Genomic DNA, 72,089 nt, shown 5'->3' on the forward strand with positions numbered 1-72,089 from the left:
ATCATAATACACAACAAATAATTAAAGTAACTTTGTTGCCAATGAAACAAAGACTTACAAGCTAACACCTTAAGATAATTATGAAGGTAATGTAGGATCCAGAGCCACCTTGAAGGAGGCTCATTTTCCTAGTTGTGTTCTCCACTTCAAACTTTAGTGGTAGAAAGTAAATCCCAATATGGTAGCAATAATAAGTTTAGGGTGAAAATTTTCTCTCATGGAATTTCATAAGTATAACCTTGCAACTAGTGATGGATGAAATGGGTGATCTCAATAGATTTGGTCATAAATAAAGTAGTGGATCTCTCTTGAGAGCTAGCTTAAATGTTAATGATCCCATTGTATTAATGAAGTAGCGGGATAATGATAACTAATAATGATCGTATCAAAACCCATATTTGGAAGAATGGCTTGATAAGGTCCACTCTTGGCCACTAAACCATTTTTGGATTTAGTGCAAACATAATGTGAGAAAAAATGGCTAAATATTGTGTTATGAATTTTATGTCAAACTTGGTGTTTGACTTAACTCGAGATGACAAGTCTAAGGTCACATGGTGATGAACATGATATAAATTAGGGCTGATCCGGATCAGATCATTATGTTGTTTGTCATCCATCCTGATGCATTTGAAGTGGAAAAAGTGGAGGAATCAACTCATGGGACCATTTTTACCAACGGAAGCAATTTGGAAAAATGGGGTCTAAAGCCTTCTAGGAGCGTTTTGAGACATCAAATGAAATTTTTTGGGGGTAAAACTTTGCCACTTTTGTGCCACACCTTTTCAGGTTATTTGACACTTAGAGGTTTTTCCAACGATGCAAGAAGCGCATCAATGAGAGTCTATATGAAACATTTATGCCACTGAGATGTTGAACTTCTTGTTGTCACCACCACGGTTCGAGAGGATGTCACGTCAGCCCCAATTATTCATCAAAAATGGGCTAACCATGTGACTATGATGTAAAAGACTCTAGAAGAGTCTATATTGTAACTCTGGTTAAGAGTTGAGGTAGTCAAACTTAAACACTAGTAGGTTATCGGGTTGTGTTATAACCGGGCCACTAGGAGGAAGAGGCATTCCATTCTTTCGAGTGCACTTGTACCATAGCTGAGCAAAAATAGCCAAGAGGGATAGGAGGTAGAGCACACGGAGAGGATTTGTGCACTGCAGAAACCCACGGACCACATGCCATACTTCCTTGTACCTACAACCATATTTTTAGATAGAGAAAGAGACCGGAGTGGCCTCACCTTCCAGCTGGGTTTTCTGCCGAAAATGGTTTCCCAGAGCATATATTATGTCGTATGTGTGTGTGAGATTTTAGTTTTTCATTCTCTGTTTTCTACATAATTTCCATTTGCATGCATGCACTAATTACAGTAAAATCTACATATCTAAAAATTTAATAAAATTGTAATAGTGTAGAATTTCATATTTTTAATATAATATTGTCATATATGTTGTGATGAATTGTCTAGTAGAATATCCACAGTAGTTTACGAATCATCTTGGTATAAGAGTAGGTTTATTTGGGTATTTTGTGGAGATTTGCAGGGGATCTAGATTGTCGAGGTCGAAAATCGTAAAACCTTAATCATGGTTGAAAAATCTGTAAATGATCCTCATGATGTTGTAGAGGTGGGGTTTTCACGGTTGGAACAATAAGTTGTTGATCTAAATCGCAATGTAAACCTCTTCATGGTGGCCCTGAGAAATAATCTTGGGATATTTGGAGAATATGGGGGTTCAAATACAGAGGACCGATCAAAAGGGGGATAGGGTAAAGACCCATTCAAAGAAGGAACCCAGAAAAGATCAACTCATTTCGAGTCCTTATTTAAAATGAAATTAATAGTTGATATCAAGCCATACCACAGTGAAATCAATGCTCTCAAGTTGAACCACTGGTTGCAACAGCTGGAAGTTTATTTCAATGTCCATTAAATTGAGGAAGGACAAAAGATTTCATTTGTGTGACTAAAATTAGAGGGTCATGCATTGAATTGGTGGGAGAGTCATGTAGGGATGTTGAGGTTGGAGGGAGAACCTCCAGTGACTAAGTGGGAGTACTTCAAAACCATCATTAAGTCATTGTTTTATCCCATTGAGTATATAGAGGACCAATGGATCTAGTGGCACTACTTCAGAAAAAATTCAAGCCAAAATGTGCAGGAGTACACCACGAAGTTCAGAAAGATGACTATAAGAACCTGTTGTGCTCTACAACAACCCCCCATGTCATATTATTATTCTTTTTATTTATTATCATATGAAATGGGTCCCTTTAGAAGTTAGTTGGTATCAATACTTAATTATTTCAAAAAAACTGATAATCAAATGAAATCATTATATAAAACCCATAAAATGGAATAAAGCAAATCTTTGTCATTGCGATAAAGCGATCGCAAGATCGCATCTCGCAATGACATAAGGAATGCAAATAAGCGGCACATTAATCTCCGCCGATGCGATATGCTATCGGCGATCGGCGTTCGGCGATATTCTATAAAACATTCTTGATGCGCCCAAAGCTCTCCACCCCGATGCGATGCGATATCGCAATCGGGGATCGGCAATATCCAATGCACAATAAAAAAGGCGCTCAGGTCATACCCCCGACGCGATGCAATATCGCTATCGGCGATCGGAGGTTGTGAATAGTGTCAATACAAGAAGGTTTAAGGTTGTCTCGATGCCTGATTGCGATAAAGCACAGATTTCAATAAAAAGCCGTTAAGTGATGGGATATCACGGTTCATTCATATTTAAAGCTTGATCGGTTAAGCAATCATTCACCTGCGCTCAACCGCCAAAATGCCCACTGCACGCTTAAATGAATCATTCGGCCTATTAACGATATAATGGGCATTTAAGGGATGACAGGTTTTAAACGGCCAATTAATGTGATCATAAGTCCTAAAATCTTCCCATGGATTGTGTCTGCGCCCATTTTAAAGGCTAATCCCTTATTACGCATATGTCCATGTTTTCTCATCACTTGCAAGTTTTCATTGCTATTTCTCTGTATTACGTATGTTTGCGCCACTATGCAGAATTCATCCATAGAAGGAAGCTCAAATAAGATGGGGAAGAAATCTAAGAAGACCGCAGGTGCTTCCACTACACCAGCTGCAGGACAAGCTCTCGTGGACAAGAAGAAGGGCTTAATATCTGATACTACATGCACGGGTCTCACCAGAGTTACTTGGCAAGGCACTTACAACCTAATTGAAGCCGAAGAACCAGAAAAGACAGTAACAGAAGCTACTACGGATCCTACTCGAAATTCTGAATGTACTCTCAAGGATTTGGCCGACTCTTTCCTTCACAGAATAGCGGCCAGGGAGCAAATTCTCCCATACACAGATGTAGTGCGATGGGCGATTCAAGAAATCCCAATCTTGGACAGAACTTTCAACACTAGATATGGAAGAATCTTCGGATCGTTCTGGCCGGATGATCTAAGGCAAATGTATCATTTGCCCGAGCCGGAGAAGATATATAATAAAGCATTCCTGGAGAAGTTTGCAAGCGAAAATGAAGTTGAATCTGAACCCATCCGGGATTGGAGACAAAATCCAGCCAAACACAAACACGAATCTTCCGGTAAGTACTCGGTTGATTCTCTGGCTTCTCCTTATTGCTATGCGGGAATAATGATGTGTAGACTATGGGGATTACATGACTCTGCTAATTTTACCATAGAAATGGTTCCTCTAATGGAGGCAGCTGTAAACGGTATAATTATGGATTGGGCCACCATCCTTTCTGACAAATTAGCTCAAGCTGTGCGTGATTTTAGACATCAGACTGTCGTCACTGAAAGGAAAATTCCCCCATTCTATTACAGTGCATATATCTTAGATACACTATGTTTCAATTTTGAATTTCCTATGCTCGGCTGGAGGTGGACGCCACAAGATCCCACGGCCATCCACATATACCATCAGAAACTATGGAAGTCCTCTTACAAGCACCATCTGTACCAAATTTGCAATGGTTTTATGGTGCCTATTCATTATTCTATTTTTGATAAACCCATTCCCAAGATTTCCTATCAAGCTTCGTTTGATATAACAACGGTAGCAAGTTGGTTTGGAGAGGAGAAATTTACCTACATAAGAGTTTTCAGCAGCCAAGCCAACCCACATGTTCTCCCTTTGTATATACCAGATAAACTGCTAGCAAGAGAAATCGCTTATCAGATTATGGCTGAGAGTGTTACACAGACTCTCAAGAAAGAAAAGAAGAGGGGCTGGCCCTCTTTTCCCTTTAGGTGTGGTGTCTATACTCTGCATGATCTCAAACATGCAGAAAAGGAAGCCACAAAGCTTCAATCCTTAACTCTGGCGACTATCCCAAACAGGCCATATGATCCAAGCAAAGTTGCCTACAATGCACTAGAACAGGCCAAATTGACAAAATTTGAGCACAAAGAAGATATGTTTGACGACCTATTCGTTGCAGCCGAAACAATAGGTCAGGCTAAAGAACTCGCTCGAATGAAATATAATGATGAAGGGCTGACTGAGTTTAATAAGCTTAGAGAACAGAGGTTGCAAACTCTGCCTCTAGATTTACTAGCAACAACCCCGACGACATCATCAAGCGAGCCTGTTCGGCAACAGTCAAAGGAACCTCCGGTTGTGACAAAGGATCATAAAAAGGAACAGGAGGAAAGGCAGAGAAAAGAAAAAGAAGAAAGGCAGAAGAGAGCACAGGAAGAGCAACAAAAGAAAGAGCAGGAAAAAGAGCGGAAGGAGTCCCAAGCCGAAAAAGAGAAACAGACCACCACCGATATCAATGTGGACACTACCATAGACCCCAAACTACTCCAGGAATGGCAGCAGTTTCATTCCATCATCAGTGGGTTGGAATGTTCCAAGGATACAGACACTTCCAAGCCAAGCGACACACAGGACATCACTTCACCTCAGGTTCTAAGCGGAACCAGCGGCCCACCCATTTCTAAAGATGTTGAAGTAATACCAAAGGACCCCTCCGACCAAATCATTCTTCAGGTAGAAGATATTCCTCCCCTGGATGTTTTCTACAGCCCAAGACATAGAGCAGTGGTAAAACGACAAAGGAAAAGAAGGAGGATTGATCAACCTTCCCTTTTCCCAGAACAAACTGTTACGGGCAGCGTGGTTTGGAAAGAGGAATTCGACCCCTCCGATGACCTGACAAAACTGTCACAGTATGCAGGAGCCTATTCGGCAGCAACAATCGACAAGGCATCGGAGGTAAGTCTTTTACTAAAGACTAAGGACCAAGAAATTTTCGCATTACAGACAGAGTTGGCTGAATCAAAACAGAAGGCAGAGCAGGCGGAGCAGCAGTTGTCGACACAACAACAATTGAACAGTCAATTAAATCAGCAATTGCAGGCAGAAAAGCAAAGGGTCGACCAAAACGCAATCCAGAAACAGAAGGAATTATCGGAGGCAGTGGCACAATTAAGGGCAGCAAACGAGCAAATGATGAAAATGAAAGACGAGCAAATCGCTCAATTGTCATCGCAGCTCGAAAAGATAAAGGGCGCTCAACAGGTGGGTGAATTCAGAGCAGAAGCAGTGCAAATAAACACTGCCTTAATATCCCAAATTAGGCTCCTATGTCAACAAATCGCTCAGGCAGAGCCATTGTGTGAGCTAACGACATCCATAAATCAGCAGGTAGAGAAAGCCAGAAATGAGTTAGACCAGGCCGAAGAGATCATAACTGGATATCTTGACTGGCAAGATTCTGATCAAGGGAGAGAAGCAAATTTTCCCAAGATTTCATAAACATATAAAGACATACTTTTCACAGAATGGCACACTCAGGTGATGAAAGCAGAAAGGGTAGCTTCAAGATGTAAATCGACTTCCAGCAATCTGATTGATCTAGTTAATAACACTCTCTACTTAGCAAATATGATTTCCTAATGTACACCAGGAAAGATGACAACAACAAATACATTGGAACAATCATGCTATCCTGATTTAGAGGAGAAAGGGAGATTAATCGTTGGGATTAATAGTCTAAATATGGATGCATATTGGCTTTTCCTGATTAAGCCGCACACACAGCGAGCCGTCCTTAAGTGTTTAACAGATGCAATCGGGTGTATAATTCTCGATATTCAGGATGCCACCTATGTCGCCCAGTTCAGTTCGCGCCTCAACAAACCTCCTGAAGTAGAGCCAATGCTTGCGATAAGTCAGCTCAGATTTAAAGGCAAGCAGCCTACCTGATGAATCATGCCGCCGATTGCCAGATCGCTGAGGAAAATAGGATCAAAATTTATTGATACCGATTTAGTTGCATTTCAGTTTAATAGATATTTAGATTAATTTAGTATTTATAGACCCTTTCATTGTTTTGGAAAGGGTCGTAAAGTTTTGTAACAGACTTAAAAGACTGAAGTTTGCACTACTGTGCTTTAGTCAATATTCTTTTATGAAACCAGACCAGTTGTTCTTAATTTGACAAGGAAGCTTCTTTATGCAATTGTGCACTATTGTCTTTGTTAAGGATGTTTTTGCGTTGAAGGAAGAACTACAAATAGCGATTGATATTTGGGAATGTCAAAGCAGATCATATGGTATTTCTATCTATGTCTGAATCCATTCCTGCTATGTGAATTGTTATTTGATTATTCTTGCTATTGTTGATTATATGCATGCATTGTAACAACAGATCTTTATTCATTCCACTATTGGATGTTTTATGATGTGCCTTTTCTTTAAATCATGTATATGTCAATGATATAAATGATAAAGTGTGGTAATATCACCTTAATCGCTTTGCTTAACTATTTAGGCATCGCAATCATGAACAGAATAATGTCCATGCCTGTCAAATGGAGTCATCTATATGCCCGTTTATAGATACGGATCATCAAGCGCTGCACTTTAAAAGCTCAATAAGTCCCCGGGATAGATCATAGTTATTATATTCTTGTCAATAGATTTAGTTATTCACCCATCGCTAGCTTAGTTTTATAAATCATCCATTCATCCCGTTTATCAACTTTTGGGAAACTGGTCCCATTATCCCCAGTCGGAGCCACTATTCCAAACGGAAAAGGAGCTATACTAAGGTCCGGACTGGGTGGTTATCCCCGATGTTGTTGCAGCAATTTTCGAGGCATCAACAGAACCCAGATGAACTCCTCAAGTATTTGAGGTTTTCGCACTGCCATCTGCGTGAGTAAGTGATGTTGTTCAATCCCAAATCAATGGATGAGGCTTGTGTACATGTATAATACCTGAAAAAAATAGGCTTGAAGAGAGCATAATCAAGTGGATCGAAGAAGAAGGAGTAACATGATGCTTCTAAGGAGGGAAAGAAGAAGCAAAATGGGGGAAAAGATAAAAAGACAACAGCCACAACACACCAATGCAAAGATACTAACAACCATTGCAAAATTGATGGCCATACAAAGGAGAAGTGTTGGAAGTTGCATCCAGAGCTAAACTCGAAGAACAAGAAGAACGATAATAAGAAGAAGAATCTCATGGCCACTAATTCAAGAAAACAAGTTGAAAGCAACTCGGACGTGGATGAGAAGATTGTTTATACATAAGGAGGTGAATCTAAGTAGCCTTCAGCAACAAGAAGAGAAATAAATGACCAAACTCTTTCATATAAAGATAAAGATCATGAAGACAAAGATTAATGCTTTGTTTGACTTAGAATCGCAGGCGAATCTCATTGCAACAGGGTTGGTCAAGAAGATGGGGATGGAAGCTTGTGATCATCCAAACCCATATCCATTTGGATAGGTAAATAACGATGCAGAGCTAAAGGCAACAAAATAGTGCAAAATTAGACTTTCTATCAGCGTTGATTTTATTTTTGATGTAGATCTAGATGTGGTTCCCCTTGATGTATGTGGATTCGTGTTTGGGAGTCCATACATGTACATGCAAAATGCAATATTTATGAGGAGATCCAACCAGTATCGACTCGTTAAGGATGGAAATGGTTCATCATTAACACACACAAAGGCAAGTCAAAAATTTCCCTGGTAAGTGCCAACCAAGCCAAGAAATTGATTTGTTCCAGCAAGAAGCGTGTTTTATTTTTTTTGAGAGAAATTAAGTTTGTAGAGAAGTCAATAAGAGGCAAGGCATCCCTAGATGGTTGTACTAAGAAACATAAACAATAATTGGAGGAGTTGTTATAGGCATATAGGGATGTGTTCTGAGAGCCTAAAGGGTTACCACCTAAGAGAGAAGTGGAGCACGATATCTAGCTATTGTCGGACTCCCCATTGCCAAATTTTGGGTTGTATAGGCAGCCTATTATAGAAGCAAGTGTGTGAATAAATAGTTATAGAAGTTGCTAGAAAAAGGTGTCATTTGACCAAGTACATCACCATGTGGGTCACCCATCATCATTGTGCCAAAGAAGGATGGGACTTGGCAGATGTTTATAGATTACAGGGCGTTGAAAAAAATCACGCTCAAGAATAGATACACCCTGCCCAAGATAGATGAACTGTTGGATCAGTTGCAGCAAGAAAAATACTTCACCAAGTTGGAATTGAATTTTTTATATCACCAGGTTTGAGTCAAAGAAGAAGATACCTATAATACCGCCTTCAAGACCAAGCAAGGTTTTCATTAGTGGTTAGTTATTCCATTTGGCCTATGTATTGCACCAACTACATTTATAAGATTAATGAATGATGTATTAGGCCCTTTTATATATTCAATTTTTATTGTCTACTTGGATGATGTACTGGTATAAATTCCTACCTAAGAGTGTTGAGAAATCTAGGGGTAGCTAGATTAGGTGATTTCTCTTTCTTTAGTAACTACTTGTGATATATTTTTACTTATCTTGATTAGCTTATTTTTCAACTTGATTATTATTCTGTTCTTATCACTAGACATCTACCAAACAATAAATAACAATGATAGAAGAGGACACAAGATATAGGCAATTAACCAGGGCCAAAACCTCTCCACTTGAGAGGAAAACCCCCAATAATTCTTCTCTTCTTACAGAATCTTCAATTGACGAATTCCAAGACCTATAACCCTTGACCAAGGCTCCTCCAAGACCAATTCAACCTTCCTTTTTTATTTACACAGCTGCCAGCAACAAACTTCGACCTTCCAGCAACTTCAACCCCCAGTAATGATTTTTTCAACTTTGACCTCCTAGATTCACAGCTTCGAACTTGATGCAACTTTGACCTTGTAGATTCACAACTTTGAACTTGATGCAACTTCACAGCGTCGACCTTGTAGCTTCACAACTTTGACCTAGTAGTAGCATCAAAACTTCAACCTTGCAGCTTCACAACTTTGACCTAGAAGTAGTTTCAGAACTTCGATGCATAATCGATGCAGTTTCACAACTTTGATGCAACTTCACAGAGTTGATGCAACTTCAAAAAAAATTCTTGCGTAGAAACTATTGAAACCCTAACAAAAGAGAGAGAGAGAGAGAGGCCCAAAAGTTCAATCTTGTTATTCTTCTTCTTCTTCGTCTTTTTCCAGCTTCTATCTTAAGGAGATTTAACTTGCTTAAGAGTGTGTCCAAATGAGGTCAAATTCCTTCTTATATATAGGCTTTTCAGGGGTACAAATTTCTCACTTTAGGCCGACATGTCCCGTCATGTAGGTCGAATTGATCTTTGTGCCATGACGAGGTCTTGGAGGGTATTTTGACTTTATTTTGACTAAAATGAATTTTCTTTACAATATGTAACATGCCCAAATGGGTCTTCAATACATGACAATGAATCAATTGACTTTATGACAAACCTAGAAGCACTCAATGGGTGCTTGACCTAAAAATAAATTTCCCTTGATCATGAAACCAATGCCTCAAGAATAACAATAATAAATTTATTTTTCTTTTTTCATTAAATACATAAAATCATGATTACATATGTCATTATGAAGACCATACCTAGTTACATATTTCAACACTCCCTCTTAACTAGGGAGGTATTCATATCCATACATGGTACTTGGACATTCACAATCTAAATAATTCTCATAAGAAGAGTTGGATTGATAACCGATTTGTTCAATGTCAAATCAACCAACATTATCACATAGCAAGGCCTTGACTAACATCTCTATCTCTCCACAAGATCAGAGCACAATGTTGGTGAGATCAATGACTTATAGACACCATCATCATTGTCTCTAAAGGAAAATACCCAACCCGGGTGTTCACAGTGTATGTTATCCCAGGACTATTCTTATATTGGGTTCCCAATCCTCAAATAATATTGGTCCTCCATGACTACTCTTATCTTGGATGCCCTACCACATCCTCAAGGAGTATCAGATGCCAGATGCTTACCCAATCCTCCATTCTTTCTTCCAAAGTGAAGACAAGAATGATGTGTCTATATCTCCCTCTCAACTAGGGAGTATATATTCATTCCTATGAACGAATGTACCCATTCCTATAAAAGGAACATACCCAAGCTCACTCTTATATAGGGAGTTGTCCAAGCTCCCTCTTAACTAGGGACTTGCTTCCAGTAGCTTTCAGCTCTAGGTGGAGATCGTGGGACTATCAAATGCTTGTGGGACTCCTTCTTCCAATGTCATGAAGTTCATTTTGAACATTTTGGATCCTTCATCTTTTGGGATTTCTTTGTAGGGCATCGACCATCCATCACTTTCCTTCACATACCATGTCATTCATGTTATCCTTCCTTTCATCATAAAGTGATATACTATACGATATCTAAATTTTCTTCATACAACTACATCATGTCTCCTTCAGGATCTTCCATCCCACCACATGAGTACAATTTGTAGGTGCCTTCCACAACTCTCTTTCAGTATCCCTATGTTAGCCCATCCATATATTGTTAAAAAATAATAAAAAATGAACATCAAATCAAAATTACCTTTTATGATGGCCCTTCATCATAACATCTGCTTGTCGCAACATCAACATCCTGCATACATATGGACACATCTCCAGGATATTCTGTTGAAAATAGCAACAAGAAATGCTAAACATAGAAATTCTATAAATAGCATTTCAGGTACCAATGTTGGATATAGCAACAAGGAATGATAAAATAGAAATCCTAAAAATAGCATTTCGGGATAAATTCCAATTTTAGTTAGTCCCTTAACTAAAATTGAGAATTAGAATTAGAATTAGAATTAGAATTTGATTTTAGCAGCTGTTTGAAAAATAATTAATTAATTCATCTTGAGTTAATTAGTTGGAGAAAATCAAACATGAAGTCTTTGTGAAGACATGCAACAGTTTCCCCTTTGATTGAGGAAGTTATCCCTTGATTAAGGAGATCAGGATGAGTTGTAATTAGTTAGCTCAGTTAACTGAGTTAAGTCCAGTTAGATTAGTTCCAACAGTTTTTTGAACTGATTGTGAGTTCAGTTAGTTAATGCATGCATGCATGTAACTACTGCACTTCAGATAACTGAATATTATCTCATAAATAACTCATGCATGTCAGTTCAGTCAGAGACCCTGTTGAGATCAGATGATGGGACAATGTACTATCAGTTGGAGGAATTTTCCTATATAGGAAACTCATCCATGCAAAAGGAATTAACTCCTTCAGGATTGCGCAGTTATTTGAGAGGTAAGTGTTGAGTGTGAGGTGAGAATTCACACAGGTGGCAGCCAGAGGACCCAAGAGAAACTGCAAAAGGAAATAGGAGGATTAGAGGACTAAGGGAAGGCATATGTTGTGTCTATTCAGTCTATGAGCAACATTGAAGGATTGTACTGAGAGTTGGATAGCTTGTGAGCCAAAGCTTTGTGTAATCCAGACATATTTCCACTTGTACGATAATACATAGATCGAGGTTTTTAGCTGAGGCATTCCCCAAAGTATTCTTTTGTGTTCATGTGTGATTGATTTCTCATTCACTGTTATATGTGTTCTATTTTATCTTGCTCAAAATTGATTAAGCTTCCGCAAGTTTGTTTGTAGAAGTAGATCAAGTATTTTTCTTTAGTATATTGCATTATTAGGTGATCTAAAGTCAGAATTTCTACATATTCAATGTCAAGGGTATCCTTCCTTTCTAGACCTCATTAGAGTCTTCATACCTTTTCCATGGAGATGTCACAGTCAATACTTCTAGTCATTGGATGTTTATTCCATTTTCTATGTAACCATAGTTGCATCTTTCACGATCTCTTCTTTGTTTCTTCAAATACCTCTCCCCAAGAACTTCCATCCATAGTTCCTTCATCTTTGTAAACCACCTAAAATTCCATATGAGGACATATTATGTTGATTTCATCTTTTCAATAGGTGAATCATGCTTTCGTTCGTCTTTTCAATGAAAGATATACGTCTTTCTTTGACCATGCTCATGAGATAGAGAACTTACCCATGTTATTTGCAATTATATGATGACATGACTTAATTTATCAAACATATGCATACATATCTCTTTTATTCTTTTTTTCATCAAGGTTTCCTTTAGCAGATTCATTTCCTTGATTGAGAGTACTTCATCCATCTTGAAATGATGCATTCTTTTGTCATCATACCTTCATTATTCCAAACGATGAATCCCATTGAAGTGGAATTCTCAGCGAAATGCTAGCTTCCTCCAAGAGAGATGAACCTTATAAAGAAGATTCCAATAGAGGATCTTGATTATCCTCATCCTGTAACTGCTCCTTCAAAATGATGTATGATGAGCTCTACACTAGATGACTTTCTTCTACCCATAAGTATTATTTATGCTTCTAATGAGGTTACCAATAGCTACTTCCTTCATATGATTACTGCTACACCCATGTAGACTTCTACTTTAGCTATTCTTTCAAGATTTTCTAATGATATCATGAGCTCTTACTTCAACGGTATGCTTCTAGTATGATGTTATCTTGTACTAAGATGCATCTCGTCATAATGCTTCTCATCTTAACTACCATGGTGGAGGTTTTTTCACTTCCCACTTCTCCTTGCTATGTATTGGAGAAACCCTAATAGTGAAGATCTATCCCTTTGGATTTCTTCTCATTAGGTTCATCCACTTCTTTAGTGATATGAGCCTCATTTCTTTCTTTCATCTTGTTGTCCTTGAATTTTAGAAAATCTCTCTTGTAATTCCCATATTCTTGACAGCCATAACATTGGATCATTGATATATTCTTCTTCTCTTTTTGAGGACCAATTTTTCCAAACTTTCCTTTTCTTTTAGTCATGGAAACAAATGCTTGAACTTGTTAGCTTGATCCTACATCACTTTTTTCCTTCAACCTAGTTTCTTCAATTTTACATAATGACCAAAGTTCATTGAATGGGGTGGCTTCCTTCTTTCAATAAATGCTTGATATGAAGTTTCCCCATTCATGTGATAATGCATTGAGCACCACAGTGGTAATTTCCTTATGAGACATTATCTCCCCTAACTCTTGTAGTTGGTCTCATATTTCTAACACCCTCATAAAGTATGAGGTTATTCCTTCTTGCTTTGATATCTTCATCTTATAGGGTTCTTGTCTTAATGATATCACTTCTCGATCAATACTTACTAAGAATAATTCTACTAGCTTCTCGTACATTTCTTTTGATGTATCCAACTTTGATACATATGGTATGAGGGAATCTTTGATGGATTCTATAAGAATCCTTTGAGTCCTTACTTCCCCTTTCATGTACTTCGCTAGAGCTTGAGCTTCTTCCTTTGGAGGTTTAGTGATTGATCCTTTAACATGATAAATGACTTTTTTTTCTAAATTTATCCTCTTATTCCATGCAAGAAAGTTTAATGACTCAACCAATTTGTTGCTTTCCTTGCAAAATGAAGTCATTTTAATAGATTTAGATGTGGACATAAAGATACTTACTTTTGAAGATACTTCTTGATGATAATATATTCAACTTGATGCCTTCTTGATTTTGATGATGATGTTGATAGTAGAATATGTCTTCTTGATGAAGATATCTTCCTACAAAAGTGATCCTTCAAAGAGAGGGACAACACCTTGGTTCTTTGATGATGATGAAAATTCCTTCTCCTTGATGAGCTTCCCTTACTCAAAGTCAACTTCAGTTAACTTTTCCTTCTAGTAGTTGCAGCTTCTTATTCGACCCCTGCAATTTGTCTACAATTTTCGATCACTACAGAAACCCTAGTTTTTGCACGTGTGGGAGAAAGACAGATATTTTACGCTTCTCTCTTCTTCACTTGGATAGAGTCTTCTTCTTTTGAAACTTGTCTTGAAATATGGATTTTTTTCCACTTATTTTTTGCCTCCTTAGGTGATAGTGATAATTCAACGTCTGTTACAACAAATTTTCCCTAACTCCTCACACATCTGAACAAGAAGCCCAAAACATATGCAAAATTAATTTGATCCTTTTATCTTCTTCAATGATGATGTGCAAGCTTCCCAAAAATTATTCAAGTGTATAACCCTTCTTTGGATGGGCTAGGTTTTTGAGATCTTTTATCTTTGAGATGTGACAATCCTTGATATGAATGGTCCTTCTTGATGATTGATACTCTATATGATCTTCTAATGTTTCGAAACTCGAGTGTCCTTCTTTAAGATGCCTTTCCATGCCTTGTCACCATAGCTTTGATACCATGTTGAGAAATATAGGGGAAACTAGATAAGGTTATTTATGTTTCTTTAATAACTGTTGTGATATCTTTTTACTTATCTTTATTAGCTTCTTTTTCAACTCGATTATTATTGTGTTCTTATCATCAAACAACTATCAAACAATAAAGAACAATGAGACAAGAGGACAAAATATATAGGCGATCAGTCAGGGTAAAAACCTCTCCACTTGAGAGGAAAACCCACAAGAATGATTCTCTTCTTATAGAATATTCAATTGACGAATTCAAAGATCTATGACCCTTCACCAAGTCCCCTCCAAGACCAAGTCAACCTTACTTTGATTTTCACAACTTACAACAACAAACTTCAACCTTCCTGCCACTTCTTTAGCAACTTCGACCCCCAACAACAATCTCTGCAACTTTGACCTCTTAGATTCACAACTTTGACATTAATGCAGCTTCATAGAGTCGGCCTTGTAGCTTCACATCTTCGACCTAGAAGCAGCTTCACAGCTTCAACCTTGCAGCTTCACAACTTCAACCTAGAAGCAGTTTCACAGCTTCGATGCAACTTCATAACTTCGAGTCACTTTCATAGCTTCGATGCAGATTCACACACTCGATGCAGCTTCATAATTTTCTTTCCCAAAAACTATAGAAACCTTAACAAGAGAGAGAGAGAGAGAGAGAGAGAGAGGCCCAAAACTTCGATCTTGTTCTTCTTCATCTTTTTCCAACTTCTATCATGAGGAGTTTTAACTTTCTTGAGAGTGTGTCCAAATGATATCAAGTTCCTTCTTAGATATAGGCTTTTGATGTTGAGAAACGAAAAAAAGAAATTCTGTAAATTAAATTGGAATTATATTCTCATAGCGACTTAAAATAGTTAAACTAAGTTTATTAAACTTGATTAACTTAGGAAATTCGAGTTGGGAGTCTTTTGGAAGTCATGTATATGTTATCCCTACTTTGTAGGAGTCTAGTGTGAGTTAATTGTGAGTTTTAAAATAGAAGACTCAATTTCATGAGTCAGTTCAGTTAAATTAGTTCTCAAACTGATTGAGAGAACTAATAGTGAGTTAACAGTCAGTGGTGACACTAATGAACTTGTTGATGGTGTTGGAACCACCAACATGTCAAGGGATCTCCCTAGTAAGAATTCCCAATTAGACCTTAGACCATTTGGTTTAGGAGTCCTGGTAGTGGGTCATACGGTATCGACTTGACTGCTGTTGCGCACACAGGCAAGTAATATGTCCCTGTTGGTAGCAAGGGTGTGACATGCAGAGCAAGCCAAGGAAGGTGCATGAATGGTTCTAACACATAAAAATTTAGGTGAGTGTGCCCCTTGCAAACCTATGGAAGCACATGGTTTGGAAGGGAACACGCGAGCGAAGATGCGTCACAAAAAGGAAAGCAAGAAAGCTAACAATCCAAAGTGATGGTTAAACCAACAACACATCTCAATAAGATTCATACATAATTATACAGAAAGAGTCCATACATGCATGCTTAAGAAAACATATACATATATCATTAGAGTAACCAAGATAGCTTAAATACAACAACAACATATGCATGAAACGTGTTGGATCTGTTTTATTAAGAAGTGAAAGTTCCAATCATAAAATACAACCATGACCAACCACTAGTCCCGATAGCGAAACGTTATAGTCACTGTTGCCTGCTCCTCCAAAGCGATGTACTAGCTCTGCACTGTGGAGAAGCCAAGGCTCGTTACAATACTCTCCAAACTTTCTCTAAGATACTCCTATCCGAAGCTTGACTGACCAAAAGCCTCTACAATGAGTTATGAGGTATAATAAATAGCAAAGGATGGGGTGACCCTTGACATTCCTCTTTGTGACCGTTCACCTACCATCATGACTCTTCAACTACTATATGACTGTTACATTCAACTATCAACACTTGGACTTCCACTTTACAATATTTTACATCAAATTTTCACATGTACCCATGTGAGACAAAATGGCTTGAGCAAGCCATGCAATACATCACTAACACTCGGATAGTTGCGGTAAGACCAACTCTTCGACATCCTTGCAATGATCAACGATAGCGAACTGATGCCAAGCTTGGTCATTCATGATGGTTTTCATGCGCTCAAGTGTGACGTCCTGTTGAAAGAGAATTCTTACCTTCGTTGCATTTGGGTACACTAATATGGATCATCTGTCCAACTCGTCTGATAACATGTGCATCATCGTCTTGAGTGTAGTTGGACCAACAACATACTAGTGTATAGTGTCTGTGTTGATCTCTAAGTGTGTGTTGGTGACCATGCGCATCAACTTGTTGAAATACATGTTCAGCTCCAGTCAGACTTTCTTCTTGTCTTTGCCTCGATGAGTGTGCCAAATGGGTGGGATCGCATGCGTGTGCACAATGACATCCATGCTTCTGAAAACCCTTGCATGCAATTGACAACACTGCTTACCCTACCTGCTCCATGCCAGCTGCTGGGCTAGGTCTATAACCTGTATGGGCACAATTTCATCAGTTTGTGCATGTTGTGCCTCTTGCTATACCTGTTCCTACTGCAACTCCATCTCTTGTCTACGCAACTCCCGTTCTTCCTTGAGTTGCTGCTTCAACACCTGCAACCCCTTCTCTGTTTCTCTCTCTACCTTTTCACGATCCTCTTGTCGCGTCGTCACCTCATAGCCTCAATCTCAAAAGTTGCTTTTATCACAAGTGGATCTGCTTGAAATTGCAACTTTTCTCCGCCTCTACGTTGTCAACAACCTTCCCCTTGAATTTGTCGCATGCAGGTGTGCTACCTTCTTCTACTGCTGATGGTGCTACTCGTTGTGATTTCATTACTGTTTCATCTTGATATCCTTGTCCATGAACAATTTGATGTCTTCATAGATAGGCAAGTTCATAAACACTTGATCGACTGCATCCCTAGTTGTGCTCTGAACAGTGTCTTCGACTCTGCTCTCTTGGAAGCCATTGTACCTGTGCTGCTGAGAGGCAGACGAACACTTGTGATACCTGGAGACATAGAAACACTCATGACAAGCAATCTGTCAGTCAAAAACTAAAACAAGCTGAAGGACTGATATGCAACATACCTGTGTTACTGTTTGTGAAGATTGCGCAATTTTCACTGGAGGCTGGGAGGCTGACTGCCAAAACTGCGCAAGGCACATTCTAGGCTATCGAGAGGCTGACTGACTACCGGAACTACACAGTTCACAGTCTGGAATGGCCTGCTAAGGACTGAAACTGCACAATGCGCAATTTTAGTGAGTTGTGACATGCAAACCAGCAAACTGCATTGTGCAGTTTCTAGGGCCAACAAGGCACTACCTATAAGAATTGTGCAATGCAAGCTTGGAGGTTAGTTATGGGCCAAACTTTCACAATTTTTAGAGGGAAGGGAGAGCCTTCACTTTCAGAAATGCACAATGCTAGCAGGGCAAGGCAAGGTCTGGGTTAAGGCAGCCCAGACCCGCCAACAGGCGACTGAAAACATGAGAAGTCTGAATGCATTGTGATACTGAGTGTAAACAAGAGTGAGAGATCATGCGTGCAAAAAACAAGTGCAGGATTAAAAAACGGAAAAGCATGCATGTGTGTGAAGCGAGCTACTGCAACAGCGACCGTCAGTGCAAAAACAGTTTCATGCATGCGACAACAGTGAGATGCGAACAAAAACTGAAACGGTGCTTCTACAAGCTAACATACATAAAAACGACAAAATGTACTCATTGAAATCAAGCAGACAACATTCACACAAAGCGAAACATAAAAAACGACATAAACACAACGCAAGACATGAAAAGCATACTTACCCTGAAATAGCTAAGATGAAAGTGTCGAAGACTCCTGGATGTAATGTGGAATGTCAGAGTTGTAAGATAAATGTGAAGAATGAGCTCTGCAATGTTTGGTTCATAAGTTTTATCTTTCCAAACCAACCAGGTGAATAATATGATCTTAATAGGAACCTTTAATTTCCATATTTTCCAGAACCTACAAGTATTATCTAGAGAGTGTTTTGTGGTCAAAATATATCTGTACTTATCCACCACCTCCACAGATCCTTAATGGAGAACCCCACCCCAAGTGATGAAATTGCCTCCCTCAGAGAGACACAATCCCACTCTTCTAAGTTCCAAGATGTAATTATCCCAAACCTCGACATTGTGTCCAACTAGTAGAATCTCTATAGCCTTCTTCCAAACAATAAACGAACCTTGCCACTGTTGAATGACCTGTGCTAAAATGAAAAATCCTCTAGCATGTAAGCGGTTGATAATCTCCATCAGTATGTCGACAAAATTTTGAACGCCAAGAATGTTATCAAAACCCATAAGAATGGAGTTTCCTTTGCTGAAGGACCATGAAGACATAGGAGGAACCAATATTTAACTTTGTGAAAACTCAACCATATAAGTAAACCCAACTTTTTCCCTATCGAGCCATCTCTAATCCACTCACGAATTAAAGAGTGAGCAGTAAGGTCATCAAGATAAACTTCAACAATGTGTTTGATATCGTGGAATGCATAAGACATGGCCAGCTGGAATGTGGCACCAGCATTTTTGAAACCAGAGGGAAGTTTACGATTTGGTTAATCCAAAAAAACCATCCATAAAGAAAAGATAGCATTACCAACACACGCATCAATAATCTAGTTAATTAAAGGTGTAGGATAATTGTCCTTTGGACAACCCAGGTTCAAGTCATGTAATCAACACCGACTTGAATAGTTCCTTATTTATTATCGACTAGAACAGGATTAGAGACTTATTTCATCAAAGGTACAGGATAGATAAAACCATCATCAATAATTTTTTCTCCAATGTCATTATTACAAAATATGGCTTAATCTGTAGAAATGTGTTTTTTGTGTACAATTTGAAAGATTGTTAGGTTTCATTATTTCCCAAAAGGGGATTCATGTTGATCCATCAAAGGTTGAGGTGATTATCAATTTCCCTCCTCCTCGTACTGTCCTCCAGCTTCAAATACTCCAGGGAAAATCCAATTTTTTATGCCAGTTCATTACCAATTACGCCCACATTACCCAAGGTTTCATGTGCTTGTTGAAGAAAGGAGTACCTTTCAGTTGGGATGAACAAGCTCAACGTTCATTTGAAAATCTTTTGAAAATCTTAAACATGCTTTGTTGTCTGCACCATTACTGAGCCCTCCTAATTTCAACCAAGATTTTCTATTGTATCTCACCACCTCAGAGTCTTCCTTAGGTATGGTTCTCGTCCAAGAAGACAAAATGCACAATGAACATCCTATTTACTATCTTAGCAAAGGCTTGGTCAGTCTTGAGATTTTTTATTCCCATATTGAGAAGTTTTATTTCGTAATTGTTATTGTTGTACAATGATTGAGGCATTATATTCCACTGTGAAAGACTATCGTCATTGCTGACTCCAACCCCATGAAACACATACTTAGCCATCAAATCATAGGGTAAAAATACTCCAAGTGGATTTTTATCCTTTAGGAGTTTGATTTAGAGTTCGTTATTTCTAAATCCAAAAATTCCTTAGCATTCATTGAGCTTCTTGTTGAGTTACCTCAAATTGATGAGGAAACTGTGGCCATGGATAATTTTCCTGACAAATCCTTGTTCCTCGTTAGTACTTCTAACTCTTGGTATGGTGACATCCTTTTATATCTCCAAACACAATGTTTTTTGTCTGGAATATCTCATGATGATCATCGATGCATACGCCATCAATATCGACACAATCTTATTCTCTATGATACCATATACCGTCGTGGTGTTAATACTGTCCTACATCAATGCCTTACTCACGAAGAAGTTGAACACGTCCTTAATGATTACCATGCAAGGGTGTGTGGTGGTCATTTATCTAGGCTTTCCACCGCTCAGAAAATCTTGCGTGGAGGGTACTTTTGGCCTTCAATTTTTAAAGAATGTATCTCAGCAGTCCAAAAGTGCCATCCTTATTAGATCTTTTCTCGTAAAATGTGCGCTCCTCCTACCCCATTACACCCAGCCATTGCCATCGTACCCTTTTCCCAGTGGGGAATTGACTTTATGCAATGTAACCCACCCTCTGCCCAAGGTCATCACTATATCATCATAGTCATCGACTATTTTACCAAATGGGTCGAGGTTATGCCTACACGTCTAAATGATGGTAACATTGTTTCCTTATTCCTTTTTAAACATGTCATTTCTAGGTTTGGTGTGCCTAAATGCATCGTGACTGATCATGGTTCACATTTTCAAAATCACATGATGCAGGAACTAGCTTTCAAGTTGGGTTTCCACCATGAACATTCGACGCCCTATTATCCTCAAGCCAATGGCCAAGTAGAAGTTGTTAATCAAACTTTGAAAACCATGTTGCAATGGATGGTTGGGAAACATAAATATAATTGTAATCTTATGTTATTTTCCACCTTATGGGCATACCGAACATCGGTCAAATCTGCCACTAACGTTATTCCGATCCAAATGGTGTATGGGGTAGAGTCAATTCTCCCTATCTAGTGTGAAATCTCTTCTCTTGAACTAACTACCGAGTTACCCTGACACTTCGGTCGAGGAAGGAAATCTCCTACAACTTAACCATCTTGATGAACATCACCTTCTCGCTTTAGTCAATAATTAAACTCATAAAAAACACCTCAAGGCCCAATATAATAAATTTGTTCGACCTCGTGTCTTCTTTGAAGGTGATATTGTTTTGGTTTATGACCAAGACCATGATAAGTTAAGGGAAGGTAAACTTGAACCTATGTGGCATGGTCACTACATTGTTAAATGCGTTCTCAAGAAAGGGGCCTATGAGTTAGTTGATTATGAAGGGAACCCTTTGTTCGAGCCATGAAATTGGCTCTATATGAAATGCTACTATGCTTAGTTTCTTTGCATGGTCACTTGTATATACTGTATATAAGTGTGTGTGTGTGTGTTATAAGTTTATTTTTGCTTGTCTTTAGCATTTTTCCCAGTTTTTGTGTGTGATTTGTGTGTCTGGTATTTGAATCACAGATTTCTACACCTTCACTTCCTTATAGAGGCTTTGCAGATGATGCAAGTCGTTACACTTAGAATGTTGCTTTTGTCGCTTAAGTTTTCTTTTCACCCACTGATGAGCTTGTGAGTTCTCGGGTTATTTTTCTCTGCCCTGTCACACACAATGTGGTTGAATATAGTGGTGTTATTGAGCTCTTGACCAAGGCCAGTCGTATTGGCATATGCCACCTAGTTGTTCATCTTGACTCTCAGCTCGTAGTGTCTCAACTCAATTGTATCTACTCTGTATGTAACTCAACTCTCCTACACTATTTGATTACATCAATTATGTTCATATTCCACAAGACCAAAACCGATTGGATGATTTGTTATCTAATTTGTCTTAGATTAGCATTTGTCCCAACAATAGTTTTAACTATGCACATGATACATTAAACAAAACAAATAGCAGTCGTCATTTTAGTATATATCATAAATTTTTGGTACATAGTTCAAAAATTGGGCAACCGAAGCCCTGATTGATATGCCATACATATGTAGATCCATCAAAACCACACACCCCTATACTACTACCTCCACCTAGTGGTACTCATGATAGCATAAGACCGCATTTAAAATGTGGCGGAGAAGGGTCCAATGACGAGCTCACTCGACACAAAAAATATGACTCTGATAGTTTCGAGGGGTATTCACCATACTCCTTAGAGGAACACCTAAAGTAAGCCCCTCGACATTGCAAGTGAACACCCACAACTCCTCGTCTTTGTGCTCTATCTCTATTGCATGCGTTGCTGGGACCTAAGAAGGTGGTCCATGTCTCCTTAAGGGAGAATACACTATAGGGTGTGTAGGAGCCAAATCTGCATATCACAAAGATCATGACTTAGTAAATGTGTATCCAAACTAGGAAACAAAAAAATTACATATTCGGAGGAAAAAAAAAACGCACACACACAAACACACACACACACACACACACACACACACACATATATATATATATATAAATCAAAAAAAATTTACCCCTCTCATCAAAATCCTTGCCAGGGGGAAAGACCATGTTTGCATCTCCCTGGAATTATACTCCATCACAAGGGTAGTCATCCACTGGCAACGAAGTTGCTCCCAGCCATTTCCAATATGTATCTGGGAACCAACCACTAGTGTGTACTCCATCCTCCCTAGGCATAATGGAGCACCACAACACAATCCACGGCTATGTTGGCAGTGGATATACCACATATTCCAGTATCATTGGCCTCATCACAACGATCTTCTCAAATAAGAAACTCATAAGTAAACTTTCGTAGCCACATGCTTGGTTCTTCCCCCTCTTGATATTTGTTAGTTGAGCCTTGACATTCGCCACCATTCCTTCATGTCGATTGAAAAGTGTGGGTTCTAAATATCTGATGCATAGCTCTAGATGTGATATCATCATGATATGGAGTGCTTGGGTCCCACCTAGGCGTGTTATAGTATATGCTAGCGTACACAGAGTCAGGTCCAATGTCTCCTCTATATGGATTTTGTCCCTTTCTATTCCTCTACCTGCCTTGCAATGGGCAACCCTCATACTTCATATTTTTGCCCCTCTAGTGTTGTGTACCCCTGATAGTACCACTAGATCTCCCCGCCTTGACAACTCGATAAGGAAATATATATCTGCCACCTATATAGTGAATGACTCTAGACCGACTATGAACTATTGAGTGTCTACATCCCACCACTGTACAATCTTAGCTAGCAGAAAAGTATGGTTGGTCATACTTGGGATTTGGAAAAACTTCCATAATCCACAATCCCTCAAGGCATTTATTGTTGGTGCATGTCCCATAGCTTGGATTTCATTCTCATTGTGGTGTCTCTCTCTCCACTCTGTCATGATTTTTCCTACACAAAAATGCTACTTATCATTCACGGCCACAGTGTAAAAAACACACTTAAAATAAAAAAAATGCATTTGGGGGAACCACCATTAAAAAATTTGCATTTAAACCCTAGTCAATCCCTTGCAAGAGGGAGAAATTGACCCTAGTCAAGCACAACCTTTGGCATGCATGCAACTAGGCTTGTCTAGTCAACTTTTCTCCTTTTGAAAGCATGCGACTGGGAGAATTTCTCCATAAAAAATAATAAAAAAATTCCTACGATTTAACCATGGCCAGAGAAACTTGTGTGTACTTGATGAACAGAGGGACGAAGTTCGACTTACTTGGATGAAGATGCCTCCTCTTTGGCTCCTCTTGCTCCTCCTTTCCCTAGCTCACAAACACTTGGAATGTCTCTCCTTATTTTCTCTCAAACTCACAATGACCAAATGAGGAGGTACGAGTTTCTTTTACAAGTGATTTTGTCATATTCCCAAAATATTCCTTTTTTAATTTTTGGGGTTTGGAGGGTTCTTTGCTTTATAATTCCTTTTTCTAGTTTATTTTTTGTAGGAGGTTTGGTGAGTGAACTTTTTGAGGGTCCCATTTACAACAATGGGCTTGAGGTATGTTCCCTTTATTGGCATAGGGGTAGGTCACTTTCACTCTCGCTATTTAATTTTGATCATCAATGTCATTTTAATGCCTTAGGTCCAACCTCGTCGAGCTATGACTTTAGCCACTCTCCTTTATGCATGTCATCGCTTGGTGATAGATATTACCTTCTCATGGATACCTTAGTTAGCACCTCTTTCTCATCTTGGTGTTCGTGCAGTTGATTTTATTCCTCTTTTTGAAATCCGTCCTTTTGACCCACCATGACCTAGAATATGATCCTCATGTCCTCTTCTTAGTCATATTTCTGGCTATACCCCAAGAGGCTTCCACCACTTTATCCCTTGTGATTTCCACTTTTTATCAACCTAATTTTGAAGTTTGTCCTTGTTTTATATATTCCATCGTTATCATCTTCTTGGCCTATCACTCGCTTTCACTTGGTTTTTTTACCATTTATTAGGGAAGTTGCTACGATGAGTGATCCTATTTGCCAACCTCTTGTCCTCTTTAGGTCATGAGCAATTCCATCATTACTGGAACTAGTTGTTATCCTTCATACCACTCGTTCCTCTAGGAGGAGTTTCCTTTAAGCTCTTTTCAGGCTCCTTAATTTAGAAAATATTGTCGAGTGAACTTGTCTCCTTCACTCTCATAAAAGTACTTGAAGGGTTGTCTACCCAGTATAAGGTTAACCCTTTTCTATACTGGGATAGACTGATTACGAAAAAGGAATACCCTATTCTACTGTGGCTAGGAAGTTCTCTCTTGTATACTTTTATCTCTTTTTCGATCTTGGGGGACAACCTTACGAAAAAAGAAATTATAAAAAGAGAAGGGAGGGAACATTTCAAATAGCAACATCCTTTGTGTCACCCTTGAACATATCACTTGTCTACTTCATTATCTCACAACTAGGTTTTATCTTGCCTAGGAGTCGTACCATACATATGAGTCTATCTACTCCTCTGACTAGTTACTCTTCTAGTCATATGGAACATGCCTCGATGCCTCCTGCGTCATTGCATGATATCACATGGTGCTCATTAGTCATGCTACCAAGTCACTTTTGTGTCATGCCGCTATGTGTTCAAGGGAAGTCTCAGCTTGTGTCGGTCATCTGCAGTAGCATGTTGACCTTTTTGAATCGGTCATCCTTATGTAGTTGTACTTCATTGCTTCATGACTTCATCCATCCATTATATCATCCTGGTTTGTTCCATGTCGATTGATGGGGGATACATCAAGGCCCTCCTTCGACAGATCTTCTCCTGTCGACTTCGGCTCATTATCTAGGAGCTTGATCTAGGAACCAATAGTACCTCAGATATTGCAGACCTTCATGGCAGGCTTCCTCGTGATCGACAGTGGGTTTACATCATTAGCTCTTGATTGGTCGAGTTCACTAGTGTTCGACATCAGCTCATCTATTCACGCTTAGTGGATTGCACTAGGTACCTAGGGGTTCATTTTCCTCATTGATGGTATCCCTCATGTCTATTACTAGTGTACCTCATTGGCCAGTAATCAGATGGTTTCTACCATGCTTTCAGAGTCTTCTGATCCACATTCTTGGCTTTGTCTCCTCACACTTTTTTTGACCTGTGAGATTTATCATATGTATTTCAGCCATCAATTTTTCTTTTGACCTCATACATTAGATGGCTTCTGTTATCAAACTATTTTACCCCCTAGGGTTAGTTTTCATTAGTCCTCATGGTTGTTTGACTTTTTCTAGGCTTTATGTTATGAAACCAGCTCACAAAAAGATAGAAAAGATAGATCAACGCCTTAGAATTTAGCCTCTTCGAGGGGGCAACCTCCTTTACATTACACAAATAAATGATTCTTTGATGATTCAAATGACAAAACCTCCTTTCTATATATAGGAGTCTAAGGAGTCATAATATAACCCAGTCGCCCTAACAATAATAATATAAAGGCACAAAAATAACAATAGAGGGATTCTATAACAATATGGGGACAATAAGGGCATAACAATATCAATAAAAGATATAACTACAATAGTAATGGGGTAATCACTAGTATTATAGGGACCTAACATGCCCCTCTCCTTCAAAAAAGTGTTGTCCTCAACACTTGAGTAGTTCTCGATGCCTCTGTATAAAATTATCATCCTCCCATGTGGAATCTTCAGTGGATAAGTTCTTCCACTTGATGAGATACTTCGAAATTGATCGATTTCATAGCTGTCGAGTTCTTGTTTCTGTGACTGCTTCCGGTTCCAATATAATTTTTCCTTCCTCATCAAGTTCTGGCAATATTGTTTGAACTGGGAGCTTGTCGCTTATAACCTTGTTTAAACATGAAACATGGAAAACTGGGTGCACTTGAGAAGCTGCAGGAATCTCCAATTTGTATGCCATAGTACCAATCTTTTGCAACACCTTGTACGGACCATAATACTTTGGTGATAATTTATTATCCTTCTTAGCTTGCTTGAGGGACATTTTTTTATATGGTTGTAGCTGTAGGAATACCCAATCACCTACATCAAAACTTCTTTCACTGTGATGTTGATCTTCCTGTTGTTTCATTCTATTATGCGCCACCACGAGGTTATCCTTTAAGAGTTGGAGGACTTCTTGTTGATGCTCGATGTGATGTTCCACTGCTTGAACCTTAGAATTTTCTCTTAAATATGATGTGATGGATGGTGGCTGATATCCATAAAGTACCATAAATGGGGTCATTTTTGTTGCTGTATGGAAGGAAGTGTTATACCACATTTAGCTAGAGGCAGCCATTTGGCCCATTGTGTCTATTTATCAGATACAAAGCAACGAAGATATCCTTCCAAACATTTGTTTACTATCTCAGTTTGCCCATCAGATTGAGGATGATAAGATGAGCTATGAGCTAACTGAGTACCGAGACAAGAAAATAATTCTGTCCAAAAATTTCCAGTGAAAATGGGATCTCTGTCACTTACAATAATCTTTGGGTTTCCATGTAGCTTTTGAATTGTTTCCATAAATGTTGTAGAAACTATATTGGCTTTAAATGGATGTGATAATGCACAAAAGTGTGCATACTTGGTAAGTCTGTCAACTACCACCATGATGACACTATTTCCCTCAGACTTGGGTAAACCTGTGATAAAATCCATTGAAACCTCCTCCCGACATTGGCTTGGAATGGATAAAGGTTGTAATAGACCCGAGGTCTTAATTGCTTCAACTTTATTTTGTTGGCAAACCAAACATTCTGCCATGAACTTTTGAATATCCGAATTAAGGCCATCCCAAAACAATTCCTTCTTAACCCTGTGGTAAGTTTTTAAAAATCCTGAGTGCCCTCCTAAGGGAGAAGTGTGCAATTCCATAAGAATATTTTGTTTGAGTTGGGAATTCTTATAGAGGTATCTTTGTACCATAACGAACCATTTTGCCAGCTAAATGTATCAGATGTAGTGGAATCTTGTTGTAACTTTTGAATAAGTGCCCACACTTCTTCATCATTCTTCCATTCCTCCCTTGCTTCGTTTATCCAATCTGGTTGGATAATAGAAATGGTGCCCAACAATGCTTCCACATCCTCATCCTTTCTTGAGAGTGCATCTGCCACCACATTTTGCTTCCCTTTTTTGTAGATGATTTCAAAGTCATAACCCAACATCTTTGTGACCCACTTTTGTTGCTCTTAAGAGGATAATCTTTGTTCTAAAAAGTATTTAAGGCTATCATGATCCATTTTTACTTTGAAATGTCTTCCCATTAGGTAGGGTCGCCATTTCTTAAGTGCATGTAGTATTTCCAACATTTCCTTCTCATAAATAGCTTTGTGTAAAAACTTTCCCTTGATTGGACGACTTTCAAAAGTAATGGGTCTTTCATCTTGCATTAAAACAACACCAATTCCATTTCCTGAAGCATCACATTCCACAATAAAGGTTTTTGTGAAGTCCAGTGTAGCTAAAACTGGTGCTTGGCACATTGCCTCTTTAAGATGTTCAAAGGCCTTTGTTGCTTCTAGAGTCCATGAAAATGCATCTTTCTTCAATAATGTTGTTAGAGGTGCTGCAATTCTCCCATAATTCTTAAAAAACTTGCGATAATACCCTGTCAACCCGAGAAATCCTCGCAGATGCTTTATGGATGTGGGGATTTTCCATTCCTTAATGGCTTTAATTTTGCTAGGGCCTACCTTAACTCCTTCATGAGATACAATATAATCCAGATATTCCACCTCTTGTACTCCAAAGAAACATTTGGATCTTTTTGAATATAATTGTTTCTCCTCCAATAGTTATAGCACCCTTTCAACATGTTCAACATGATCCTTCCAATACTTGTTGTAGATAAGTATATCATCAAAAAATACTAACACAAATTTTCTAAGGAAGGGTTTGAAAATGTAATTCATCAAACCTTGAAATGTAGAAGGTGCATTGGTAAGGCCAAAAGGCATGACCAAAAATTCATAATGACCCTCATGAGTTCTAAATGCTATTTTCGGAATGTCTTCATTCTTCATTCTGGTTTTATGATATCCTGAATGAAGATCCAACTTGGTGAAGTAAATTGATCCATGCAATTCATCCAGTAATTCATCAATGACAAGAATGGGAGACTTATATTTAATAGTGAGCTTGTTGAGCTCCCTATAATCCGGACACATGCGCCATGATCCATCCTTCTTGTGCACCAATACTACTGGAGTAGAGAAAGAACTTTGACTAGGTTGAATTATACCAGCCTCTAGCATTTCTGCAACCATATGTTCAATTTCACTCTTTTGGGCGTAGGGATATCTGTACGGCCTGATGTTTGGAGGAACACTTCCTGGAATCAGATGAATAGCATGATCATGATCAAGAATAGGTGGGAGACCTTTGGGAGTCTCAAATACCTTGGAATGATTGTCCAAGACTTTTTAGAGATCTGGAGAAATAATGATTTCGATGTGGAAACATCTAGCGAACATATTTCTGCAATTACACCTCTTTGTTCCCTTTTTAGAAGCTTTGTCATACCGTTAGAGTTGATTATATTTCCCGATTTCCCTGCAATACCCCTTAATTCAACTTCCTTTCCTTCCGCAGAAAATTTCATGAAAAGTTCTTGAAAATTAAAAGCTATTGTACCAAGGATTGTAGCCATTGGACTCCTAGTACAACATCAGTGTTATCACAAAATCAGGTACTGAAGGCTGCCAATCAGCAAGACTCTGTGTAACTGTTTCAAACCAAGCTTTTAACTAAGGCTTAGCCTCCTTAGTCTGAGAGGGCTCTCTCATAGGTTATTGATATTGAACAAGATGGCTAACTCTTACAAGACACATGAAAAATGTACTGGCTGGACAGAATTGCTTCCCATTGGGCTTATGGAGTCACTAATATCTCAGTAAACAATAACACTATCCTTTCATAGAAATCGGGGCACTTTACATCTAATGTTCAAACATAACTTACATGAAACACAGTTTGCCTAGGCATACAGGAAGTCAGAGCATGATTCATGAGTTCTGAGTGATTATGCATTAACCAAACTGTAAAAGAACATTAAAGAGAATAAACCATCATACATTTGAACAATAAGATCTATTGTGAATCCTGAGAAGAAACAACAGTCATTTGCATTACTGAAATCTGCTATACATAAACCAAAACAGTCTTCTCCAAAAACATCCAACCCCCATTACATCAAAGTTTTATCTATATATAGAGATACACCCTTAACTAACTTGAGCTTCCTCCTCCAGCATGAGGGGAGCTCGATGACTGCTACTAATTACCCCTATCTACCATTTAACTAACTTCATTAAATGCATTAAGTGCTGAGCTGTAATTACAAAGAGTCCTAACTAAACTAAAACTCTGATTTTATTCTCCTCGTAGCATGATTCTTTCTTGATCCTTGACACCTAGCTTTCTCTTCGTTCAGCTGAGATGGCATGAGATGGCATGAGATGGGCAATTAATGTCCCATGCTGGCTTTGAATACCGAAGGCTTTGATCTGTTCTGTATTGGCTGAAAATATCCCTAAATTTTCGGTTCTGGTCCCCCATCACCGAGTATGCAGCAGTGGATACTTTAAGTCCTTAATAACCCAAGAAAATAGGGCAACACCATGCTCCTGATATGCTGGACACCCCTTTCCATGTACCTGTGTGATGACACAAAAACCTTTTTAATGCTGATAGGAAAGTCTTCAAAATTTGGTTCACTGATCATTAATTATGCAGCTTCAGCAGTTTCGTAGCGCGCTACGAAACTGCTGAGTTGTTCCCGAAAATCACAGTTTCCTGTATTAAACTCTGACTGTCTTGAGCTTTATTTTCTCAATGGCCACTCATTTTCTCTTGGATGAAGCATTCGGTTAAGATATAATTCCTCCAGGGACCCTGCTCTTTATGCATAAAACCTGAAAAAGGACATCATGTCTCGTGTTATCATATAGCAATGTCTCCATTAGAATATGTCTCAGTTGTACTGAATGTTGATCCATTTTATACATAACACCTGTGCGCATAAGTTCAAAAATCCAGTTTTCAATCTAATCATGGACATGCCCATTACGGCATTGACAGGGAGTGTTTTGCAGTTGTACTGTCATAATGGAGAACAGAACAAACCCAGAAGTCAAAAGCTGCAATGTGAGCACACATCTGAAGCTTTAACAGCTATTCCTTTGGTGATGCACATGTTCCACACGCAGAATGAAACACAATCCCCAACTGCAGCTCGCCCTATCACATGGACCTTCAGCACTAAAACTTCAACATAAAACATGACAATTGAAGGCATGAATAACCCACAGCAAATATAACGGAAGCGCCCCTTTGATGTTATCTGCCATAGCTCGTATCTCAGCTTGTATTTCTAATTCCCGTGATTAACAAGAACATATTGTATTATATATATAATCAAAGCCATAACTAACTGTGTTCTTTAGATCTTCAATTTTCATTATCCCAAGCACCTCCTTAATAAGTCAAGCATAAACTGCGGGTATCCAGGAATTAGTCCTCGGCCTTCATTCAATAAGATATATCTGTTGAGAGCTGGATCCGTCGATATCACCGTCGGGCATCCTCAATTTAAAATGCCACATGTTGCTCAATTTAAAGTGCCGCGTGTTTATTACTCTGTTCTGATGCGTGACACCAATCAGCTAAACAATCTAAGTTTCAAACATAGGTCATATACAAATAAAGTAAGACCCTGCAAATGATCACATTATCTGGATTCTGACGATGATAAGGATAAAAGAAGATTTATTTCCATGAGCTATGATTCTCATTCAAGCGCCCTTACGACACACAGTTAGCAAACTCATGCCTGTTGTAACTTGTGTGTCTCAGCTCATTCAGATATACAATTTCAACCAGAAACCGGTAGATCATCAACACTCGGTTGGAATTACCGTGCCTATGCATCGCCATTTCTAGCTTCAGCTGGTGAACTGGGAACAAATGGAACAAAACCTTGGCCCCCAATCTTCATATTTATTTGACCAGTCAATCCATGCTAGAAAAGACGATACAGCAGACCAGTTGATCATGTTCACGAAAATATTGAAATAATAAATGTCAACAGAACCCCTTTGTTCAGCCATTCTCAACGATCTACCAGGACAGATTCACTCCAAGCGAGCATCATATCTCGTGTAGCAACTGGGAGTCTTTGAACAAGATCTATAGCCAAGGAAGGAATATCAAATTTCCCTTCAACTAATCTGTAAATATCCATAAGCTCCTGAATGTGCAATTTAGAATCTTCAGTCAAAGCCAAAAGAACTTTACGCCGAATACTAGCATCTACTATTACCACTCGAGCACCATCCTTAAGTGTGTCTGTCAGATCTAATTTTCTTTCAACTCGCCGATTTTCTGTATCTTGTCTGCTTGCTTCTTACAGTGCTGGATTCCGACTCATAATAGCTACCTGTTCCTTAGCCAATATAATGAGCTTTTCTAAGCGTTTCCATTGAAATACTCCGTCTTTAAAAAAACACCTGAATGAGGCGCTCTCGTAATGCTGGATCTGGGTCTGTTAGGAGAAGTTTCGCCACATATGAGTAAGCTACCTCAAGAAACTTGAAGTCTGGTTGAAGAGTGAAACAAATTCCTTCTTGAGTCAATAATAATCGAATAACAAGAGAAAACCTTTCAGGAATACGGATTGGATACTGGTATACAAGTTTGTTAAATTTCTCAGTGCTTTCCTCAAGTGGCATTCTCCAAAACTTTTCTCCTGCAATTTCTGCAGCTTTGGATATTTCTTCTGCCATTTCATCATTGGGAGTGTACATTCCAGCAATTTCATTTCCAAGAGCAATTATGCAGGCTCCAGTGAGAGTTACAAGATCGACCACCTTATGAACGCCTTGTTTACATGCATAAACCAAAACATCTGACAATATCAACCTGCCTTCAGCATCCGTGTTATTTACCTCAACTGTCTTTCCGTTTGAAGCTGTAACTATGTCACCAGGCCGCATATCAGTGCCACTAATCATGTTTTCATATGCAGCAACAATGAAATGGACCTCCACCTCGGGAGGCTTAATTTGACTAATAGCCTTTGCTGCACCAAGAACTGCTGCAGAACCTCACATGTCAGACTTCATGAGTTCAATAAGACATCCTGGTCCTGTCTTGATATTGTAACCTCCACTATCAAATGTCAATCCTTTTCCAACTATGGCAAGTTTAGTGCTTCCTTCAGTAGTGAACCGAGCACTCTCGTTCCTTCATTGAATAACAGCTACCATGGGACAAACAACAAGGGTGCCTTTAACCTGAGGTAGTACCTTGCAATCACTAAAACTGTCACCTTGTCAACAACAACTGCAACATGTGTCAGTACCACAACACCTAATCGATCTAAACACACAGCAGATTCTGATAAGTATAACAGCTGGGTGAAAATGGCTATGGATTCGAAAAAATTCCCAATTTCGTAGTGCAAGCGCTACGAAATCACCTAAAAGATGTTGCGCTGCGAAACTGATAAAGGGATCTATGCGCTGCGGAAACACTTTGTCCTCAAGCTAGTCTAAGCAACTTTGGCATCAGAATTTTCAGTGATAAAAATCAGCACCTCCCATTGGAATGGAAAGCATTGGGCTAGTCAATAAATGTTCTCCCATGGATAGCTTGATATTATGGCACTTTCCAGAGAAATTTATTGTTCCTCCATTTGCAACCATCACTTGACACTCTGGTGTTGGATATAGGAAGCAATTCAATTATTTTGCTACCTTACAATGAATAAAATTGTGGGTACTTCCTTAATCAATCAACACTATTACCTTTTTCTTCTTGATTTGTCCTTCTATCTTGATGGTTTGAGGAGTGGTAATTCCCGCCAATGCATTACAAGATATGGCCGGATTCATTTCTTCTTTATCAAGGCTTTGTTCCTGGAGTATATCCTCTTCTTTTAACCTTTCTTGCTCCTTTTCTTCTTCCTCTTCACAATCTATGTAGAATAATTTCTTCTCATCACACTTATGACCTTTAGTGTATTTGCTATCACAACTGTAACAAAGCCCTTTTGCTCTTTTTTCTTCCAATTGTTGTGGTGTCCACCTTATAGGTTGTGGAAGACTAGGGGCAACAACACTTCCATCTTTATAGTTGTGAGTGATATGCTTCCTGGTTGCCATAATTTTGCTTTCCATTTTTCTTGCTAACCTGAATGCCTTCTCTAGTGAATCAAATTCCCAAGGCAAACATCATGTTGGATATTATCCTTTAAAGTCCCTATGAACACATCAATCCTATGCTCCTCTGGAATATTTTTTACCCTTATGTTCAATTTTTGGAACTCTTCAATGTGCTTCATTATTGAACCCTTTTGTTTGAGACTTATCAATTGGCTAAAAAGAGTGTTGATTTTTGTATCCTCATAATGTGCTGTCAATTCTTCCGTAAAAATTTCCCAAGTGATAATTTGTTTAAGAGAGCAAAGCAATTGATACCATACAAAATGATTTGTTTCCAAATATAAAGTTTAAATACGTACCTTTTGTGTGTTTTGCACATTATTGAGATCGAAAATTTGCTCCATCTGTAATATCCATGTTGCGGGATCCTTGCCATCAAACTTCCTCATATCGATTTTTGGAATATGGTGGGTCTTCAATCCAACATTAGATTCTATGAAATCATGATTAACCTTTCTTTTGTTTGCATCATGAGTTTCCTTTACTACCTTTTCACCATTAGTAAGTATTTCTTGTAGAAAATTTGTCAAATCTGTCTTCAAATCTGCCATGTCTATCTTCAAATCTGCCATGTCTCTCTTCATATCTGTCTTCAAATCTATCTTCAAATTGTCCATCTTAGCTTCCACGCCATTCATCTTAGCTTCCACACCCTTTATCTTAGATTCCATGCCATTTATCTTAGCTTCTGTTAGCTTTTGTGAGAGTGACATTTGTTGCACTTGGTCTTGTAACTTTGATATATCATGTGGCATTTCTTCCTCTTTTTTATGAGTCATGCTAGAGCTTTTAGGTTTCTTACTAGGTATTTGCATTTTCTTTCCTCGAGGCATCAGTTACCGATAATAATGCTCTACTATGCCCTTTGAATTCCTTCAAAATAATTTTTCAAACCAAGCTTAAACAAAAATTTAAAAAAATCTACACACCTTTTTTCACTTTGTAGGAGCTCGATATTGCCTCTGATGTATCTCTGTAATTTTGGATCATCCAGTTCTGAAATTGCGACCTGCAGTAGCCCTCTGTGTCCTCTTTCCAATGCCACCAATATGATCCAAATTGGATTCTCCAAGGAAGAGTTATGCCAAATCTCCCACAGTGACTTGATTATAGACTAGTTCAGTAGAGCGAACTTGTACGACATGCCACGTGTCCTTGTTTCAACCTTTGGCTCTAAAAAATATATACAAGAAACTATAGTCTGTCCTCTTTCTGTACCTTCTTACAAAACTTCAATCCGATGCTCAGAGAGAAAGTTATGACGATTTTCCCCAGGTCACCTGTTTGGAATGTAATTCAGGAGTCTGCAAAAAGACCAACTTCCTCAGATCATGTATCCACAAATATAGCGTGAAAAGCTCTGAAATTCGGAACCAAGGTTCAGTGCGATTTCATCTCAAATGGGTTGTTTTTTTTCACTTCTAAAACATCACAGAAAAAAAAAAGTTATAGCGAAAATTCCATGATGACCTATTTGGAGTAGCGAAACCCTAGAATCCAAAGCTCTGATACCAAATGTTATGAAACCAGCTCACAAAAAGATAGAAAAGATAGATCAATGCCTTAGAATTCAGCCTCTTCGACGGGGAAACCTCCTTTAAATTACACAAATCAATGATTCTTTGATGATTCAAATGACAAAACCTCCTTTCTATATATAGGAACCTAAGGAGTCACAATATAACCCAGCCGACCTAACAATAATAATATAAAGGCAAAAAAATAAAAATAGAGGGATTCTATGGGGCACAGTAATAACAATATGGGAACAATAGGGGCACAAGAATATTAATAAGGCATATAACTACAATAGTAATGGGGTAATCACTAGTATTATGGGGACCTAACACTTTAGGTCTTCTTTTTTCTAGTCACACGGATGGAGGCCTATGAGAGTGATTGAAACCTCCTAGTCGCTCCCAACCCTTCCTTATGCGAGCAACTGTGGAATTTTTCAGTGTTTTCTATGCCTGCGACTAGGGATGCTTTCTAGAGTGTCTCGGTCCCTAGGAGATCAATTTGACTCATCACTTATTCGAGCTGGGTGGGACTTATCACTTAGAATTTTTCATGACTTCTCATCATCTTGATCATCTACATTCATCCTGTTGGGACCTCTCTTCTACCTATTTATATTGGACTATTTGAGAGGGTAATCCTAGTTTTTGGAGAACCAAATTCTTAGTGAGCTAGAGATCTTGTGTCTATGTTATTATCTTGCTACTAGAGAGAGAGATTGTGAAGTTCTTGTTGCTTGAGTATTGCTCTTCATACTCATTTCTTTGTTATAGTGAGGAGACTCTGTCGAATCAAAGAGAGAAGGCTTTGAGGTGAAGGTATATGCTTGTAATTTGATTTTTTCATGATTAATAGAAACATGTGCTTCTTTCCTGTATCTATTTGTATTCATCATGTTTTATAGTTGTTTCTATGGTATTTTTTATCTAACGACCTTCCGAGGAAGGTCACTTGTTGTCTTCGTTTGTCTGTGGTTGTGTGTATGGATTGAGATCAGGTGCGAACAAGGTAGATCACTCGAGTGGAGCACATTAATCTGCACTAGAACCAAAATCCTTCCCCAATCTGCGAGGAGGCCAGGTGCACACATATTTCCTTGTAGTATATAAAACCGACTACTTGATGCATGTTTGATCATTTGGGTTGGGACACTATTGTATCTCTATTGGTCTTTCCTTTTGTTGTCTAGTGATTTGATTTGGACATTAGATCACATAGCAATAGCTCCTTGCGTGTGAATTTTACAAAGAACAGGCAAAGAAATTCAATTTCATACTATAATCTTGATTGAAATTCGATTTCACATTTTTTTTGAACATATAGTGTTAATCAACCAAAGGTAAGAAGTTTAATTATTTCATCTATAAAACATCAAACTATTTGCAATATAAAATATTTAAAACTCTACCCACCAATAATATATTTAATCAATAAAAATATATTAATGTCTTAAATTACAATCCAAAAGATTCACCATGATCCAACACAATCTAAAATGTTTAAAATATTACTTCCACCTTAAGAGCATCAACTTGGAGTTGATTGAAAGTATAATACTTCCTCTCCCTTAGGGTAAATCCAAATTCAAACTAAAAGGCTCCCACAAATACTACACAAGCAACAACTTGAGGAGGATTTATCTCAATAGGCATATTATTATACTGCTTATTGAACCTTTTTATGAATTCTGAAATATCCTCTTCTAGCTTCTTTCTTATAGCATTGAACTCTGTGAGGACATACTCATGATCTCTCTTTTCACCCCACTTTTGTGTGAAATAGTTTTTGAGTTCTTCCCAGGAGGTGATGGATGCATTGGGTAGGAATTTAAACTATTTTCTGGCTTCTGCATCAAGGGATTGCATAAAGAGTCTCAAGACCACATCTAGTTGTTCTACACTTAGATTCTCAACAAAATCATAGAAGGTTTCAATGTGTCTTTGTGCAGTGTTTTCATCCTCCCCATTGAACCTAGGAAAAATCTTTAGGTAGTCCTGAGGAATATCACTTAGGGGTTGAGGTAAATCAGGAGGGGCATATTTATTTAGTAAGAAACCCGGAACAACCATCTGGATTAATGGGGGAGGATTAAGATTTACAGGAGGAACATGGGCCAAAACCACATTGGTTAACTAGACTGAGAGTAGTGTGACTGAGTGTACAGTGGATATCGCTATTACTGAGGATAGATTTACCCTTTTCAATATCAGGAGGAGGATGAAATGGACTGAAAGGAGTTGTAACTGAGATTCTTTCTCTTTGATATCTGATTTGGGGGTACGATGCTCTAGCTCATCTTCTGCGAAGTATGTAAGGACCTTAGGAGTAAAATCTGACTAGTGGATGACAACGTGTTGGGAGATGGAGGAAGAAGCTTCAAAGAATGATTAGAAAGTAGCACAGATAGTAGGATTTTTCTCCTTCTAGACTCTCCTGAAAATTAATTTCTCTGGGTCAAATACAGAAGGGGTTTTCTGCTGAGAGGTATTTGAGCGAGTGTGAGTCTTTCTAAAAGCCAGAATGATAAATGATAATGAGATTTGTGGAGTCGCCAAGGTGATGAGGATGGAATCAGAACATCTCTTCTCACCTACAAAAAGAGTGCTTAACTTGTTGTATCCCAGGGGAAAAACCCTTCAATACATTCCCCGACAATGATGCCAAAAGATGTTATCGCTTGTAGAGACAGCCTCATATTGCTTACAAGTCCAGTGCCTAGTAACATCTATATTTTATGTGTCTAGTATGATTTTCAGGAAAACAGAGACATCATATACATTTTATACACATATGTAAATACATAAAATAAACAACATGGGTTGGTTCATTCATCCAAGGACATAAGCCATGTATTTCTGGTACTCTTTCACATATACAATTCATAGAAATATATGTATGAACTAGTGGAGGCCGAGCAGTTCATGGATCTACAATTTAATCAGCTTTAGTAGAGAAATGAAAGAGGAGAAGGAGATATAATAACATATCATATAGAGCTTGAAACCTCAAGAATTCTACATTTATCACATAGATCTTGGAGCATCAAGAGTTCTACACTTATCTGAGTTATAGGTAGACATAATGGACGAAGGAGAATTGGATGCAATGATTCATGGAGTGCAATTTAAAGATATAATCTCAAAGCTACATACAGGCATGTGCATTAACAAGTCAACACAAATGAATCTGTAAGAACGAATGAAACATTTATGGCAGCTACAATTACATGAAATCAGAGAGGAAACATGAACATAATGGAATTTAACAAAGAGATAACATACTATAGTACTCAAATGTAGGAATCGCAACCATTTCATTAATATTCTGAAAGATGCAAATCAAAAAGTCATACAGTCTCAGAAAGAACATGTAGTTATTCTTCAGAATTAAAAACCTTTTCTAAATGTTTCTTCCTCCCTTTTATAAAGAGAGGAAGAACATGGAAATTACAAAATATGTCGGGCCAGAGCTTCTAGCTGCCTGCATGACTAGCTGTCTCAACATGTAGGCTCTGTCACCCCCAATTATTACAACAGAAATATACTTTTCTTGAAAATAAAATAGAATAACAATAGCAATCATAAAACAATAAAACAAAATTAACAAGTGAAACTGAAATGATAGTCATGTAAAAATATCTCCACACCACTCTCTTTGCTGACCTCTAGTCCAAACACGTTTCTGCTACATTATGCCTCATGCTCTCTCGGGCAGTTCCTTGTTTCTTTCAGTCTTAACATCATTAATTCTTCACTTATAGGAGACGGGAGTGATCACCCATGATGGCCATAACAGATGCTGAATACATTTCCCAACTCATTCGTCCCTTCTTACATTCTTTATTAAGCCACGGAATTAATTGTGCCCCGTGATACAATCATACAAGTGTATCGGGGATCAAGAAGTTCGGGAACTTTATATTGAATGAGATTCATAAAGTTGCGATCACTGATTTCCTTTGGCCCCTTATGCCTTAGCCCCAGAGGCTTAGGTGAAAATTGCATGGTAGAAACTTAGGGACACAAGGCCTAAGCCTTCTGGACCTAAAAATTATTTAGCTGGGATGGGGGCCAATTCTTTGATATATTGCATTGTAACCAGTCCAAACCATAATACGTAGGACCATACTACATATGCGCCTGGGCCCCTTTTGCAATAACGGAGCTCGGAAATTAGGAATCTCTAATCCTTGCCTATGGTTACACCCTCCCAACTCTTCCAATTGCAATATGCGATTTGGTTTGGCCCATACGAAGGCTTTAACACATAAAAAACCTTTAACAATTTCTCTGCCCAACCATTGGTTTGATACATAAAGTGCACATAATCATGCAACCCACCTTATGCCACCTGCCCTCCTTGCTTTGGGCCCACGATATCAGGTGTTTCGTTATTAGCCCTTTGCGCTTAAAAACATTACAAAATAGGTGAGTTGGGAGATCTTTAGGCTCTTTATGGTTTAGCCCCTCTCTGCATTCCTTCTCATATGACCGGGGCAGTGACCTGGTGCTTAACCTTATATTGGAGATCAGCAGTCGAGACTTTTCTAATCCATGCCTCTCGTTGCACCCTCCTAACTCTTGCGATCGTGATATGCAATAAGCCGGGACCTCCAATCGCTGATTTGTGAGATGATGTCATACTTTTTTGCGTGTCACTCTCTGAGTGGTGACATGTGTCACCCTGTTTTGGCCCCTTATGACCCCAAAACATGCCAAATCTGCATGCCACATGTCCTCCATATTGCCACATCATGATGATGCCAGCTGCCATGTGGGTTTATCAGGACCAATAGTATTCCGCCATATGGCCTATTGGAGGAGAGAGAAAATGCCCATCCTTCTCTGGTTTTGCAACTAATTTCCTTTGTTAATCGCAGTCAGCCCTCCCTGGCGCTTTAACACTAGAGGCCTGAATCTCGGCGATTTTTAATGTTATCAGCCTTCAGTGGTTTCATGACATCATATTTGGTTGTACCCTCCAGTACTTGCAATCGCCAATATCTCGATTCAACTGAACCTCCAATTGCCTACTCATATGTCACTGCCAAGACCTCCAACCACCGATAGACTATGTGATGTGGACGTTTGATCGTCGATTGTCGATATCGGCGATCGTTGATTGCAAGTTCGGTGTGCCCTCTCCTGTTGATGCTCTGTCAAAACTCAATTGTGATCTGCGATATGACTATGACCTCTGATGCACGAGCCCGCCAATATAGAACCTCCGATTTGCAATTTGTGATATCGGCGATTGCTGATCTTAGATTTCACTATCTTCCCCTTGGTCCCTTTCTCTTTGTTTTCTGGCTTTGAAAGGGTAGCTTCAATCTGCTCTAATTTCTGATCTAGGAGTCCATTTTTGGACTTCCACATAGTGTTGGAAATCATATTCCGTGCACTATCCATTGGAGTGGGTCCAATTTAGATTTACCAGATTTTGTGGCCTGGAATATGGCTTCAAAATTCTTAGTTATTTCGCCATATTTGTACAACTGGAACTCTTTTTTCTTAGAAGGTGACAACACCCTCAACATGTGGGCTGAGACAGGAAAATTCCTCAAGGTATGGTGAATAAATCATGAGGCATCCAAGCTTGTTTTGGTTTGTGATCTCTTCACTGGTTTTGGCGAGATCACAGCAGTTTGAGGGTGGAGGTGGTTTAACATTTGGATTCCCTTGGTTGTTTATGTCTTGGTTTATCTCATCAGATCCTACATTCATGCTTGGAATATGTCATGGGGGTGATTGTCTGAAAGAAAGATATGGTTCAACGTAATCTATGGTCGGGTGGTATGTGGAAGTCCTCAACTTGGTTGGATTTTGCATACATTAATAGGAGCTAATTTTCTATTCTATTCTATGGGAATTTGTACCTATTATTATGTTGCTTTAATGGTTGCTCTGTCATGGTTAATAATCTGGTTATATGTTGGTTATAATCTTGATATAGGATGTGCTCTAGCTATGGATTTTGTTATGCTTTGATAAGTTAATGAATGGTTTATGAATGCATAGGCTAATAAGTGTTGTTGCATCTACTTGAGAAGGAATTAGACCTTCTTGGTGGTTTTCAATTAAATTACATAGATTTACACTCAGATATGCATTCATGATCTGTAACTCATATGTTTACCATATGTTTAATGAAATTCCTAGTGTATTCTAAATAGTCTAGGTTAATTTTCTGATTCAAGTTTGAATGATTAACATTGTCGTCATGTTAAACATGATTCTAAAAAGTTATAGGAAGTTTTGGGTAGTGGTCTGGAGGCTAGCCTAGAAAAATGGCTCAGATCTCGAGACCGTAGGCACAAAACGGATGATCTAAGGTCATAACCGCATGAAACTAGGCTTATGAGGGCGGTTGGAGCCTCATAACCACATGGAGGCAATGTCAAGGAAACCTTTATAGGTCTAGGTCAGATAAAAAGGGTTCCAACTTAAGGATTGATCACCTGGAGTGGTCGTTAAGCCTCTGAGTAATATGTGGTTCCTAAGGGAGGTCAGTAGGTTCCAGTTGTAGGCCCCACTTCCTTAACTGGAACTAGGAGATCGAGTCATGTCATAGTGACAGGTTATTTCACATTTACCCGGGAGGGCTTGTAAAAGTGGGTAAATGTGGGGTGGTGTGTTACACTGGAGACATTAAAGAAGCACCAACTACTAGAAAATCTTAAGAAGTGTGATCTTGCATAACATTCTTTGGTGTATTTGGGGTATGTGATAGGTGGAGGAGAGGTGAATATAAATATTTACAAGATGGAGGCCATCATGAAATGGCCAGTGCCTCGTTTTCAGTGGTAGCAACACCACTCCATGCCATAACAACAAATGGAAAGAGTTTCCAGTGGGGAAAGGGTCAACAGAGGGATTTCAAGGAGCTAAAGAAGAAGATTAATCAAGCACCATTTTTGGCATTACCAAACTTGCAACAACCCTTTTAATTGGAGATAGATGTGAGTGGGAGCATTCTTGATGCGGAGAGGAAGGCTTGTATGTTACCATTCTAACATATTTCATGGGGAAATTCCTAACTAACTTACCTATGACATGGAGCTCTATGCCCTAGTGCAGTTGTGAAGAAGTGGAACAATATCTAATGTGAAAGGATATAGTAATTCACACATATCACCAATCACTACAATATTTGCAGGCCCAAGGTAAGCTATAACAGACCATACATTACAAGTGGATGGGGTTTCTTCAATAATTCGTTTGGTAATCAAGTACAAGAAGGGAAACACAAACAAGTTGGTTGATATGCTTTCAAGGCCACCCACATAAAATATCACAACTTTGGGAACTATTACACACATGTATCCATTCACCCATGATGCATACAGAGAGGCATATTCAGAGGATGAGGACTTCAAGGAGTTGTTTCAACAGTTGCAGAGTTAGATTCATGTGCAGAATAGTGACAACATTGTTGAATATTATATCTAGAATGGGTCACTCTACAAATTGGATAAGCTATGTGTTCCTAAAGGTTAGCAATTGCAGTTGATTAGAGAGGCTCACACCTCCAAAGTTTCAGGGCACTTTCATGCAGGGAAGACATTGGCCAACTTGTAAAGGTATGCGTATTGGCTGAAGATGCAAGAGCATGTAGCTAGGTTCATAGGAGGATGCATGCTTTGTTGTACCAATAAGCATAGAAACATGAAACAAGGTCTACATCATCCCTTACTAGTACCCTCTCATCCTTGGGAAAGTATTTCCATGGACTTTTTGGGAGGTTTACCAAAAATTAGGAAGGGACATGGCTACCTATTCATGGTAGTTGACATGTTCAACAAGATGCATGTTTTGATGCATTGTAGAAAGACCATCAATGTGAAAGAAGCAAAAATAATGTTCTTTGGACAAGTTTGGGTGCATTTTGGGATACCAAGGAGCATAGTTTTATACAAGAATACAAGATTTATCAGTGCATTCTAGACTACATTGTGGGAGAAGATGGACAGAAAGTTGAAGAGATCTACAACAATCCACCCACAAACAGATGGAAAAACATAAGTAGTCAACAAGATTTTGATTAATCTTATCAGGGGATACAACCAGAAGAATCTAAAGAACTGGGGTGAAAATATGGTATATATACAACATTCTTACAATAGAAAAATCCATAGTTCTACAGAAAATTCCCCATTTCAAACCTATTTCCGATTTTCTCCTTCACCTTTGGACATTGTATATGGACATCAAGGAGGAGTGAGGGAAGATCTTATAGGATACACCTTGAGGGCTAATTTTTTTATAGATAATATCAGGAGATCCATCTATAGGTACAAGAGGCACTGCAAAAGTCACAGAAGAAATATAAGTCTAGGCATGATCAACATAGAATAAATAAATTGTTCAAGGTGGGAGACAGAGTATAGCTACAATTGAACAAGGAGAGGCTACAAGGGCTTGATAAGAAAATCAAGGCTCTAAGGTATGGTCCCTTTGAGATAATAGAAAAGGTGGGTGATAAAGTTGTTGAATTTCCACGATCTTGGGTCTAGGTTAGAATCTTAGAATCTCTGACGCTACTAAACCAAGAATATCAACAAGAACTACTTTGCACAGTGTAAAATATAAAGAAGTGAATCACATGTACACAAGTATACACCGTTTTTAAAAAATTGTACAATAATGTACAACCCCAATCTTCATTATATTAAACCAAATATAAATAATATAACCATCTATGGCATAAAAGATACAATGACAAACTTTGTTGTATCTTCTTTGTCGTATCTTATACTGCAGTCCTTCACACCTGTACTGCTCACTAATTTCCCCTTATTCCCTCAAAATAAAACACATAGAGACTCTGGGAGGGCTTCCACCTAACACTATTTCATGTCACTTATGTAGCATGTACACGGGATGATCTAATTTTCTCTCTGGGTAAGCCTAATTCCCGAGCTCCAATCTGCCAGGCTAGCAGTCACCTTTATCCATCAAGGTGTTGCACTTCAACACAAATATTCACCCAACCTTCAACTCCTCTTCGTCACTTCAAGATAGCTTGTCTAGGGATGCTTTGGGTAGCCAACACACTACCCTCTACCAGATCAATGGCACCCAATACTACACTGCAAGATCTACACCAATGAAGGCTCACAATCACCCAATCACACCTCCAAATTGGCTCCCATAGGCTGCCCAACACTCTGATCCAAATCTCACACAAAATAACATATCCAACACCTCAAAAACACATCTCAACTCACTATTTGAGGTCCTCTTTAACTTCTGCAATTCTAGATTTGGTTAGGGCACAACACATAGTCCCAACATCCCTCACAAAACTGTTGCAACAATCATCCTTTTGTTGCGAATTCCCTTCTCAAGAAAGATTCAATCCCCATGCTCCCTGTTCTCTGCTAAAAAATCCTTGAATAGGCCTTATGGCCCTCCTGCCTTGCCTGAAACAGGCCTGTGGTGGCTCTAGGGCATGCGACTTACAATAAACAGGGATTTCCACCCTCAAACAACCCTCAAACAACTTATTCTTGCTAAGGCCTTCTAGCACAGCTATGTGACTCCCTCTTTAGCTCTTGGTCACCTTGAGACAACCTTCAAATAGTCCTATAAAACCAAGCTGGTGTGCCCTCAACGCTATGACCCAGAACAAAGTTATTTCCTTCTCCAATGAGCTTCTTTATTATGGAAGTGTTTCACAATGGATGCTTCTAAGTCCTCCACTCCACCTTGTATATATACCATACAGAAGGGATCCTCTAACGTCATGATTAGGGGCTTCTACAACTTTCAGGTCATGTTACACCAGCCAACCTTGATGCACATGTGTAAACCCCATAATATATCTTCAAAAATTCATATCTCCACTTCTACAACTCGAAATTTGATGATTCTCAAAGTGTTGGATTCTCCTTTCTGCCCTCTATCATCTCATGCCATCACATGTAGAAATTTGCTCATGGAAATGCCTAAAACACAATTTGGTGTAAAACCCCATACTTGGGTTCCAAGCCCAAAAGTGACCCTTGTGTCACTTTCTCCTCCAATCCCCGAACCCTAGGGGTTCAACTACCTCCCAAGCCACACAAATCAACAATCCCTCTTAGCAAGGGAGGTACTTACAAGATTAGGAAGTAACTCATCATCATCATTACTACTCACAACACTTGCCCAATTATTGGCACTCACAATCACAACAATCCCTATTCTGTGAACTATGACTCTCTCAGAAGTGTCATTGTCATCATTGGAAGCACCCTGCTTCATCTTCTTCTCCTGTATCGCTTTCCAATCTCTCCATGATTCCTTCTTGGCATTGAAAAAGTGTAACTAGGTTTGATCTTCATAATAACATGTAATTATGATTTTATGTAATGAGATGCAAATAAGAAAAACGAAATTATTATATTGACTTGCTTCATGAGTTTCATGAGCAAGGGATTTTGTTTTTGAGTCAAGACTCGCGTTGAGAGTCTTTAGGGTTTATCCATCTAGTAATAGAAGATTCATTGTCATGTAAATGAATTCATGTTACACTTTGTAAAAAGGTGAATATTGTCTGTGGAAAGTATCCTCCAAGAACTTTTCACCAAGCCTCTTCAAGTCAGCTTATAAACAATAAAGAAGATGTAAAATGAAGTTGGCCTAAACTCTAGCTATAAAGTCAGCCTAAAGGTCAAGAGAAGAAAGGTATAAATAGCCGTACTCAGCCTCATTTGGAGACATACAATTCAAACAAGCATTCGATCTAATATTGACTATAAAAGTACAAAGAAAAGGCAGAATAAAGACACAAAGAGAGGGCCAAAAGGAGTGCGAATAAGGAGAAGAAAAATGAAGTCTGAAGTTTATTTTGGGTAGTGCGAAGTCTGGGCAATGGAAGTTCTTTTGGTCGGTGTGAAGTTAGGGCAGTAAAATTTCTTCTAGGACAACAAGAGAAATACTCTTCTAAGGGATCAAAGTAGAGACCGAGTTTCTCTCTACAAGACCTAGAGATTGAGATTCTCTAGGGAAGCAGTGTAGGTGTAGTGTAAGGAATAGGGACCAATAGAGACTGAGTTTCTCTTGAAAGAGCCAAGAAGGAGTAGTTCTAGAGCAAGAAGAAAAGGCAAAGGAAGGAAGAGGCAGAGCATCAAGGTGGGTGACAAGGTTCTTAGAAGGGTACTATAGTCAAGGGTTCATGTCATGGTCTTGGTACTTATCAATTGAAGATCTAGAAGAAGATTGGTTTTTCCTCTCAAGAGTTGAGAGGTTTTGGCCCTAGCTGAAGAAGCCTATATATTGTGTCACTTGTCTTTATTTATTTTGGTAATTGTCTTGATCAAGAGAACACACTAATAAGCTAACAAAGAAAATATCATAAGATAAGAAGTACAAGAATATCAGAAGAAATTATCAAGTAGATAAATTGTTAATATTGGATGCCCTAGATTTCTCAACATGGTATCAGAGCTTAGGTACTCAAGAAAAGAATGGGAAATCAAAGCGAGATGATGCACAAGAACCGATCTTCAAAGAAGGCAACAAATCAACTCAAAGGTTATCAACAAGATCAAGGTCTACATCATACAAACCCTAGATTGAAGAAGGAAACAATAAGAGAAACCAAAACCCTAGAAGTACTCCATATATCATCACAATCATAAAAGGAAGTGCAAGCTCTTTAAATCTAAGAAAGATTGATTCACATTCAATCCTCTCTCTATTGAAATAGAAATTTCATAGATGGAAGTCCTCCCTCACTAACACCAAAATATTTGAAGCTAGAATCAACAAGTTCATCATCAAGTTGAGGATTTGATATTAAAAAGTAAGTACCTCCTATTATAATACAATCTAGTAAAAACTAACTTCATGTTTTAAGGAATATCAAAAGCTGGTTGCGATATCAAACTTCCTTGTTTGGAAAAGAAGGATAGACATTTTCCTCGAAGTAAATGAAGTCATTGATCATGTCCATGGGAAGGTCTCCAAGCCATCCAAAGAACAAGCATTATTTAAATACATGGAAAGGTATCTCAAGGCTTAAAATATACTCAAGGATTCCATCAAAGATTCACTTATTTCCTATGTAGCCAAGCTAGAGACATCTAAATAAATATATAATAATTTGGGAGAAATTTTATCTAGAAGCACAATATAAAATATCTTATCGCTTAGATATTTTATTCATAAGTTGAAAGTATCAAAGGATGAAGGGATATCATCATGCCTCTCTAAGGCATCTCAAATAAAAGGACAATTGAAGGATTTGGGTGAGATAGTATTTGCTAACAAAATAATATCCACTATTCTAAATGCATTAAGTGATGAACAAGGTAACCTCATTACAACTAGGGAAGAGGAAGTTATCCCATTCATCAGGTTATGGTCTCTCTACAAGGTAGAAGAAGATAGGATGAAGAATGAAAGATTAGATAGAAGGAAACAATTAGTGTCAAGACGAAAAGAAAAATTTGGAAATTTTGGTACTCCAAAGAAGAAAAAGAAGAACATGGCTAAAGAAAAGACTGTCCTAATCACAAGAGGGACGGGGAAGAAGAAAAAATATGACAAAGATGATCTTCTTCATTAAAAGGTTCCTTTCACTTGTAAGTTGTAGATAAGAAACAATGTAAGTCAAATAGGATGCATCATATCAAAAAGAATCATCGTGATATAAGAATTAAAAGTAAGAGCTCATGACATGAAAAGAAGAAAGTATGTTTGGTAAAGATCCTACTGACTACAAAGAATAGGAAGCTCTTAGGAAACCTAATTAATACTTATAAAATCAAAATTCATCATCGATTGGGTTCATCATAGAAGAAAATATTTTCTGCGTGAGGATATGAAACATCCTCGAATAGAATTCTCATCAAAAGATTCACCGATGTAGAAAGGAAGGAAAGTTTTTTCATCAAGAATTCAAAATCGTGGGATTCAAAGGATGATGGTATGATGACATGTAAGGAAAGTAAGTTTGCAGGACAAAGTCCTTTCGAATGAAGTTGCTACAGGAAGTATGAAAGATGAGGTATGTATGCTCACATAGGTTATTATGAAAAAGGTCATGTCATATGGTTTTAGTTAACTTGAATCACTATTTCCATCCTAGAAATATGTTCAAGAGAAGAAAGGATCTCCTCCTTTGAAATATTGCAGTAAAGCATAAGTCACACTAGATGAAATCAACATAATATGTTCTCATATGAATTGTGAGAAAGATTATTACAATCAATAAATTATGATTGGAAGCTCCTAGGAATGAAGTATGTGACAAAATATAGGAAGAGATTGTGATAATATTTAAAAAAGGAAGAAGGCATTCAACATCCAAAGTCCAAGAAGATTTGACTAGAAGATGTCCTGGAAGGATGTAAAGACTGATGGAAGTCGGGAAAAGATAGAGACCCTTGACAAAGAATATCAGTGGGATATGTGTCAATTTTCATGTAGAATGTTGATACTTACAAGAAGATGTCATGATGAAAAGATCATCACAAAGGTAATTCTGATTTGAAATAATTGATTATGTTTGAACTAACATCTAGTTGGGCTTATGTAGAAATGTCGAAGGGAAGATCTGTGAATGACTTCAAAACAAAAAATATAAAAGGATATAATGTACCTCTGAAGATATGGCATGAAGCAAATCCAAATAGAAAATATGATAGATCACTTTCTGATGAGTTGAGGTCATGAATAAATCATGAATACAAGTGATGAATGATTTGTGCCCTATATATAGAAGTTCCCAAAAGATGAAGACTCCTTATCGTAGAAGAAATTCATGGCATCGAAGAAAGGATCTCTTCATGCAACTGATTGTTTTAAGATCTCCACATGAAGAGCTGCAACAAGTCCCTGGTTAAGAGGGAGCCTGAAAAATAAGTTTCTTACTTGGAAGAAACTTGGAAATCCCTATGATGGAAGCTTAGGTACATTCCTCTATAATAGGAATGAGTACATTCCTTTAATAGAACAAAACCTCATGGTATAAAAAGGAGTGATAGACGCATTGTTCTGTTCTTCACCTGAGAAGACAGAATGGAGGATTGTGTAATCATTTGGCATCCAATTCTCTTAAGGGATGAGATAGGGCATCCCATGAACGAGTAGTCATGGAGGATCGATATTATTTTGGGACTGGGGAGTCCAAGAAAATAATAGTCCTTATGGAGCATATCCTGAGTGAAACCGAGTGGGGTATGTTCCTAGAGAGACAATAATGAGTATGTCTATAAATCATTGGTCTTGCCAGCATTGTGCTTTCATCTTGGGGAGAGATAGAGTTGTTAGTCAAGGCCTTTCTATATAACAATGTTGGTTGGTATGATGCTATACAAATGAGTTACAAATTTGAATTCTTCTTTTGACGGATTCTTCAAATTTAGAAAGTCTAAGATACCATTATGAATAACACCCTAGTTAAGAGGGAATGTTGAAAAATCGTAACTAGGTTCAACCTTCATAATGACATGTAATTATGATTTTATGTAATGAGATGTAAATAAGAAAAATGAAATTATTATATTGACTTGCTTCATGGGTTTCATGAGCAAGGGATTTTGTTTTTGAGTCAAGACTCCCATTGAGAGTCTTTAGGGTTTATTCATCTAGTCATAAAAGAGTCATTGTCATGTAAATGAAGTCATGTTACACTTTGTAAAAAGGTCAATATTGTCTATGTAAAGTATCCTCCAATAAATTGTCACCAAACCTCTTCAATTTGGCCTAAAAAAAATAAAGAAGTTGTTAGACGAAGTTGGCTTAAAATCCAGCTGTCAAGTCAGCCTAAAGGTGAAGAGAAGAAGGGTATAAATATCCCCACTTAGCCTCATTTGGAGACATAAAATTCAGACAAGCATTCGTTCTAATCTTGACTAGAAAAGTACGAAGAGAAGGCAGAAGAAAGACACAAAGAGAGGGATAAAAGAAGTGTGAAGAAGGAGCAACAAAGTGAAGTGTGAATTTTCTTCTAGGTATAGTGAAGTTTTTTCTAGGAAGTGTGAAGTCTGGGCAACGAAAATTCTTCTCAGTAGTGTGAAATTAGGGCTGTGAAATTTCTTCTGTGATAGCAAGAGAGAGACTCTTCTAAGTAATCAAATTCGAGACTGAGTTTCTCTCTAAAATACCTAGAGATCGATAGTCTCTAGGGAAGAAGTGTAGGTGCAGTGTAAGGAATAGAGACTAAGTTTCTCTATAAGGAGTTGAGAAGGAGCAATTCTAGAGCAAGAAGAAAAGGCAAAGGAAGGAAGAGGCATAGCATCAAGGTGGGTGATAAGGTTCTTGGAAGGATACTATAATCAAGGGTCTGTGTCCTAGTCTTGGTACTTATCAATTGAAGATCTAGAAGAATAATTTTGATAAGGTTTTCCTCTCAAGAGGTGAGAGGTTTTGGCCCTGGCTGAAGAACCCTATATATTGTGTCACTTGTCTTTATTTATTTTGGTAGTTGTCTTGATGAAGAGAGCACACTAATAATCTAACAAATAAAATATCATAAGATAAGAAGTACAAGCATATCACAAGAAATTATCAAGCAGAGAAATTGTTAATATTGGATGTTCTAGATTTCTCAACACTTGGCAGTTATAGGAGAACCCTTGCTCCCCACTGACCACACGTTCTTCTTGGGCTAAAATGTCTCCCTCTAAACCTGTAGGCTCCCTCTTGAACTTGACTCCCTTTGAGTCTCTGAAATCTGGACCTTCTTCTCGGGAACATGTACCTACTCCTCTAAAGCCTGCACCTGCACTTGCTTCTCTGGAACTTGCACTTCCTCCACCTGCTTCTCATGATCCATAGGTTTTACTGCAGCCTATATGGACCATGCTCTCTAACTCCAAGAACGATACCAATGGAGCTAGAGCCTCTAGGCCTAAGTCTTGCCTTCCCATCCTGGAACAAGACCTCAAAACCCTTCCTCTCAATCATCGAGATAGAAATCATTTTATATCTGAGTCCTGGTACAAACAATACATCTTGGAAGCGCATCACATGTCCTGTCTCCTTCTCGAATGGCACAACACCTGATCCTTGGATCTCCAACTGACTCTTGTCACCCAACACCATGTGAAACTTTGAGTCCCATTTAACTAGAGTCTCAAAAACCTCCTATGACCATGTCATATGTTTCTTTGCACCATTTTCCACGTACCAACCATCCTCATCATCAATACCCTGGGAGAAATGAGAGATCATAGAAAAGTCCTCCTCCTCCAATTTCCTGGCGAGATCATTTATCTCAGCAAAAGTGGAAACACCGACGAACTTCTTTCCTTTCTTCTTCTCATCGTCTCCTTTCTTCTTCATTGGACATCTTGATGAAAAATGACCCATCTCACCATAGTTGAAACACTTGACCTTACTCAAGTCCTTCTTTTGATTACCCTTCATTCACACTACGAGTGTCATGTCATCATCGAAAGTATTCTTCTTTGGATGAAGTTCCTTGTCTCGCAACTCTTCTTGCATGAATTATTCCCATAATTGGTTCCAGTCTGGCAACTTCTCTCTCATAGCAATTCCTTTAATGAAGGGATTCCATTCCTCGGTGAACCCTTTCAAGACAATCCTCACCATATCTCCATCTGAAATAGTCACACCAACAGCAGCAAGCTCATCTTTGACTTGAGACAATCTTGTCAGATATGAAGTCGCTCCTTTACACTTTATCATCTTGGTGGACTTCAACTTATCCTCCAATACCAATAATTGGTTCTCGTTCTTGTTCTGGAACAAATTCCGAAGAGCCATCCACATCTCATGTGCGGTGTTCTTCCTGGAAAAATTAGGCATTAGGGCATCCTTCATGCCATCTAGGATTATCAATATCGCCCTCATATCCAAATCTTCGTACACTTCCAACTCCTTTGGATCAGTCGACTTCTTGATGGCTTTCTTGGAAAACTCCCAGATTTTGTTGACCTGCAAGACCAACTTGATCCTTGCCTTCCATGGATTACAGTTGGACAACCCCTCCAACCTATCCTCATATAGGCTACCAATTTTCAACTTCGACATTGTCGCCTACAATGTAGCCAACTCCCTCTTAGGCTTTACTTCATTGTGCATAACTTTAATTCACTGACTTCCAAAGTAGCTCAAACATGCTTTGATACCATGTTGAATTTCCACGATCTTGGGTCTAGGTTAGAATCTTAGAATCTATGACGCTACCAAACCAAGAATCTCAACAAGACCTACTTTGCACAGTGGAAAATATAAAGTAGTAAATCACATGTACATTAGTATACACAATTTTTAATAAATTTTAAAATAATATACAACCCCAATCTTCGTTATATTAAACCAAATATGAATAATACAATAGCCTATGGTATACAAGATACAATGACAAAATTTGTTGCAGATTCTTTGTCATATATTGTCCTGCTAGTCCTTTGCACCTGTACTTCTCACTAGATGCGGCTTAGTCCTTCAAAGAAAAACACATCGAGACTCCAGCAGAGCTTCAACCTAACATTGTTGCATGTCACTTCTATAGAATTTACATAGGCTGATCTAATTTTCTCTCTGGTTAGGCCTAATTCCAAAGCTCCAATCGAACAGGATAACAATCACCTTTGTCCATCAAGGTGCTTCACTTCAGCACCAATATTCACCCAACCTTTATCTCCTCTTCGTCACTTCAAGATAGCTTGTCTAGGGATGCTTTGGGTAGCCAACACACTTCCCTCCACCAGATCAATGGCACCCAATAGTACACTGCAAGATCTGCACTGATGAAGGATCACGATCACCCAATCACACCTCCAATTCGCTCCCACATGCTACCTAACACTCTGATCCAAATCTAACCCAAAATCACAAATCTGTTGTAGTGGCTATAACCACCCTAAAAAATTCTACCTTAGCTTCATTTTGGAGCCTCCTTACCAACCTTCACAGCAGCATGTCTTGCTTCTTCAAGTACACAAGCTCCAGTGATTTTCTCACAGAAATACATCATATCGATCAAACCTTGATGCATTCCCCTCATAGGTTTTTCATCCGAACTTGGTCCAACAACAAGTTGAGCAACTCCTTCAAGAATTTGCGCAAATCTCGAGGGAAACCAACCTTCCCTCCAAAAATTGTGCAATCCTGACTGGCAGCCTATTGGGCCCCAGAACTGTGCAATTCTGTTGAGAAAGCTTCACCCAGAAAATTACACAATCCTTCCCAGCTGGGTTGCTCAGCCCAAAATTTGCGCAAATATGGGCAGCAATTAGTTGCTCTGCCCAGAAATTGTGCAAATCCTCTGAGTAGCCAGCCCAGCTCCCAACCAGAAATGCACATTTTCTCCTAGAAATTGAGCAGCCTCTCGCATGTGCAGCTAAGTTGACCGGTTTCCTCTGGGATCGAGCAAGACAGACTTGCATATGTGGGATGCTTCTCCCAAGGCAAAATGCAAAGGAATCCCTTGTTTCAGGTACCTAGTTTTGGCAGTTGGAGGTTACATGCAAGGATCATTTCAGAAACCTCCCACCAAGTGTCACTTTCCCTAGATTTGTGGCATGCGCATAGCAACCTCGATGTTATCAAAACTCATCAACCGGACACTGCAGGGCTCATTCCTCACATCAAACTTGTAGCTTTGACATCCCACATCACATCTAGGAGTGATCGGCACATTCAACTCAACTATTTTGGGGTAAGCCCGCTTTCCATGACTTGTGTTACATTTCTAGAAATTTTTGTATTTGACTTCATATGAATATTGTTTGCTTTATGCTAGTAGTGCTCGTTGTCATTTTGATAAATACTAGCTTGTACTAGCACCATTTCAGTTTTTGTTAACATCTCACTGTTGTCGCATGCATGGAACTATTTTTCACGAACCATCGCCAATTCGGAGACTCACTTCACCCACATGCATGTTGATCTATTTACTGAATCTTTCATTCAATGTTTGCATGCACGATCAATCACTTCTGCTTTCACTTAGTGTCGCCATGCATTCACTTCCACATTTGCTTTCATTTGCTCGTCGGTGAGTATGGCCAACCTTGGCTCGGACTTTGCCTTCACTGAGACGAAATTACGCAATCCAGGAAGGAAGGCTCTATAATCCTCTCCAGAAATGCACATTTCTACCCAGGCAATGTCCTCTAGGATAGTTTTGTGCATTTCTGAGGGACAGTGACTGTTGGCCCAAAAAAATTTGCAATGCAGTCCCTGCGTCTATAGTCACTCCTAGCTTGAATTATGCATTGCGCAATCCTAGCAGTCAACATTTAGACTGGATTGTACATTGCACAGTTCTAGTAGTCAGTCGGCCTCCCAGCAGCCCAGAATGTACCTTGCACAGTCTTGGCAGTCAATCTCCCGACCTCCCGGTGGAAATTATGCAACCTTCATGAGCAGTCACACATGTATGTTGCTAGTTAGTTCTCAAGTTCATTTTGGTTTTCGACTAACAGATTGCTTGTCATGAGTGTTTCCATGTCTCCAAGTATCACAGGTGTTCATCTGCCTCTTAGTAGTATAGGTACAATGCTTTCCAAGAGAGCAGAGTCAAAGACACCGTTTAGAGCAGACTTGGGGTTGCAATTGATCAAGTGTCTATGGACTTGCCTACCCACGAAGACATCAAGTTGTTTGTAGACAAGGAAATCAAGATATGACGACAATAGCATCACAACGAGAAACATCATGAACATCGGCTGAAAGAAGCATACCAAATGCAACAAACATGAGAGGAAGGTCATTGACAACATAGAGGTAGAACAAGGTTGCAAGCTCAAGAATATCCACGAATGATGAAAGAAACATTGGAGACTCAGGCTATGAGGTGACGACGTGACATGAAGATCACGCGAAGACAGAGAATGGAACAAAGAAGGAGTTGCATTTGCTGAAGCAACAACTCAAGGAAGAACATGAGCTGCACAGACAAGAAAATGAGTTGCATCAGGAATAGGAACAACATGGGGTGCAACATGCACTCACGGATGAAACTGCACCCTTACAAGTTTTAAATCCATCCCAGCAGCTGGCACGAAGCAGACATGGTGAGAAGTGTTGTTGATCACATGCAAGGGATTCAACATTATGTGTACGCATGCAATCCAACTCATTCAGCACACTCACCAAGGCAAAGATAAGAAGCAAGTCCAACTGGAGCTGAACATGTAGTTGACAGTTGATGCGCATGACCACCAGAACACACTGGAAGATCAACACAGACACTATGTATAAGTGTGCTTTTGTTTCGTCCGCACCCAAGAAGACCATGCGCATGCTAACAACCGAGTTGGATAGAGGAGCCATACCAATGCACCCGGATGCGACAGAGGTAAGAGTTCGCTTCAACAAGATTTCACCATGGGGTGCATGCACACCATCATGGACAACCAAGCTTGGCATTAGCTCACCACCTTCACCATCACAAGCATGTCAAACCACAATGGATCAAGTGTTAGTGATGTCTTTCATGGCTTGCTCAAGCCATTTTGTCTCACATGGGTACATGTGCATTGTAATGTAACGTCTTGTCAAGTGTAAGTCAAGTGTCAATAGTTGGACGTAACGGTCATAGAGTAGATGAAGAGTCATGAGGGTAGATGAACTGTCACAAAGGAGAATGTCAAGGGTCACCCCACCCTTTGCTATAAATAGAACCTCATAACTCATTGTAAAGGATTTTTTTCAACCAAGCTTCCAATAAGACTATCTTGGAGAGAGATTAGACAATATTGTAACGAGCCTTGGCTTCTCCATTGTGCAGAGGTAGTATATCTCTTTGGAGGAATAGGTGGTTGTGGCTATAATGTTCCACTATCATAACTAATTGTTGGACATGGATGTATAGTATGACTGGAACTTACACTTCTTAATATAATAGAGCCAGCACATTTCATGCATATGTTGTATTATATTCTACGTTCTCTAGTTTACTCTAAATGATATATGTATTTGTTTGCTTACGCATGCATGTATGGACTATTCTGTATAAGTATGTATGAATCTTTTTGAAATGTGTTGTTGGTTTAACCATCACTTTGGATTTCTCACTAACTTGCTTTCTAGCTTGTGATGCATCTTTGCTCATGTGTTCCCTTCCAAGCCGCGTACTATTACAGGTTTCCAAGGCTCGCACTCACCTCACCCTCAGTGTGTTATAACCTCTAATGCACCTTCTTTGGCTTGTTGCAACTGTCACACCTTTGCTACCAACAAATATATCTTACTTGCCTCTGTGCGAAATCACGGTCAAGGTATTATCGTACAACCCAATGCTGGGACTCCTACACCAAATGGTATGAGTTCTAATTGGGACTTCTTACCAGGGAGATCCCCTTACATGTTGGTAGGTCCAGCACTGTCAACAAGATCCAACACCTCAAAAACACTTCTCAACTCACTATTTGAGGTCCTCTTTGACTACTACAATTATGCGTTTGGTAAGGACACAATACAAAGTCCTAACACCCCTCACAAAACTGCTACAAAAATCCCATTTTTGCTGCAAATTCCCTTATCTAGGAATATTTAAGCCCCACACCGCCTATTCACTACTACAACATCCTTGAATAGGCCTTATGACCCTCCCGCATTGCCTAGAAGAGGCATGCAGTGGCTCTAGGGCCCGCGACTTACCCTAAATAGGGATTTACACCCTCAAATAGCCCTAAAACAACTCCTTCTTTCTGTAGCCTTCTAGCACAACTCTGCAACTCCCTCTCCAGCTCTCGGTCACCTTGAGATAGCATCCAAACAAACCTCTAAACCCATGTTGGTGTGCCCTCAAAGCTACGACCCAGAACATAGTTATTTCCTTCTCCAATGAGCTTCTTTATTATGGAAGTGTTGCACAATGGATGCTTCTAAGTCCTCCACTCCACCTTGTATATATACCGTACACAAGGGCTCCTCCAACGTCATGATTAGGGACTTCAATAATATAAATTCAAAAATTCATATCTCCACTACTACAACTCAGAATTCGACGATTCTCGAAGCGTTGGACTCTCCTTTCTGCCCTCTATCACATTATGAGAATTTTGAGGTCTAAAATGGGCCTCCTAAGGAAATTATAAAATAATAGTAGAAATAATAAAATAATATTATATTACATCATCAAATTTTAGAGGGAAAAAAAAGAAAAAAAAACTACTTTTTCAACTCATATTTTTAACTTATCTCCCTATGGGTTTATTCAAATTTTGAGCGGGAACACTCATTGGCTGCAAAATTTGATTCCTCATCCAAGGAGTACTCATGTTGCATACTTTCTATGGACCCTACTACATGAAAAATGAGAAATACATGAAAAACGTGATTGCAATCACATTTTTTTCATGTATTTCTCATTTTTCGTGTAGTAGGGTCCATCGAAAGTATGTAACATGGGTAATCCTTGGATGAGGAATTAAATTTTTCATCCAACGTGTACTCCCGCTCGAAATTTGAGTAAAATATTAGAGAGATATTTTAAAAATTCAAGTTGAAAAAGTAGTTTTATTATTTTATTATTTTTTAATCTTTTTATTTTTTTACCCCAAAAATGGTGAATCATCCCCCATGGTTGACATCATCATCTTAAACACCTATTGGTTCTTATAAAGTTTATTTTGGTTGTATATTTTTCTTAGGAGGCCCATTTTAGACCTCAAAATTCCCCTAATGTCTTATGCCATGACATGTAGAAATGTACTCATGGAATGCCCAAAATATGATTTGGTGCAAAACCCCATACTTGGGTTCCAAGCCCACAAGTGACCTTTGTGGTGCTTTTTCCTCAGATCCCTGAACCCTAGGGGTTGGAGTGCCTCACAAGCTACACAAATCAACAAATGTCTATCGACTTAATTTACCACCATATATGCACATTTACTCAGTAGTGAATGTAGAGAATTTGAAACTCTATGATCCTTCCATGCTAGATTAGGAAGAGGAATGATTACTACATTCTGTTGAGAATTTGGCACTAGATTCTCATGCAGAGTTGACAGAAGATATAGTTTTGCATAAGAAGTCTAGAACTACAAGACAGGGCCAACATAACGTTTGGAAGATTAAGATGAAAAGACAACTTCTAGGCAAAGCTAAATGGTACACCAGATAGGTGGAAGAAAAATTTCCTCATCTCATTCAACAAAATCTTTTAGGGAATAAAAGCCTCCCAAAATGGGTAGGTGTGATCTAGATTGGATCATTATATTGTTTTGCATCCATATTGATGCTTTTAGAGTGAAAAAAGTGGAGGAATTTGTGGACCTAGTTTGGAAAAACATAGTTTGAAACCTTCTGGGAGTGTTTTAAGGCATCAAAGGACTTTTTTAGGGTTAAAATTTACCGCTTTGGTGCCACACTTTATTTTCCTATTCTATACACAAATACCCTTCCAATGGTGCAAGAATCACATCAATCAAAGTCTGTATGTAAATTTTGTGCCACTCATAAGTTGACCTTCCTGTTTTCACCACCATAATTTGAGAGGATGTCATGTCAACCCCCATTATTCATGAAAAATGGGCTAGTCACATGATTATGATGTAGAAGACTCTAGAAAATTTTATATTGTAACTCTGGATAAGAGTAGAGGTATTCAACCCTGACCACTAATAGGTTATTAGACTGTGTTATAATTAGGCCACTTGGAGGAAAAGGGATTTCATTCTTTTAAGAGAATTTGTTCCACAACTAAGAAAAAATAGCTATGATGGATAAGACATAGAGCACACAGAGAGAATCTGTGCATTGTAATAGCACATGGGACATAGACCATACTTGTTTGTACTCACAACCATATTTCCATTTAGAGAAAGAGAGAAGAATGACCTCACCTTCCAAATAGGTTTTTCTCTTGAAAGGGTTCCCCAAAGCATGTGTTAAATCTGTGTGTGAGCTTTCATTTTACCATTCTCTATTTTTTGTATAATTTTCATTCGCATGCATGAAGTATTAATAGTAAATCTATAGATCGAGAAATATAATAAAACTATAATAGTGTAGAATTTCAGATTTTAAATATAATATTATTGGATTTGTTGTCATGAACTGTCTAGTGGGATAACCATGACAATTTATAGATCAACTCCTATTTTTGCAACATCTTTAACAATCCTAGGCAAGAGGGACTTGGTAAACCATCACGCACCAAATCATCACGAAATTTGGTTCAAAATAGGCTTCATGTCCTTCTCCACTAATGTATATGATCATAGATGTGGTTTGAGGTATCCTAACAGAAGTTAGTGAGTATATTGATTCTAATTTAATACCTAACAAGCAATTCGTAATGGTTAACAAGCCCTAGTCTATAGACATAAAGTTATAATAAGATGTGCTTTCTAGATCAATGTACCATTTGGTAGAACCACTGGTAAGAGTATGCTGGAAAAGACGTTGCAAATGCTATCATCCATGAAAGAGTTGGAAGAGCACCATAAGTGGTAAGTGTTAATATGAGTTGTAGGGTTTTCCCTAGGTTTACCATCAAACTTTGGTATGTTAGCTAGAAGTTTAGGGGGGATGGAAGGCCATGCAAGATTGTTCCTGATGGGATCATTCATTAACTTTGAAATATCATGTAGTGCAAGGGTTGTCCAAAAGGGTGAATTGAATGATACCTAGGGTGGTTAGGTTCCCTGTATGACCCAAGTCGAGGAGGTGCTTCTCTAATAGGATAGGTTCCAATAGTGGTTTGACTCAAGGAATTGGGTTGACGAGAGGGGATAACTATAGTACCAATGTAGGCATTGTGAAGGTTAGTGGCCCCACGAGGAATACCCCTAGGAACAAAAGGATTTCCAAAAGGTTGTTAACCTCTAGTACCAAAGGGTGTGCCAAGAGGATATGCTTCTAGATCTAAATTTAAACCAAACAAGTTGGCACCCTAAGCATTCAACACAGTACCATGGATAGTGTCCCCAGCCCCTTGGACATTCTAAGGAAATGGAATGTTCGCCTGGAAAGTAAATCCCCATAATGATTGAATACCCTAAGAAGATGTAAACCCACTAGAAACATAAGTGCCCCCAGATGTGCTAGGAAATGGCATGGAATAGATATGATGATTCCAACCAAATGGAAATCTAACATTAGGTATGAACGAACTACCTACTGAGATGCTAGGACCAATAGTGGGCCTTGTAAACACAAATGTGAACATGGAGTTCGAACCTCTAACATATGATGTGGGTACGCTAATCGTATTTGAAATAGAGCCTCCACCAAACATGAATGGAGGGGGCATGGTTGATGATGCAAAGGTACCCATAATGGATGTTCCAAATGGAAGGAGATTGGCTCCTAGAATTTCTTCCAGAAAGAGAATATGGTCTCAATAGAGGTGATGTGGACAAAACATGTAGTCATGGAAGAGGATATATAAGTAGTCTCAAGGAGATCTTTAGTGACAATAGGTGTGGACACACTAGATTCTACCATAGATGTGGTACTAACTGTGTTGGACTCTCGGTAAGGACTGTGTAAGTGGAAATATATAGATAAGTATATACCCCCAACTAAGTGTTGGAAATACTAAGAGGAGGGTGAATCAATATTTCTTAGAAATTAGCAATTTATTAATGTTTTCAGAGCATTAGTTAATATTCACCAGTAATTAATCAGATAGCAAAAAGCAATAAACAACACCATTCAACAATGCATTATAATCAAGATTGTGGATGCAAATATTTTTAGGTGGAAAACCCCGTCTGGGTAAAAAACCACCGAAAACTTCTTTATATTTGCCTTCTTCTTCAAAAGGAATAATTACATCAAGTTTTCAGCTCCAACTGAAGGAGGATCCAACCCCCTTATTTACCGGCTCCAACCTATAAGATGCTCCAAAACCTTATTTACCAACTACAACTCGGAGGACACTCCAACACCCTAGTTCTCAAGCTCCAACCTAACGAACGCTCCAACACCGTGTGCAGGATACAAACTACCCTAGCACCACCCTACCACCCTAAAGTGTTCTCAGTCTCCAACCTGAAGGTGACTCCAATCACTTTCCTTGCACCACGCTTCCACCTTGAAGAGCCGATAGACCATGTTTCACAATTTTCAGACTGGATCCCCCTCAACCACTATTAATTGAACCAACATCTACTCAATCACATTACCAATCCAACCACTGCTCAATTTGCACATCAAATTCACAATTTTCTTTTTCTTCAGTTGTACGATCAATCCAGGTTTTACCAACACCACAATGAATCACCACTCTACAATAAACGACAATATGATCTCTATATTAGTCAATCTTATATTCATGCAACCTGCACTGGTAAATGTCACTATAATACACTTCTCACAAATGAATATGCGTATGAAATCTCATGAGGCTATCAACCAAATCATTGTACCAAACTTCTTATATTACTACAAGTGTTGGTCACTACTGTCTGATAATTTCTCAAACCGAGATGCCTTAGGTCATCCTTATGACTTGATTGTAATGCTCTCAAACTCTGACCAAGGAGGGCTACTAACATGTGTCGTGTTGTAACCCTAGGGAAAACCTCGGGCTGAGACAAGGTTGGTTTTTAGGACACCTATTCAAAATAAGCAAACATATTTTCTTTTATGATTTTTAACATTATTTCCCAGATATGTTTCTTTGAATTGTAATGTAATTTCTACTCTTGGAGAAAAGGAAAAACCCTTCAAGATGGCCAAGATGTCTGTGAGTATAGCTTACTGAAGTTGTAGCATGACAGGGGAGAGCAAAAAGAAAAAGATTCAATGCAAAGGGCTGAAAATAGAATCATTTACACATAACATTAGTTGAAATTATGAAATGTAAGAAGATGAAGTGATGAAAAATGTGGAGTGCAGTTTAAGGTTACTTTTAATCAAATCCACAGATACTTTTTGTTATTCTGAAAGCATTAGTAAATTTGTTAATGAAAAAGAACCAAAAACTTCATTACACATTTCTCCATGGAAGAGTAACATTTAAATGACTTACATAGACAAAAGAACATGTTATAATCAACACACATATGGAATCATAAGGAAATTTTATTTCTTATCTAAGAAAAATTGCACATTACACAAAAAAATTGTGTCTCCATGCCAAAAATCAGAACCCCAAAACTAGTCCCTTGGTCCTCTTTTAAAGAAAATTTTACATTGAGGGGCAGTTATGAAAATTGTTAACTTCCCTAACTACTTTTAAACTAGTCGACCCTCTTAAAACATACGACTAAAACATTTCCAAAATTTTCAAAATTACAAAATGTAATGTTTTTCAAATTCTCCAAAATAAAATATTTTGAAACTCGAGACTCTTGTGTTCTTGATATTTCAAGCTTACTTGATGAAGCTCCAGCATCAATAACTCAAAAAATTAGTGGTGTGATAAGGTTCTAACATTTCTTCTAGAGTGCCAAATCAGGAACTGGGAACTAAAGCATTTTGTTGTAGGCCATCCTCAAATTAGTCAACTTGTTGTAGCTAGGTTTATCAATTAATAAGGTCTTGACTAACCACAATAGTTGAAAATACCTTTGCAAGTAGTTGACAATTATCGATCCCTTTAAGACCGTTGTTTTCTTATGCGAGGAGTTGATTTTTCTCTTTTCTTCTACCATCAATGTTTCATATTGTTACCTGATGAGAAGGTTCCCTTGTTGATCCCAAAATGTTGGCATCCCTGCTCTGATCCTCTTGTCAAAGTTAAAATTGAAAGATGTTACAAATTATTTGACCTCCTCAAGGTTGTTTTATGCTTGCTTTCTATACAATATTCTTGAGCCATTTTATTTATCTCCAACACTACAATTTTTCTGTCTACAATGTTGACTACTCTAAGTTCCTGGGAGGATTTAGTATTCAAGTAATTGATGATATTTTTTTCCAGTTGTGCTCCTTCCTGTACTTGATCCTTATTTGTATTAATAATGACTTTTGAGGCTTCGATCATAGCTTTTTCTTCAACTATGACAATCATATGATCCCAGAAAACTCTGACTTGTTGGATTATATCTTCCCATACAATTCCTCTTGCCTGGATTAGGGACATGTTTCCCTTTAGCTTTTCTTTCAATTCGTTGATCTCATCACATGCTGACTGGTACTTTGTATTATTCTAGTTTGCAATCTCCTTTGACATGTTCAATTGTCTCTCTTTATAATTCAACTGATCTTTCGAATCATCCAAATCTTTTTGCAGTTTCTTCAATTCACTTTCTGATATTTTAAGCCTTAACATGACCTAGGTCAACTTATCAGTTGGGTCCTCTGAATCGCGCTGCACCACAATTGTACAAAAATGTTTTTCTATTTTTTAATATGCATTTTGTTCCTTGAGAGCTGCAACTTCTTGATTTCTTTCTAACAATTCATTTGTTGTGATCTCTTTTTCCTTTTCTACCTAGGATAGCTCTGGAGCTTGTACATGTTTTGCTATAGGTAATTTCAACTTTCTCCTCAAAGGTTGAATCTCATATTTTCCACCCTGACTTGAACAAATTCTTTGTCCTATGGATTCACCCTGAGATTTATAATCAATTTATTAAACTATTCATTTTGAGTATGAAGAGATTTGGAATTTTCATTTTCAATTTTCAACTGATTTATCACTTTTCCCAATATAGATTTTGCCTTACTTGCTGCTAGTGAATTTTTGATGAAGTCACTATAAATTAGTTCCCCTGTTTTCCTGTGCAAGTTTATTTTATCTAGTAATGGAATGCATTTGGTTTTGACAGAGACACTGACAGTTATGAAATATTACACTAGAAGAAATAGACTGGGAGATTGGATGAGTGAAAGAAAATTTCAACTGGTTCCTCTCAACATTCATGGCTAAGAGGATCCTAGTTTGATAGCCGGAGATTGAATGAGCTTCCAATTGAGTCATGACATCAGTATTCACTTTAATATTCTTTTCTTCAATTTTCTGAAAGTTCTTCATCAAAACATTCAAGGAATATTGTTCCTCCTCATTGGGAATTAGAGATGAGGATGCACAACCTATTCTTCCCAATTGCAGCTAGAATCCAAATTGAAGGTCTCTCTGTCAGTTGTACAAATTCTATTTCTCCTCCTTTATTTTTACTTTATTGCTTCTCTAAGAACCATCTCCATCAATGTCCACGATATCTGCAACACTTATCTTCAGTCCCTTCTCTGTTAGTAGAGGGGTTTCCACATCCATGCCTTGTTATGTCTCCACCATACTATGATTTTCTAATTTCTCAATTTCTAGTCTTGATTCATGAATATAAGGGGCACATGATATTTCTAACCTCCTTTTTGAAATAATTTGGTGTGGATCATAATACCATTTCTCTACCTGTTGAAAATTCATCTCCTTTAATATTTTCTACAACTCTTATGTTGCTTTTCTATTATTTACGGTGAAGGGGCCTACAGTTCTTGGTAATTTAAATAAAAACCCCTTTCTGGCTAAGACAAAGTGGACCTGATCCACCACGCTTTCCCTGATAAACTCTAATGAAAAAATCCTCGAAGGCACAAAAATGGGAAGCTTATATGGTGGGAGATCTGCACCATACAACCTTATCTCCATATATTCTTCAAACAGATACTAGTCACCAACCTTTAAATATTTTCTCAATTGTAACAGGGATTGAGCCTCTGGCAAAATTCTAGGAGCAACTGTGTTATTTATAATTTTGTAAACTATTAACATAAAAGCAACAATGTAATAAGAGAAACCTTCATTATGTTCTTTGCACCTGACAATGTCAAGGCAATTCACCACTGTTTGTTTTTTCTTGCCTGTATCAACAATGTTTAGACCTAGATCCATGTACTAGTCTAGAAGGGCATATAGAAAAAGGTAAACAATCAATGAGGGGAACCTAAAACATCCAAAAATGTTGAAATTGAGGAGCTGCAAGTTAATGGAATATTCCCAATAAGTGGAAATATCCAACACAACATCAGGCTGCATCATCAGATGGAAAAACCCTAAGGCTCAACAATCAACAATTGAGGTATCATCTCTTACCAAAACACCCATAACTACAGAAAAAATTGACTTGACATTCTCAAAGAAATGGGTTATGGGGAACTTTGTAGACTCTCGTGGAAGTACAACATTTGGAGGTAGAATAAGACCAAACAATTTGTTTTTATATTTTGTTGAAAGGATTTGGTATACATATAAGAGACATTCATCAGCGAATTTTGTATAATTGTCTAATTGAGGAAAATCTAAGTTCTGACGAATTAATAAGGAGGACACTTGAAAAATATTATCATTGATTAAATTCATAACATTGAATCTCCAAGGATACAAAGATGAGGTAAGCAAGCTAATAAATTCATGGAAAGAGTATGTATGGGGAATAATTGCAACACACATACCAGACTTAACCACCCGCATGAAGAATTCATAATCAACTTGACTAACCATCAAAATTTTATGGGCATCAATTAAATTTAAATGAGAAACGCGATCAAAATATCACTTTCCATGTCCATTAAGGGTATATGAGTAGATGAAATACACAATAAAACTTGTTTAGCCATTTTTAAATTTGTGTTTGAAGCAATAAAAGGTGGCTAGAAAATTTTTGTACTTGTGATCCTCAGGAGTAGTTAGTGGCAGAATCACTATAACTGAAACTAGCAATCGAAGCAAAAATAGTGAATGAAGCAGAAGAAATGAGCGAGAATGGGGTTTTTTGGATGATAAAGTGGGAAAAGTAGGATTTATGACAATACAAACAAAGAAGTATGTGAAAATGATGTGGCGATATGATGTGTTAGATATCATAAGAGTACGGAGGGATGAGGTGGAGGGAGGTTAGTGACTTGGGAATGACTTGGAGGGATAACACGCTCATTTTCTCACACTCCCTTGTTGTCACTTAGTCAAATTGATAGAATCCACTTACCATCCTTGGGGGAACCTTGGGTAGTAAGTGGTTTTGTTTCGATGTGGTGTTAGGGAAAATCACAACCATCAATCTCCCCAATGGTTGAATCTTAAAAACCGCCCCTCGGTGGCACCCCTCAATATAATGTTCATTTGTTTTGTGGTGTTGGACTCTATTTTGAGTGTGCTCTTGATTTAAGTCACGGTGATGCGCTTTTAGAGTTGCACACATTTTAATATTTTCTTCCGCCGCTTCATGTGTGCATGGGTTGGCCCACCCTTTTTAAAATACATGTGAACATTACCAAAGCCTTCAAGCTTGTAACATTAGACTTGCAACAAACATATTAAAGATTTACAAGATACACATTTAAAGAGTCCCATATTTATGCTTTTTTTTTTCTCCTTCTATTTTTTTTTGAATATATACATCGGTTTCTTTTTCTCTTTTCCTTTTTTTTATTTTTTATTTTTATTTTTATTTTTAAAGAATATAAAAGTGAAATGGCTACAACATGTCTTATAGTGCCTCAAATATAACTATGAAGTACCTTTCAGATTGTTTTCATACAAAGTTGTCCATGTTTCACTGCCTAGTGCAAGTAGATGTCAAAGCATTATGTCAATATCCTTGTCTAATTGTTGCAATCTGTGAATGAAACAATGAAAACCCTATACATATACTACTACTATCATAAGGTCAATGTCTAACTGTAATTGCAACATAGAGGTCATTGTAGTGCTAAGTAAATTCATCGTTATATAGGTATGAAAATCACTTAAGAACTTGGGTTGTATATGTATCAATAATTGACCTAGATGAAATGAGTAATTCTGATGTATGAATAATAGTTCATTGTCTCACATACATAGGGTTGCTAATTCTATTTTCAAGTTGTTGTTAATGTCAAATATCAAGTGAAAACATTACAAGAAATATTTTTGTTGTTTACATCATTATCATTCATATCAAGGATCATTGATATTCTATAGTTAATGCTCTTATGTAAGCTCACACTAAGTATCTCAATAAAATCAGGAATCAATCATTAGATTTATGCATTTGATCCCACCAAGGTGTTGCACATGAAATCAATGATTGGATTACTGCATTTTATCCTTGAATTTGTTCATTGATACAATGAGATTTCCACCACTGCCTTATGGTGAGAATTAATGTCATATATTGACAAGGGGACCTCAGACTTCTTTGTTGTTCTATGATACTAATCAAGATGCTAAAGGAAAGCCCTGCTAATATGATGATGTTGCCTTTGCACAAGAGGTATTTTAACTAATAATTCTTACACAAGATATTTCTCAGGACTATAGTTGCAGATGACTTTTAGATATATTTGGAGAGGTCAAATCCTACTAAATAGCCCATAAAAGTTATTGTAATACCATGCTTCTTCAACAAAATTTTCATGCTCATAATCATATCACGTGAAGGCAAAATCACACAAAGGTTTCATCGTTGTAGTGAGCCTTCTAGGCCTACTAGTGCTTCAAGCGAATGTCCTAAAATGTGCATCTATAAGGCTACTATATGAGGCTGATTTCTTAAGGTCTAAATGATTTCAAGAGTCAAACCAAACTTCAAAGAATAGGCCTACGACCTAGCCACAATATTACAACCAAACAAATCATATAACCAAAAGAATAACACAATGAGAAAAACTTTGCATGGCCCAAGTTAATAATTGGTGTTTATTTCTATTGTAGAGAGCCGAGGCTCAAAAGAACGAGTTGAGGTACATAAATTATTGCTTTGTACACTAGAGACTATACCTGCAATGCCCATACAAATCTAAGCCAAACAAAATATGAATATAAGCACTTGCTAATTCACTATTCAGGAGGCCTAGGTCAAGGCCTATGATGAAGAAGGAATTTCAAACAAATCCCATCAAAACAAAACAAAAGATAACCCCGATTTGCACAGGTCTGAAACTAGAGAACGTTTGAAGCTTACCTCAGATATGAAGTGTATAGGTCCTATTATTTCTCAAACAAAATTTCATTATTCATTAAAGAGAGTGACCAACACTAAATGGAACCTCCAAGAGAAGCACCCAACACACATGAAAAACTCACATTAACACTCTGAAAATGCTTCTTTGTTTCTACCTCGAGAGTCCAAGTTCAAGCTCAAAGGATCATCGTTGAGTTTTTATTTTAATTTGAGAGTTCAATAGGTCTCCTTTTATAGAGTTTTGTTGGGATAATGAGGGGATTTTAAGGTGAACGTTGGAGATCCATTTAAGAGCTTGAGCATGTTGACTTTTCTAAAAACACTTATTAATTGGATACCTTAAGCCCTAAGTTAGGATATCATTGGGTTTTAGTGAGTGGACATGGTCTTAAAGGTGTGATGAAGAGTAAAAACATTAATGATGCCCTTCTTTAACACTATATTTCCATGAAACATAACAACAGACCCTCGTGCATGATATTTAATTCCCAACAACCAATAAAAGTATGCAAAGTCACGACCTCTTGGGGTTTTAGCCTAGAAATTGGGGTCTTTCACTTCAAATGAAAATTTCTCTCAAACCCTCCAGATGCGGGTGATTAGAGGAGAATTTACAGCGATGGGACTGGAGTGGACGGAGATGATGCGCCATCTTCCAGCCATGAACAGAGGACGGAAGGCCATGTGGAGGGAGGATTGTCCGCAGGTGGGCTTGAAAGAATGTAAGGGAATGTTTGAGGCCATCATTAATATGTCGTCCCTCCTCGTGTGCGATGACCGTTATCGGCCTTCGGCTCCCATGAATTCCATAGTTATGGCGGGAGGGTCTCGAGGCAGAGGAAATTGTATTTTAGCCAGTTTCCGCCATGGTTATTTTATGCTGTTTCTTATGCTGTTTTGGATGGGTGCGAGTGTTGCTGGTGCTAAGGCTTCGTGGTGGTTGGGCTTTGGCTCTTATTCACTGTCCTCCACTGTGGTTGTGGGCACTCGTCCGCAAGCTGGTGTGCTCGGTCTGCGCGGTACCTCCCCTGGTGTTTGTGTTGTTCATATTTGCGCCGCTGTCATGCCTCGGCTCCGTCAAAGGATGCTCAGCCGCAGAGGCTCAGCACGAGGCGCTCCTTCACGCCCTTCCTCTGGTGACGCCGCCTCAAGTCAGGAACCTCGTTCACGCAGTGGAAGAGGGGGCATTCTGAGGCCTAGCCAATTCCTTGAACCCAGCTCTCCAGGCTCTTCGACTTCGCCCTCCTTCGGCTCTGCTATCTTCACCTTTAATTGCTCCCTTAATCGCCCTCGGATCACTGCACACGTCTCTGTCCTCTTTTTAGAGGAAGCCCAAGAAGAGGGCGATCCTAGTGCTCCAATGCCAATTACAGAGGATGCCCATGCAGAGGGCGAACCCAGTGCTCCGATGTCAATTGCAGGCTTGCAGCGAGAGACGGAACCGCCGGCCAGCATTGTCAATGTCAATCCTATGGTGCTTGTTCCTCTGGTCACGCGTGAAATTGAGGCTTCCCAAGCTCAGGACCTGGCTGAAGGGGGTTGGTACAGGATCATGGAGGAGATACCAGATGCTTAGTCAAGCTTTGCAGCTTCTTAATAGGTTTTGGGGCCCAGTCGATAGGGCTTTTTTGGCTAAATGTGTCAAACTCTGCTTTGCTATCATGTCGAGGTCAATCTCTAGTTTTTGTTTTGTCTCATTGCTGTTTATGTTCTTCAGGATCCCCTGCGTGGGAATGCAAAACTAAATCTAGTCCAAATTCTCAGTTTTTGGATTTTGTCTGTCTCAAACGGCCTTCCTCTCAGGCTAGTTGGATCACTATGCTCAGCATGCTGTAATTTTACTCTTTTACTGCGAATAATAGTATAGTCTTATTTAGAAGAAGAATAAAAAAAAATCTCTCAAACCAAGAGGCCTCTCGAGGCGTGCCACATACCACTAGAAACATATTGACAAGGAGAATCCACTAGGAATGATTTCTGGGGTAAAATTATTTATTTTCCACTTTAAAATATTTTGACAAGTTTGGGGTATATTCATTGACTAGGGAACCTAAGCATAGAACTTAAGGTTTTCAACCATCCAATAGTGGAGCTTCCAACTTGATGTAATCCAGATAAATATAAGAAGTTTTCATTAACTACATGACATCAATGATAGGTGTTTTTGTCAAGGTCAAATCCCAGGGTTGAAATCAATGACAACACCATCCAACACTAAGAAAATGGGTGACGAGTTATGAGCGACAGGGGAATGAGGATGAGTTGGAAGACTCTAGTTAACCACTTCATGAACTAGAGGTTCAGACCCTTGAGTATCACCCAAAGTGACCCATAAAACAGGTGTGTTGGTGGAAGGGTTAAGTCTACGTTTACAAGAAAGTGGACCCTCATGGGGAGAAAGGCCCTCATGGGGATGAGAATGATACAAACTAAACTTTTCCATGGTGGCAAAAAAACTGTATACAAACACACATAATAAATATCCCAAGGCCATTAGACACAACTAAACAACACACACCTATCAAATCTAAGGAGCAAGCACACAAACCAATGAGATCAAAGGGATCTTCCCGCAACTATAGCTTGGTTGATCAAGCCCAAATCACCTGCGAAGATATGGTTGGGATAATAAAATTGGCCTCCTACTTAACAACTCTACACCTAGTGCAAGTACCCTTAATTATGGGTGGGCACCCTCTAGGGGATCTGAGTGAGCACTGACTAACATCTGCCTTAGGATGTTCCCCCTTGTCATCACCTATGTAAGGTCCCTAAGATTATGACCATCATGGTTACCATGTACAACCACCCGACCTGGGGAACAGTCGTTTGGACGGATCCACATGCAAAGGTAGGGTATCAAGCTCGAAGCCTCCTTAAGAAGACCCCCTAAGTACATGCAAACTGTGCCACCAAGACCAAGTGAAGTGGGTTGTATCACTCCGCTAGCCTCAATGTGACCTTGTGATTGACACTTGTGTTAGAAGGGCTTCCCAGGAAACGTGTAATTTCAAATGGATTTCTAATCCCTAGCTCAATATTCTATTATTTGTTTTGGTGAGCTTAGATTTTACCTCACCAACCTATTCCAATGTCGTAGAATATAAGCTACTATTGGCATGCTACCAAAGAAAATTAAAAGATGTTGAGTTGATTTTATTAAAAATTAATTTTAATGGTTGTTATTCAAATTCAAGGGTAAATGGCGTGAAACTTTAATGGTGTTATGACTTGTGTTCAAAGAAACTTGTGCAGAAAATCCATACAATCTTTTTCTTTTGATGAATCATATTTACAAGAAGGCTAGATCTTCTCAAATGAAAGAATTAATACATCCCTTACAACCCTCTCATTTATTACTATGACACATAGCACACATTAGAATAAAAATGCAAGCAAACAACAAAAGGACACCAAATGAAACAAAAATACAACACACTCAAAATCAAAACCCTAATAACAAGAAAGCATGCATTCAAAGGAAGCATTCAATTATTAACTCACATTTACAAGCAGATAGAAGGGTGAAGGGTTATGCCAATGGTCTTGCAACAACAATGTCATGGAGGTGTTGCCAAAATGTGAATTGGAGGTTTTTTATCCATGTGAAGATGTTGCAACAACGTGAAGGTGTTGTAGCAATCGAACCCCTCCAAGCAATCCTCTACTAGCACCTTTAGAAATACATGTATGGGTTTTTTTGGAGTATTCATCATGGTTTATCATTAATTAACATTAAAAAATGGATTCTTTCCTTAATACACAAGAGTGAAGATTAAAGATGATGTAATCAAATACATCATTATGAGAAAAATGAGTTATGGAATGATATGGAGATGGGAAAAAGGGTATTCAAAAGGTGGAGAAAAATAGTTATAGAAAAAATGCCAATTTAAATGCCTATGAGTACCTTTGGAAAAAAAACTAGCAAAGATTGCAAGAGATGTGGACCAACCAAACAATTCCAAATTAATGCTTCAATAGAGCTACAAGTACCTTTAGAAAAAAAGTTAGCACATATTACAAGAGATGTGGACCAATTAAGTAAACGATTCTAAAGTTTTTTTCAATTCAATTGTTTAA

At 38.4% G+C, this 72,089-nt stretch overlaps 1 pseudogene; it reads right to left on the reverse strand.

Moving 5' to 3' along the window:
* Positions 1-31,434: 31,434 nt before the first annotated feature.
* LOC149201032 (uncharacterized) lies at positions 31,435-32,635 on the reverse strand (annotated as a pseudogene).
* Positions 32,636-72,089: the final 39,454 nt, after the last annotated feature.

Source organism: Pinus tabuliformis, chromosome 2_1 (assembly GCF_031772625.1).
Source record: "Pinus tabuliformis cultivar Carrire ecotype Pingquan chromosome 2_1, CPIR1, whole genome shotgun sequence".
In the NCBI taxonomy this organism is placed as follows: Eukaryota; Viridiplantae; Streptophyta; class Pinopsida; order Pinales; family Pinaceae; genus Pinus; species Pinus tabuliformis.